Raw genomic sequence first — 60948 nt, forward strand, 5'->3', positions numbered from 1 at the left:
CCCAGGAGGATGGGGTGAGCAGGGATTGGGGCTGGGACTGGGGCAGGAGAGGAATTGATCAGCAGCCATGCTCCCTCACACACTCCCTGTGCACAGTTCTTTTCACATTTTCCAGCTCATTGGGTCCCCACACAGGCCTGCGAGGGTAGATGGTATTATTCCTGTGGTGGATGAAGCTGAGCCAGAGAGTCCTGCCAAGATCTGATCCCTGGTACCTGCTGAATTTGGGTCCGACCCAGGTGTCACTTCCTTGGGTCCCAGCTGAGTTCTGTCACTGATCAGTGGGGTGGGGGTGGGGCATGGATGGGGAGCGGGTCTCGGGCAGTTGCCTTGATCTCTGTAGGCTGCAGGTCTCTTTCTCAGAACATCCGGGGTCCCCCGGTCTCTGATTCTCTCAGCTCCTGGGAGCTCCTGGGAGATCTGACCGGTGCTTCTCTGCTGGGAGGCAGCCAGTCCCCGTGAGTTTCTGCGAGGTCTCACGCTCCGCACCACTGACCGGCTGGGTGGCCCCTCGCGTGTGCACGCAGGCCTGCCTCCGCCAAGTGGCTCTCAGAAACGAGGCCTGGTCGCGGGGCCGTGGAGAGTCTCTCCGACAGGTGTGTGAGGTGTGCCCGGCGCTTTGCCCGGCCTGCCCAGGCGCTGTGCATGTTACCTGTTTGCCGGCGAATGCCCAGTGCCTGCTGGGAGAATTGGCTGGTGTCCAGTGTGAAGTAAGATTCCGGGCTGGAAACTGGTGAATGTGCGCTTCATGGCTGACTGGAAGAGGCCGGCCTCACCCCTGGAGAGGAAGGCGGGTCAGAGGGTTCTTGGGCACCAGTGTTCCCTGAAGAGTGCGCCTGGCCCCCACTCTTTCTAGGGGTGCTGAGGCAGAGCAGGGAACAGCCTGTCTTCTCGGCGGGGTGGCCCTCTGAGGGATCTTCAGTGGAACAGGCAGGGCCTGGAGAAGGGGAAGAGGAGTGTTGGGTCTTTATCTTCTTCACCCGCAGCCCGGATAGTTCAGGCTGGAGCTGCAGGTGTTCCTTGCGGAAGGCTTAGGATTGGACGGCCCCCGTGCCTGTGTTTGCACAGGTCGGTCCATCTGTGTCCCCCCCCGAATCCAGCCTCAGCTTGTAGAGAAGCCCTGTGAGGGGGAACCCACAGGGGGTGGCTTTGGTGGATGAAGCCTTCTCTAAGGTCACCTGTGGTGGAGGGAGGTCCGTCCTCCTGATCCCCGTTTTTTCTGTTCACCTGGAGGACGGAAGGAGGGCTGAGCCTGCGCAGGGAGGGTGACGTAGGCTAGACTTCAGGGAGAACTGGCATCCCCATTGCTGAGGGCTCCCAGAGAATGACGGGGGGCGGGGAGGGCGGGCTGGATGCCCTTCCAGCCCCGGGCCCGTGGACTCTGAGGCCGCCTGGAACAGCATGAGGTGTGGGGACCAGGGTCCAGAACGCACTCTGACTGCGCGGTCCGTCTTTCCTTCCTGCCTTGGAGGCCAAGCCTACGCTGGGGGGCCGGGGGAGCATTGGGCTGGAGCTCCCGCCTGGTTCCCCCTTGCAGAGGCAACTTCTGGAACTGGCCCTGTAGGACTGACACCATTTATAAGTAAAAAAAAAAAAGGGGGGGGGGGCAAAGACATGTCGCCCTTCAGCCCTTCATCCCTATCAGGAAAGAGCCCTGAGCTGCTCTGAGCCTGTCTTTGTACCCCCGCCCTGAGCTCCCCGCAGCCCTAGGGCACCTTCGCTGGGCACTGGAAGGGTGGGGGTGGGACGGGTGTGCTGGGAAGAAGGCAGGAGGAGGAAGAGGACTGTCTGAGGCAGATGCACAGCTCGGGGACCATGGCAGTACCTGCTCTGCTGGAGGCACAGGTGTGTGTGCACATGGGCATGCCATGTAGAGGAAGCCCGGAGCCTGAAATAGACCCGCGAATGGCCGAGTGAGGGCTGTGTTAAATACGGAGAACCAGACATCCTTTCTTGTTATGACTCCTGCAGCTTTAGCTTCCAGCGGCCGGACAGGTCGGGGGCATTTCAGTGGGCCCGCCTTCCAGTGAGATCACGCTGATTTCAGGCTGCCTGCTTCTCTCCTTCCTTTTCTGTCCTCACTCTCACCCATCCCTGCAGCGAGTGAGTATTTGTCCACGCAGGTGTGCTCTGGGGTGGGCGTGGGAGCGTGGGGCTTGCCGCGTCTCTGGCATCCCTGGATGTATCGTTTTTTGTTTCGGATGCGAACAAACCACACGCTCCCTGCAGAGATGAGCCGTCTCTGAGCGGGGCAGGAGCCTGTAGACAGACCCTCCCCGCCCCTCCTAGTCCCCGGACCCCTGAGGAGGTGAGAATCGGGGGGTCTTTGCTGGGACCAGCTCAGGCCACAGCAGGGCAGGCCGCCTCTTTGAGGTGGGGGTTGCTCACGCGTGAATCCCCCAGACACTCTAGCTGGTTCTTCTTTTCAGTGTGACCCCTGAGTAAGAGCCTTGGACGTCGGAGACCACCTGTCCCCCTGCTCGGGGAGGAGGGGACAGGCCAAGAGGCAGGGAGCACAGGCTGCTGGCCACTGGCCTCTCGGGACAGGTGGACTGTGTTCAACAAGGAACTCACTTCACCTTTTGGCCCTAATGGAAGTTGTTTGTATTTTTTCTCCCTCTCTCTTTTTCCTCCTCTCTCTCCTTCAACCCCCCTTCCCCTCCCCCCTCCCCCCCCCCCCCCAGCCTCCAAAAGAATTTAATCTGCTGGACAACAAACAATACTGTTATAAAACTTTGAAAACAAGAGGGCGAGGCCTCCCTGACAAGGAGAAGGGCATGCCGGGTAACAGCGAGGGAGCCTGCCAGGCCACGGTGGAGCCGGGCAAGAGCCCAGTTGGCTGCGTACCTGGGTGCCTGCCCCCGTCTAGCCCACCAGCCATGCCATCCCCAGCCCAGAGGGGAAGGAACTGAAAGGAAACGGGGGGGCAGAGAAGCGCTTGAAAAGGGGAAGTTGTATGTGTTCCCCGTTCTCTGATCTGATGGGAATGCACTAGACTGTGAAACTTCCTCCTCCACCCCCCTCCCCCTCCCTCCCTCCGTTTCTCCCCTCCCTTCTCCCCCCCCCCTCCTCCTGCCTCCTCCCACCACTCACTGTTCCAGGTTCTGAGACTGGCAGACAGAGGCCCTGATAGCAGAATGAGGCTGGCCCAGCGATGTAGGCACAGCCAGCAGCCCCGCCAGCGCCAGGGGAAGCAGGAGAGGAAGGTGCTTGGGGTTGGCTTTGGACTCTGGACCTACCCCCCCCCCCCCCCTCTGCCCAGCCTCCCTCCCTCCCGCTAGGGAAGTGGAACCATGTCACAGGGTGTGCCCGGTCCATGTGCTCAGCCAGGTGTGCGCCCAGGTACCGGGAAGACCCGCCACTCGGAGGTTAGTGGATATGCCCGGGCTCCCAGGAGCCGGCCGGGGCCTCGCTCCGGGAGGTGCGTGACCTGGGGAGAAGCCCTGGGGAGGGCCTCGTAGGGACCGGAGCCTGCCTCTCCCAGCAGCAGGCCTGAGGGGCTGTGAGTGGGGCGCCCACAGGCGCCGCGTCTGCTGATTACTCTGCCTGGGGAGGCGGGAGGCCGGGCCCTGCCTCTCTCCCTGGACCTCCAGAGTTAGATCCCTCCTGAGTCCCCCTGGACGGAGTCAGGGACATCATCTGGTGGCTTTCCTCTGGATCCACATGGGCTGGGACCTGGGAACGGCGTGGTGGGCATTGTGTGTGTGTACCAGACCGGAAGCACGCTGCCTCTTCCTCCCGTGGGACGCTCCGGCTCCTCCGGGCTGTGCCCATCCTCCGAGGCCCTGGGCTGAGCCGGTGCCATTCCATCCCGCCTCCTTCCCTTGGCTCCCCACTGCCTCCTGCTGCCCCCCATGCCCACTGCACCCAAGGGCGGGCAGGGGAGCCCTGAGGCGTCCTCCCCTCCAGCCTGCCCGCCGAGGGTCCCCTGCCCTGGACTGAGTGGGTGACCAGGCCAGGTTCTTGCTGGCGGAGTCAGGAAGGGACAGAGAGCCTCGCTGTGGGAAGCCCCGCCCGGGAGCATAGGCCTCCAGACCCCGGCCTCCGGGGAGGCCAGAAGTGCTGATGCTGGGCCTCCCGATGAGGAGGCTGTGGCTCCTTGCCCTGATGCCCCAGCGGGCATTTCGGGTCTCTGTGGGTCTGGAGCATGTTATTCCTGCTTGGGGATCTGGGGCCGGGAAGCATGGTGGTCCCTGGCTGCTGAGCCCTCTTTTGGGGGACAAACTGCCCCCGACAGAGAGCCATCTCCATGTCGCCCTGCACGCCAGGCCTCCGTGCCCCTGCCCTGCCTTTCACTACCCTTTCCTCTGATTCATTAACCACAGCGTGCTGGCAGCGGCCTCACCCTGACAGCTCAAGACAAAGTGTCCTGGACACCGGGCCTGGGCGGGAGCAGGGAGTGACAGGAAGCGGGGCCGGGCCTCCGGGTTCCTCCGGACAATGGACTGGGGCTGTCTGGGGGGCAGAACGTTCCGCTTTCTCCAAAGGGCCTTCCCCGGGCCCCCCTCTCAGCACGAGGACTGGGCCTGGCCGCCGGGAGCCCCGAAACCAGCATTCCCAGTGGCAGGAAGAAGCCTGATCTGGGCTCCGCTTCCGGCACCCCTCCCCCGCCCTGGCTGGGACTTGCGTCAGTCAGTCACGTAAGTGGCTGTGACTCAGCACCCGGCCCGGTGGGGAGGGGGGGCTGCCGCCTCCACGGAACCTCCGCGCTGGCTGCGAGCTTGGCGTGGCCGCACAGAGCGCATCCTGGGGGTGACTCTGTTCCCCAGGCTTGGTGACGGGTTTCATACACGCGAGCGCCTCTCCTTCCCACCCCCCTCCCGCGCTGGCTTTTGGGCACCTTGCTGGGCCTGCGATCATCGTTAGAGCTATAAAAGACACCGCGTCCTTTCTAGAACGAAGCAGGCGCTCTCTGCAGTCTCCCGACTGTTCTGTATCCCACAGCCGGGAACTGAAGTTAACCCTCGATGTCTCCGTCGGGCTGGCAGGGTTGTTGCTGTGGACCGTGTGTGTCTGACTCGCAGGCCTTTAGCCACCACGTGGCCGCCCGGGCACGCTGCTCCTGCCGCGCGCTGCGGCCGCTTCTCTGTCTTGTTCCTGCAGGGTCCGGAGCACGCGGTGACCGGTCTGCACCAGCCTCCTCCGAGGAGCACTCCGAGGCCATCCCCGGGAGGTTCTCAGAGGCGCCAGCAGGAAGTCAAGGCCTGGGTTCTGATGCACTGTGTGGTGACCTGTCCTCCGAGCTCGGGCCCCTGCCCAGGCCGGGGAGTGTCCCGGGCGTGGGGGGTCGGGGGTGGGGGGTGGACAAAGCTGCAAACAGAATGTGGGCACAGAAATGCGCTGGGGCTGCACTTGGCTCCCAGGTGGCACCTCCCAGGGTGACAAACCCCCTCCTCTGGGTGGGCACTTCCCTTCCCAGGCAGCCCACCCGGCCCTTAGGCCAATGGGGGGATCCTGCCCCCTGCAGGTGGCGTTAGAGCCCTCAGCGCAGTGGGGTACCCTGGGCTACACAGACCTGGGTGCCAGGGAGAGCAGGCCCCCCCCAGCCCTCCGCAGCCTCCCCCAGATCCCACCAGGGAGCACGCCAGCAGCTGGCTCGGCCGACGCTGAGGGAGAAGCCTGGTTCCGGCGGGAGAGCTGGGACCTCAGCAGACGGTTCCCTCCCATGGGGTCGGAAGGGCCGAGGGTTTGGTACTAAGATGACTTCCTCTCCCCTCCTCTTCTTGAAGAGAGTGCCCCGTGGTGCTTTGCTAATGATTTTGTATCTCTTCTTCCAGAGGACTCGGCGAATTTTAGGACCGAGAGGCTGGGAGCCCGCACCCTGTGGTGCCCCTAGCTCCCTGTGACAGTGACACTGCCCTGTGCTGGGCAGCCCCCTCTGAACTCCTGGCTGGCGTTCCCTGGGCAGCAGGAGAGGCATGAATTAATCACCCTGATGATCAAATGACAAGCGTGTTCTACGGAACAGCACTAGACGCTGAGCTGTGACTTAGCCGGAAGCTGGGCTGAGGGGGTGGGGGGGAGCGGGGAGTTTTCCTGAGAGGGGGGTCTGCAGGGGGACCCCTGCATTGCTGGGGTGGGGGGTGTTGACAGGGAGTCGCAGTGGGAGAGTGGATGGAGCATGTTCCAGAAAGCGGGGGCAGCATATGCAGAGGCAGGGTGTCTGTGTGACAGCATCTTAGGAGAGGGTGGTCAGGTGCTGGCTGTTGGGAGTTGCTAAGGAGGAAGAGCTTGGCTGGAGAGAAGCTGAGAATGACCCAACGCAGATCTCTTCGTTTTACACGATTCAGACCCCTCTTCCTCCTCTTCCTCATGGTCAGGGCCTCAGAGGAAATAGAGACACGTTTTTCTTAGCTTCAAACAACCATGGTAATGGCTGCCATTTAGCACTCGCTCCCGACCTTACAACCCCAGCAGGTACCTGGTGAACAGGCCCCGCTGTTGGCTGGAGTGTCCTGGCAGAGCCCACGGGCTGCAGAGCCTGGTGCTGGGCTTCCCCGCGCACGGGGAGGCTCATCTCCAGCGGCGCCCACTCCCCACTCCCGCAGGCGGCTGGGAGCCGCTGCAGAGCGCCAGAGGTGCGGGAGCCTGGGGCCAGCCGCCCGGCCACGGCCCCTGGCAGAGCCAGGCGTTCCCCTTCCAGTGACTCTTGTGTTCACACGCTGCCGCCTCCTCTTCCCCAGAGCAGGACGTGCCTTTACCTCCAGGAACCGTAACAAATAGAAGCCTGTAGCTAGAGGCCGAAAGGATGGTAAGGAGCCCGAAAGATACAGATGCTACTGCCTCCTCTTCCTCACGGTCACGGCCTCAAGAGGCAACAGAGACATGTTTTCTGAGCGTCAACCAACCAGAGGAGACGGGGCGGGGGGCGGGCATTAGGAGACGGGAACTCTAACTTCAACACAGTTTGCAAATCTTATTTTCAGGCAGATGTTCAAAGCATCACGAAACACAGCTCAGTGCTTGCGTTAGAGGATGACCTCCTTGCCACAGGTTTAGGACGCTGGTTTTTCTGAGTCGCACCAGAGGTTAAATAAGACGGCTGGGGTGGTGGCACTTACGTGGGGCCCGGTGGGGGCCCGCGTCCTTCCGGAACAGGGCACAAGGAAAGGGTGGCCTGGCCCCGGTGACAGGCACCTTTGTGTAGTGCCAGAGCCTCCCAGGCACAGGGCGTGAGATGATGCCAGGAAACACCCCGCACACTGCCTGCTGTTTCCCCAGGGCAGGGCGGTCCTGACGGGGACAGGCGTGGCAATGCTAGCCACGGCTCCTTTAGCTCAGCAGTGCAGCCTGGTTGGAGGGGGGAGGGGACCAGTGGGATGAGACAGGCGAACGTAGAGTGGATGGATCTGTGCCGTGACTCCCCCGCTCCCCGAGCATCGCCGTGGACCCCCCTGCCTGCCTGCCTTCCACGTGGATCCGGTGACGCCACGCGTGGAGCCGCGGGAAGACGTCCTCCCCGGGGACAGAGGCCGGGTCCTCCGCTCGCGCCTCCCTCTTTTCTTCAGCGAGACCCTCTTCTTCTGGAAGCTGGTTTCACATGGTGGCTTAGATTTTTCCATCTTTGTATCTAGCACCATTTGAAATCAGTGTTTTAGGAGTAAGAATTGCAGCACAGCCCAGGGCACCGGCTCCTCCTCCTCCCGCCGCCCGAGCCGCCTCAAGACAGAAGCAACCGGAAAAGCAAAGCACCCCCGGGGGGTATGCTGGGTTTGGGGTCACAGTGCATGCGTCGCGGGGGCGGGGGGGGGGGTGAGCAGGGGCCAGGTGGGGATACTGCCCACAGGTAGCCACAGTGCCCTGTTGGCTGGGCCTCTGAGCGGCGGTGGGCACCGCTGGGTGGGGACTTGGGTGCCCAGGGAGCGGAGAGGGTGTGCACCCGGAGAAGTTGGGGCGTCAGCACTGCCCGCCTGCTCCCAGGCCCTGGGCCACCGGGCAGCGCGGCTGACGCAGACCGGCCACCTGCGCGCACGGCGGAGGGGCGGGGCCCCCGGCGCGCCACCGGACCCATCTCTTACACAGGCTGACCGATTTCTCCTGGTGTTCAGAGTCTGTTTTTGTCTAGCACCATTTGAAATCGGTTATGATGTAGGGGGAAAAGCAGCAGCCTCGAAGCCCCGTGCCACGTCTGCTCAGCCACAGCCTGTGCTTGCCTGGAAGACGGATGGGCAGGGGGCGGGGGCGGGGTGGGCACGCTGTGTCCTACTGACTTCTGTACCTGCATTTGCGACGCTTTCCTGCAGAGGGAGGAGGTGATGCGATGGGTTTTTAAAAACAGACCGCTGGCTTCTCTGAGGGCCTCGGTTGCCTTTTGCTGGAAGGTAGTAACGCTGTAAGTGCTGCACATTGGTTGCTTGTCGACGTATCTTTCTGTTAAGACATGGACTGTCCGTGCATCTGAACGTAATAAACATTTTACTGTATTCGAAGTGTCATGTCCTTGTTTTTTTTTGTTATTTTCCACTCACAGTTCTGCGGTGAGGAGAAGCGGGGGCCTGAAAAGTTAATTTCCTCTGCAGACCTTACCTGCCTTATAAAGCATTCCAGTGGGTGGCAGCAGACACACAGTAAAAACGAAGCCCAGCCCTAGCCGGTTTGGCTCAGTGGATAGAGCGTCCACCTGTGGACTGAAGGGTCGCAGGTTCGATTCCGGTCAAGGGCACATACCTGGGTTGTGGGCTCGATCCCCAGTAGGGGGCGTGCAGGAGGCAGCTGACCTAGGATTCTCTCTCATCATTGATGATTCTATCTCACTCTCCCTTTCCCTTCCTCTCTGAAATCAATAAAAATATTTAAGCAAACAAAGCCCATTAAGGCCAAATGGAGTTCTGGGAGCCGAGAAACAAGATGGGAGAGAGGATGACAGATGTGGATCACCTGGAGCTGCTCTTGATGGGGAAACCCACCTGGGTCCCGGGGGCCCCGCCTCGATCCCGGCAGGCAGCGCTCCTGCACGTGGCCCGTCAAGTGGAGGCCGCCCGCGGAGCTCAGCGGCAGTGTGAGCGAGCAGGAGGTGCAGGACAGGGCAGTGAGCTCCAGAGAGGGGTTCAGAAGTTAGCCGGAGCTGACAGAACAGGGGCCGAGGCCCGTGGGGTGGGTGTTCAGGGTGCGGGGCCGTGGGCCCTTGCTGGAGCTTTTTGCACGGAGGGTGCCTGACCACCGCTGACGGGCCCGTGGTCGTTTCACTTTGAGCCAGTGGTTCTCGGTGAGTGCTGGCAACTCAGCCAGGCGGGCGTGGACGTGATGCACGCCGGGACGGCGGCTGCAGAGCTAGTTCACGCTGCTGATGGAAGATTCCATGTTCTGATCCCCAGGATGTGGTGGTGGGAAGAGGTAAGACCCCCCCCCTCCCCCAATGGTTTTATTCACTTCTCTGCGGAGGTAGTTGCTAAGCGCTTTGGGTCAGTTGTAACAAATGGAACCATGTTTGCTCCACGTACTGTGTCCCCAGCTCCAACCTAAGGTACTGAAAAAAAACAACAACAAAAAAAAAACAACCAAAAAGACATGGATTCTGCCGACAGGTTGCTCTGATTCCGGTCCCCCGATGACTAAGTACTAGAAGTTAAAATTAGCAGGTTGCTGCTTTGGGGCACATCTCGAATCTCATTTTCAAGGCCATGCACTTGAAAACGCTTGGTTGGCTGGGAGTCCCGCTTAGCTAAGATGCACCACCTGGTTGGCTGTAGGGGTGTAAGCGGGAAGGCGCACTGGATGGAAGGCTCACTCGGGCTCTCGGGCAGGCTGTCCTGGCAACAGTTCCCACCTGTGGGAATAAAGGCTGAGGCGTTCCTAATAAGCCCGAGACACAAATCTGAACACAATTTAGGTGAAATAATGTAAGTCTCCAGCCCGGTAATTCTTCACGTGAGGTGTTGGCCCAGGCCTCACTGAGAAGCCGGCATATAGTTCAGGCCGGGGGGTGGTGGTGGGGAGGGGACCAGGAAGACTGTCCATATTTGGGGGGAGTTTAAGAGTTTTCCTTGAACGCAAGAAAAGCTGTATTTTGGGTTTATTCTCATGAGACAGCTCCTCCCTCCCTCCTGATCAGTTTCACCCAAGGAGCCTGTACAGAGGGATGCTTAGCCGCCACCCTTACAGGTTCTGCCTTAACTCTTCCAGCAATGGGACCTGGGCATTGCTTTTTGCTGTTTGTTTCAAACTCACCCCAGGTGATGCCAATGCGTAGCCAGGGTTGACAACCACGTGTCTGTGGCTTTGCTCCTACACGGCGTTGTTCCTCACAGTGTGTTCTGAGGACCCACAGCATTGGTGGCTGGTCTCCTGTGGCGGCGGTGACCAGTCTCAGCAGGTTGGGAGCCTCAGTGTCTTCCGGCCTCTAGAAAACATACTACAGACTGGGTAACTGGTGAACAACAGAAATGCGGTCCTCACAGTTCAGGAGGCTGGGAAGCCCAAGATCGAGGCCCTGGCAGTGTCAGCATCTAGTGAGAGCCAGCTTTGTGGTTCATGGGCAGTGCCTTCTAGTGTAAGTTCACGTGGCAGAGGGCTGAGGGACTTTGTTAGGTTCCTAATCCCGTTCATGAAGCCTGTGCCCTCTGACCTAGTAACTTCCCAGTGGCCCCACCTCCTAATGCCATCCCCTCGGAGGTTAGGATTTAACACAGGAGTTTTGGAGGAACACAGACACTCACACAGTGTCTCAAAACAACACACATTTATTCTTTTCGTTCTGGAAGTCATAAGTCAGAAATCAGTTTCACTGGGTGGAAATGAAGGTGTGGGCTGGGCCACCCGCCCACCAGGGGGGCTGGGAGAGAAGCTGTTTCCTTGCCTTTTCCAGCTTCTGGAGCTGCATTCTTTGTTTTTTTTTGGCTCCTGCCTCCATCCTCCATCCAGCTGCATTTTGCTTGAGTGGTCACATTGCCTGGTGCTGTAGTCACATCTCCCTCTGCCTTCCTCTTAGAGCAGTGGTTCTCAACCTTCCTAATGCCGCGACCCTTTAATACAGTTCCTCATGTTGTGGTGACCCCCAACCATAAAATTATTTTCGTTGCTACTTCATAACTGTGATTGTGCTACTGTTATGAATCGTAATGCAAATATCTGTGTTTTCCGATGGTCTTAGGCGACCCCTGTGAAAGGGTCGCTCGGCCCCCAAAGGGGTCGCGACCCACAGGTTGAGAACCACTGTCTCAGAAGGAGATTGTGATTACATTTAGGGTCCCACCTGAATAATCCAAGGTAACCTCCCCATCCAAGGTCTCATCTGAGAAAACCCTTTGCCATGCAGGTAACATCACAGGTCCCAGGAAACAACTATCTATGAGGCCATGATTCAAACTACCACAAACAGCCGAAGGTGGGACTCACAGGAGTGCAAACACAGGGCCCCACCTGAGGCCTTTTGAATCAGAATGTGCATTTTCTCAAGGTCAACCTGTGATTCACCTACACACTACCATGTGAGAAGCAGGGTTCTATGGGACCTTATCCAAAGAGTCTCTCATAATGGAGTCCCATGTCAATTGCAAATTGAAGGAGTCTTTTCCTAGGAGCCTCCATCAGGTGGCGGTAGGTGATCAGAGACCAAGCCTTTCCTTAAACACCATCAGTAAGTGCTCAGCTAAATGGCAGTCTAGTCTCTCAAACACTCAAGGAAGCAACAAGCCCAAAGTCCCCGGAGAGCAGAGCTGTTGCTTGTTTCCGGTATTTGCCACAAGGCTTGCCACTGCAACATAATAATTCAATGTTTTAAAAGCGACATAAAAGTAACATGACCGCCAAAACCGGTTTGGCTCAGTGGATAGAGCGTCGGCCTGCGGACTGAAAGGTCCCAGGTTCGATTCCGGTAAAGGGCATGTACCTTGGTTGCGGGCACATCCCCAGTAGGGGGTGTGCAAGAGGCAGCTGATCGATGATTCTCTCTCATCGATGTTTCTAACTCTCTATACCTCTCTCTTCCTCTCTGTAAAAAATCAATAAAATATATTTTTTTTAAAAAAGTAACATAACCACAAGTGGCTCCTCCTGCGAATGTGGGTGTTACTGCCCCGCTGCAGGTTTTCTCGGGCAGGTCAGGAATCGGGGTGGGTAACTTCCTCCGTGTGATCTATGCTATGGTAATTTGTTCCCTTTCTGCCCGTATGTAAATGAGAGGGAAGGGAAAATGCTTTACTGACCCCAAACCCCAATGTTGTACTTCCCCCATATTAAGCAATAAAGGACAGAGTATAGACATTTAAAGATGTTAATTTCACAGAAGGAAAGCAGAAAAGAGCTAGTTAATACTAGACCCCAAAGGAAATTATAAAGGGCTTCTGGTAATCATTGACTGAAACATCTGAATAAAGTTTGCAGGGCGCCCAGCTGGTGTGGCTCAGTGGTTAAGTGTAGGCCCATTCACCAGATCACAGTTCCCTTCCCGGTCAGGGCACATGCCAGGGTTGCGGTTTGATTCCCAGTGGATGTGTTTGTGTGTGTGTGTGTGTGTGTGTGTGTGTGTGTGTGTGTGTGTAGGCGGCAGCCTATCAATGTTTCTTCCTCTCTCTGAAATCAATAAAAAACATGAAAAAAAAATTTTTTTGAAGGGCTAAGGAAGAGATTGTTCAATACTCTAACTGACCACACGGGGGCAGCAGTGCTATGACTTACAAAAATAGCTTCTTTTTTTTTCAGTGTAACCTTTCATGGGTGAGACTGGAAATGATGAAAGTAATGTAGGTTAGGGGGGAAAAAAACGCGTGCACTCAATTTTGCATGATTTCAGGAAGTCAGTACACTAGGTTAAATCCTGTTCAAATACCTAAATTCTTAAAATATGTAAAAAAAATTCATTCTGAGTTACAATATTAGCTGTCGGGCATTACTAAATTTTAGAATACCAGTTCCTTAAACCTAACATCTCCTTTAACAGTGCAAATTCAAATTCCTCCTCTCCCACTTATTTTTAGCATTTTCGTAGACTTTTATTGTTAGTCACCTACAATGTTCTTCCTGTGTATTTTATACCAATATACAAGTATAAAAAATAACCTCAAGGTAAAGCCAAATAAAATTGAACAAAATGCTTTATTTATAGTCAAGCTAATTTTCCTCCAGTGCTGGTATTAGAAAGATTGCTTCTTGTATTTTTAAACCAGATAACCTTGTTTGGTTAGGCAGGCAACAAGACCTTGATTTGAGTCTTAGGCATTTCTGATTTCTTTCATAGGCTGATTTGATAAAAACTCAAATTTCTTAAGTAAATATAAGCCTTTACCTCCTGTGTTTATAAGTTTCCATGTAGAAATGGACTGTGGATGAGAGTCACTAATGCAGAGGTTTTCCACCTTAGCTGCATATTAGAAGCCCTTGGGGACCTTTAAAATAATCCCTCTGCTCAGGGCACAGAGCAGATCAATTGTGCTGGGAAACGCTGGCGGGGAGCTCTGCCAGTGATTGCAGCCATGGCTGAGTCCCACGGAGCCTGATCTCAGAGGTTCAGCAATCTGATTTAATGCCAAGGGTAAGAGTTTTTTGCATAAAAAAGAAAACATCTTCCTAGTTACACAAGCCAAACTTTATAATTTCATTGTTGGACTTGGGATTGAAGTACTTAGCCATAGCCACGCATTCAGCTGATGTGGAAGGTATGTCTCCTAGCAGACAGTGTCCACAGATACTCAGATGTGGTTGCCTCATCTGGGTAATAGGACACCTGGGCAGCAATCGGGAGAAGCTTCGCCCGATGGGCATGAGGCGCTGGCCCTGGAAGATGCCCAGGATCTGACAGGACCACAGGCCTCTCAGGCACCAGTGAGGCAGGAATACAGCACAGGGCAGACGGCACAGCTTGACTAACAGTACGTTCCTTAGAGAAATGCAGCAGAAAGAGGAGCCTTGGGGAGAAAATTTGAGATTTAATTGTAGAAAGTCTTGGAGCATCATGCTGAGGAACTTGGACTCCTGCTGTAGGTGTCATGAACACCTGTGAGCAGGAGAGGCACACGATGGCCTGGGAGTGGAGAAGCCCGGATGTATGTCAGGGTGTGAGATGTGAGGAGCAGGAGTCATGACTGTGAGAGTGGGAAGGTTAGAGAGGGTGGGGCCCCATTAGGAACATAACTCTGATTTGAAATCAGGCACCCTGGAAATGAACACAATGACACAAAGCACACTTCAACCACCCTACTTTTTATTTTATCAGATTGTAAGGAGAAATTTTTCAGAAAATAATAAAAACCTCCATTCAGGGGGATTCCCATTTCAATGCAAATACATTCTTCCAGTTTTAAGAAACATTTAACTCAAATATACTTCCTTCTCTGTCATTTAAACAAATTTTTCTACAGGAAACTGGTTTCCCCATATTTCAGTAACAGGATTTGACAACATATTTATATGTATATATCTCATATATATTAAATTGAAAAAGAGTAAACTTGAAGCACTATTATAAAAGTTAATTTTGAAAAGCATCACAATCTTTGGTTGAAAAATGTCCCTCACGAGAGATTACAAAGGGAAGGAACACTTTATAGAGTAAAATAGTATTTACTCTGGCCCACTCTGATTTCCCAAACATGTCCCTCTCAGGGCAACATTTCTTCAGCCCAATTTTTGCTAACAAAAATAAAAAAAAAAAATAAAAAAAACCCTTTAAGAATCAATGAGCGCGGCAGCCCCTCCTCTCTGCCCACTGGCTCATTGGAAAGAGGCCCTGCCAGGCCTGAGGACTCAGAGGGAGGGATCGGGTCCACCTGAGCATCAAGTGCTACCTGAGCTCCGTGATTTTCTTCCCTGCAGAGGACCAACCACAAACACACACAGTTTGGTTTCCTTTTCTGAAACACGTGGCTTTACGTTTACTCTGCCTCTTAGCAGGCGAGGTGAGACCCACAGGATGAGTAATTCTGATGCAACTTGGGATAGCTGATGGATTTACTCCCTACAAAACTGCCTCCTGCCAGGTGACTTAAGTGAGATAGCCTTTTATTCAAGTCGGGAGAGAAACCCCCTAGGCCAGAATTCAGGGCGTATTCTAGGCCTCTTAAAGAGGGGAATTCTCCCCAGAAAGGCCAGTGTTCACTTTGTACCAAGCTGGCATTCCTGTGAGGAGTGTTAGCGCCCTCTAACTTTTCACAGAAGCAAGCAGCTGAGCCTAAATTGTTATTAGTTCTTAGACTGGTTTGTTGATGTTAGAAAAGGAGAACAAATGCCAGACATTAACTTCATGGCTTCTCTAAATCACCAAGAAGTTAAAATATATTTTGAAAAATAGAAATTTATCTCATCCCCTGTAAAATTACTTTCCAATAATATTCTTAGGTAAGGAGGTCAAACTTACTCAGTTTTCAGTGGTATTGTTTTTAATTTTTAAGGGCTGAAGTAGTATACACATATTTGTACAGACATTTTATAATAAACTATCTACAATACACATAATAGAGTTGTTGAAAGAATGTCTTAAAAGTTGGTATTCACTTTGGAAAAGAACATTGCAAAATCACATTCTTTATAGATGAAATGTCTCATTTTGAACTATACTTCTCTAAATATTCGGATTTTATAAAAAACATCATTGCCCTACTATAATCCTACCGTGGACACTGTGTTGAATTGCACTATAAATGCAAGTTTTCTTTAAGGGAAAACAGCCAGATGTTCATTCCCAAGTTCACACCCATTTCAGAGGGGTCCAAGGATAGAGACTACATTCAAGCAGCATTGAGATGTTAGCATTATGCCTTCACAGTTGCATTCAAGACAGTGAAATAAGCTAGAGAACGACTTTGTAGAGCTTTTCCCCCTTGTAGTTTATTGAGATGTAATTGATATGTGACATTATGTAAGTTTAAGGTGTACAGCATGATTTGATAATATGTCTATTATGAAATGATGAGCAACTTTCAGTTAATATCAACTCACATAGTTACAAAACAAATCTTTTTCCTTGTGATCAGAATTTTTAAGATCTATTCTTTTTTTTAAAAAAATATTTTATTGATTTTTTTACAGAAAGGAAGGGAGTGGGATAGTTAGAAACATTAATGAGAGAGAAACATCGATCAGCTGCCTCTTGCACACCTCCTACTGGGAATGTGCCCACAACCAAGGTACATGCCCTTGACTGGAATCGAACCTGGAACCTTTCAGTCTGCAGGCCGACGCTCTATCCACTGAGCCAAACCGGTTAGGGTAAGATCTATTCTTTTAGGAACTTGCCAATATGCAATAAAGCGTTACTAGTTATAGTCACCATGCTGTACATTACATTCCAATACGTGCTTATAACTAAGTGTGAACCTTTTGACTACTATCTTCATCCAATTCCCTCACCCCACCACCCACCTCTGGCACCCACAAATCTGATTTCTTCTTTGATGAGTTTTTTTTAAAAATAGATTCTACATATAAGGGAGATCATACAGTATTTGTCTCTCCATATATATGACTTATTTCACTTAGCAAAATGTCCTGAAGGCCAATACATGCTGCAAATAGCAGCATTTCCTTTTTTATGACTGAACAGTATTTCACTGTAGATGCAGACATCTCCTTTATCCACTGATGGGTTGACGGACACTTCAGATTGTTTCCTTGCCTTCGTTATTGTAAATAATGCTGCCACAAACAGGGAGGGGCAGGTTATCTCGCCCACAGAGTGCTCTCAGTTAACTCAGATATGTTCCCGTAAGATCATAGGTGGCGCCAGTTCTGATTGTTGAGGGCCCTGCCCTCCATCCTGTTTTGCATAGTAGCCATACGAATTTAAATGTGGGGCTTGACATTTGAAAAGAAAAAGATGCAGTGGTAGAGCTTTTGGAAAGCCAATCAGAGTGTCTGTGGAGTGCTTGACTTATTCTGGTATGTGCTGTAGGCAGCAGTGCCGTCTGTTTCCCTAAAGGCAAGATAAAGAGGTGGCATCAGAGACAAACCCAATTTAAGTACAGAAATTAAATTCAGAAGCCTACTTAGAAAATGGACAATTCAACTGCAGAACCCCCTCTCCTACCCCTGTATTGTATTATTTACTCCATGCAAACAAGAATTAGAGCAGCTGCATATAAAGTACTTGGTAAATATCTCATAAATTGTATTTAGGGCCAATGGGAAAGACTGGGGAGAAACGTGTTCTCCTAATATAGCAGTTTTTACGTCTACCTCTGAGATGAAACTTTTAAAAAGGTGACGATTCCAACAGCGTTCCTGTTCAGTAATGCCTTCTACCCATATTGTCAAGGAAACCACGGGTTCCCATAAGAGATGCTCCTACAGAACTGAAGTTGCCATCACACTATTATTGTAACAGACATCTGCCTAAAAGCTATTATTCTAGCCCAGTGCTGTCCAAAAAATATGAGTCATAGGGGTACTAATTTTAAATTTTCTAGAAGCCACATTAAAAAGGTAAAGGAAACAGGAAAATTAATTTTAATATATATTTACTTGACCCAATACAGTGAAAATATTAACGTTTGCCACGATTTTACATTTTGTGTGCTAACTCGGAAATCTGGTGTGTATTTCATACTTACAGCACATCTTTTGCAGTCCCGATGGGATTATTAACTATTAAATTGGGATGGTTAACTAATAATAACCATTGAATTGGAAAATGCAGCCGTAGTCCCTGCCTCAGTGAAAGGACCACAGAAGACAGACTGTCACAGTTTGCTCCGCACAGCAGGCCCTTCAGGGACGCCCCACCCAGGGCAAGAGCTCCAGGTTGGTTTGCACACGTGAATATTTCTCTTGGTGGGAGGCCACCTCTGTGAACCACCCCTGTCACAGGACTGCCCTCGGGACAGAGCCAGGTCCCGAGGACTGTTGTGGGGAGGGAGGCAATGGGTAGGCCTGTCACTGAATTCTCCAACACCACTTCGTTTTTCTGTTTTAAAGTCAATTCATTTTATTTTCTGTAAACTTCTTTAAAAAGAATTTGAAATATAATTGCAATATGTGAGAAAGATAAAAAGAATTCACAAATGTCTAAAAACACTTGATATAATAACAGTGAAGCTACTTGAAGATGATAAAAATCTGAAACCCAATTACTAATCAGTTATTTTGTATTAACCTTGCCCTTCATTCAATTAATTTCAACTGTTTACAGAGGCCGGGAAGCTCAGGGCAGTCTTAAAAGGACAGTCCTGGTTGGCTTTAGCCTCAAAGGAATCCTGAGACCAGGAAGACAGGCGCGCTGGGAGGCCCAGCAGCCCGTCTAATTGGGATGTGACCCCCCTTTGCCCGGGTTCAAAGACACCACTTTGCTTTTACCAAGCTGCCCTCCCACTGGGCTTTGCAGAATCTGCCCCAAGCTCCTGGCTGTGACCCCGGTAGGGCCTCACATTGCAGGTGTTGGATACACACCTCCCGCTCTCCCTGCTAGGTGGAGACACATTCTGCCACAAACAGGGGACACGTGCAGCTCATGTCATTCAGACAGAAGGTGGAGGGGGTCATAGGGCTTAAGGCAATGCAATTCAAAATGTTTCAAAATCTGATTTTTTAATTGCCTTCTCTTTCATATACTAAAACTATTCTGGTCAAGACAGAGACAAATGCCTTCAGGGAGTCAATATTTGTAAGCTAAAACTGAACACATTCGCAAAATTAAGTAAAGTGTATTTTGATTTCTGTAAAAGGAAAACTTTCCCTCCCTGCACTTAACATGAACAAATTCTATGATTATTTCCCATTGGGCTAAAAAAGTCCTCATTTATGGATGTACAGCTGCTAGAGGGGAGAGGAAGCAGATAGTCTGATAAAAGGACAAGGGAACATTACTCTATTGAGCCCACCTCAAACCAAAGCCTGCCAGTCCACACAACTTTACATTAAAACTGGAATGGCATTAAATCGGTAATTTAGCAAAGGAAACTGGAATCTCAGTATCTCGTTAATGTTTACTGTCATCACATCTTAGCTGAGGTTATTGACATCTACATATTCACTCAACATTTTTCAAAAGAAAGGACATCTGAACAGACACACACAGGAAGCAGATACCTTATGATGATAAAAGCAAACCTTTCTCTCATCTCTTCTTCTCATAGAGAAATAAATTTTACTTCTTTGTGGCTCTCACCAGTTAGGTAGGTGCTGAACAGAGGAAGGGAAAAGGGCTGAATAAAATAGTGGTAACAAATCAAAAGGAAGAGTGGCATAATAATGGGGGTAAAATCAATGACAGGGCAGACTAGAAGGAAAGCTGTCAATTAGCTCCAGACATTATGACTTCTCTGATTCTTAGGAACTGGAAAGAGGAACGTGGTGCCAGAAGCTACTTTAAGTTAGAACCTTACAGATCCTGAAGTGAATGATGCAAACTCCTTCACAGGGTAACACAGTGGAGAGGAGAAACGGCCCTGGGCTCTAGCACCTTAGACTCTGAGGGAACACGCAGTGTACATATTACATGCATGCAGTACTGTCTCAGAAACCCGTTGTATGACAAGCTGCACATCTGCAGATGCATCCTGACTTCTGCACGGAGGAAAGATCTCTGTAAAACTGGTTGGAAGACCTCTCCCATTTTCCTGGGATGGGTCTAAATCTCATAAATGTGCTCTCTCCACTAACTACGAAATCTTCATTTATTAGTTTCCTGTTTACAATATTTGAAGAGTTTGTTGAATGCTCCAGAATTTGAGACCTAACTAGAAAAATGTTCCCGTTCATTTGATCCTTCTGTTGTCTCAGGCCCCTATTCTGCCAACCACCTGCCCTGGCCACTGTACACAGTTAATCCCCCAAACCCTGCGACATTCATGTAAGCAGGCGGCTTAAAAACCACAGTTACTGCATCAGGCATTATTAACCTAATATTAAAAACAGGTTTACGTTATAACAAAGTCATTAAATATCTTTAATGTAAGAAAGCAAAACGATTTAGTCATATTAATTGAAATACATAAATTATGCAGAGAATTCTAATGAACATGGCAAACTCGTACTTATCCTGGGATGATGTAACTGGAATAAAGAAAACCATGCATCAGTGAGAAAAGTATTCACTGCAAACAAGGGAACGTATGAATGTAAACAAGAGGCAGCCGGTTTCCGGAAGCGCACAGTCAAGACACACACAACGGGACGGCAGCAGCAGCGAAGGACAGGCCGAGGGCTGTGCACTCCCAGCCTGGAAAGTGCGGAGAATCACTGAGAACGGAAACTGGACGGAAAAGGAAGTAGCATGTAGATGGGGCCCATTTCTGACCACTTTGGGATCCTATTGTTAGTATTCTTAGACGAGAGCTAAGAAATAGAAAAATGTACCAGAGTACTTACATTTTGTGGCCTTTTTTTTTTTTATCACAATTAAAAAAATTTTTTTAAATATATTTTTGATTTCACAGAGAAAGGGAGATGGAATGATAGAAACATCAATGATGAGAGAGAATCATTGATTGGTTGTCTCCTGCATGCCCCCTAGTGGGGATTGAGCCGGAAACTGGGGCATGTGCCCTGACTGGCATGGAACCATGACCTCCTGATTCATAGGTTGACAATCAACTACTGAGCCAAACTGGCTGGGCTTCACCATAATTTAAATGATGCTTAATGATCTTAAAAGGACTACTTATTCTATTTTGTATTTTGGTTTTTGTTTTGTTGTCTTTATTTAGCCAATAGATGAGGGACAGTTTTCTTTTGATAGTAGTTTCCTTGTACGTAATAATTTTTGGTGACATTACCCCATACAGACTCCCAATCATATGCTTTTTAGAAAATGATACAAGGGCCTCTAATGTATTCTCCTGCCTTCACATACCCTCTACTCCATGTCGCCTTGTACATTCTAGCAGTAATGTCTCCAAAGAAGTCTAAGGTATAGTCAAATCTTACATGTATATGGACATTTTGTTTGTGTTGCTATGCTGTGTCTCATTCTTTTAATTGCATGTTTCACTTCATTTCTTCATTTCAATGCACCTATCATCCCAAATCCCTCTCCTTTTGGCAACCCTCAGCTTACTCCCTGTATCTGTGGGTTTGTGTCTGTTTTGTTTCCTTTATTCATTTGTTTTGTATTTTTAGATTCCACATATAAATGAAATCACATGGTATTTTGACTTGGACATATTTCACTTAGCATAATACCCTCTAGGCCAGGGGTCCTCAAACTACAGCCCGCGGGCCAAGGACATTTATCCGGCCCACTGGGTGTTTTTGCCACCGCTGCCTGTCCTGCTTAGCAGCCGACTTAGCAGTGCGCATAGGAATTTGTTCATAGTTGTTTTTTTTAAATATAGTCCGGCCCTCCAACGGCCTGAGGGACAATGAACTGGCCCCTGTTTAAAAAGTTTGAGGACCCCTGCTCTAGGCCCACCCACATTGTTGCAAATGACAGAATGTCATTCTTTCTATTTTTCTTTATTGCTGAGTAACATTCTATTGTATATATTAACCGTATCTTCTTTATTCATTCATCTATCAATGGACACCTAGGTTGCTTCCATATCTTGGCCACATAAATAATACTGCAATGAACATAAGGCTGCATATATCTTTAAAAATTAGTAATTTTGTTTTCTCTGGACAAACATCCAGAAGTGGAATTGCTGGGTCATATAGTAACTCTATTTTGAATCTTTTGAGGAATGTCCATACTGTTTTCCACAGTGGTTGTGCCAGTTTACAATCCCACCAATATTGCCGGCATCCATATCCTTGCCAGCACTGACTTGATAGCCACTGTAACAGGTGTGAGGTGATTATCTCATTGTGGTTCTAATTTGCATTTCCCTGATGACTACTGTTGAGCATCTTTTCATATGCCTGTTGGCCATCTGTATGTCCTCCTTAGAGTAAGTAATGTCTGCTCAAGCCCCCTGCTCATTTTTAAATTGGGTTGTTTGAAGGTTAAGTTGTATGAGTTCCCTACATATTTTGGATATTAACCCCTTATTGAATATTGGTAAATATTTTCTCCCATTCAGTGGGCTGACTGCTTTCTTGACAATTTCCTTGTGCAAAAATTTCTTATTTACTTAGATGTAGTCCCATTTGTTTACTTTTGCTGTTGTTTCCCTTTCCTGAGACATATCCAAACAGTATTGCTAAGGCTGATGTCAAAGAGTTTACTACTTATGTTTTCTTCTAGGAATTTCAGGGAATCAGATCTTATATTTAAGTCTTTAATCCATTTTGAGCTTATTTTTATATCTGGTATAAGAAACTGGTCCAATTTTACTTTATTGCATGCAACTTTCAAGTTTTTCCAACACCTTCTTTGAAGAGGCGGTTTTTATGCCCAATGTATTGGCTCCTTTGTCATAGATTAACTGACCATATAAGTCAGAATTTCCGGGCTATTTTATTCTATAGTTTAGGTATGTTGTTATGCCAGTACCATAGTGTTTATTATTGCTTTGTAGTCTGGTTTGAAATAAGGAAGTGTGATGCCTCCCACTTTGTTCTTTCTCAAGGTTTCATTTGCTTTCAAGGCCTTTTTTTATAATTACTAAGCATGTATCTTTCTATTTATTTGTATCCTCTTCAATTTCTTTCAGCGTACAGGTTTTTACCTCTTTGGTTCAATTCCAAGGTATTTTATGCTGTCTGATCCTTCTGATTGTTCATTCATGTGTAAGAATGCCATGGATTTCTGTCTATTTGGTATTCTACTTTACTAAATTTTGATTCTATTAATTTTGGTGGATTATTTAGGGTTTTCTATAGATAGTATCATGTCATCTGTAAATTGTGAGTTTTACTTCTTCCTGTCTAATTTGGATGCTTTTAATTTTTTTTCCTTGTCTGACTGCTGTGGCTAGGACTTCCGATACTATGCTGAATATAAGTGAGGATTGCAGATACCCTGTACTTGTTCCTGATTTTAGAGGAAAAGCTTTTAGCTTTTCATCGTTGAATATATTAGCTGTGGGTCTGTCATATGTGGCCTTTATTACATTGAGGTATTTTCCTTCTATACCCACTTGGTTGAGATTTTTAAAAAAAATAAAAGGTTGTTGAATTTTGTCAAATGCTTTATCTGCATTTATTGAGATGATCATTTTGTTAACGTGGTGCATCATGTCACTTAATTTACAAATGTTGAACCATTCTTATATCCCTGAGATAAATCCTTTCAATGTATTATTTAATCCAGTTTGCTAATATTTTGTTGAGAATTTTGCCATCTATGTTCAAGGATATTGGTCTATAATTTTCTTTTTTATAATGTCTTTGTCTAGCTTTGTCTAGATATCAGGGTAATGCTGGCTTTGTAGAATAAGTTTGCAAGTGCTCTTTCCTCTTCAAATTTTTGAAATAGTTTAAGAACAAGTATTACTCATTTTTTAAAAATATAGATATTTTTTAATTGATTTCAGAGAGGAAGGGAGAGGGAAAGAGATAGAAACATCAATGATGACAGAATCATTGATCAGCTGTCTCTTGCACACCCCCTACTGGGAATCAAGTCCACAACCCAGGCATGTGCCATTAACCGGAATCGAGCCCAGGACCCTTTAGTCCACAGGCCAATGCTCTATCCACTGAGCAAAACTGGCTAGGGTGCAGGTATTACTACTTTAAATGTTTAGTAGAATTCACCTGTGAAGCCCTCTGATCCTGCAGTTTTTTAAGAGGTCCACCCCTACCCCCCACCCCATTTCAATTTCATTGCTAGTAACTTATCTGTTTAGATTTTCTGTATCTTCCCGTTCTATCTTGGAAGGTTGTGTGTGTGCTTTTAGAAATGCATCCATTTCTTCCAGACCGTGGCATTTTTTGGCATATATTTTTTCACAATATTCCTTAATTATTCTGTGTATTTCTTTGGTGTCATTTGTAACTTCTTTTTGTTTATGTATGTATTTCAATGGGTTCTCTTTTTTGCTTGATGAATTTAGCTAAAGGTTTGTCAATTTTGATTCAAAGAACCAGCTCTTACATTATTTTCTATTTTTTTCCTATTTCGCTTATTTCTGCTCTGATCTTAATTTCTTTCATTTGCTTACTTTAGGTTTTGTTTGTTCTTTTTTCTAGTTCCTGTAGGTGTACAGTTAGATTATTTGGAATTTTTCTTGTTTCATGATGTAGGCCTGTATAACTATGAACTTCCCACCCAGAACTGCTTTGCTGCATTCCATAAATTTTAGTTATGTCTTCAATTTCATTCTCAAGACAGCTTTTCATTTTCTGTTTAATTTTCCCTTTAATCCATTGATTGTATAGAAGCTGGTATTTATAGTCTCCACACATTTGTATTTTTCCAGTTTTCTTCCTGTGAGTGATTTCTAGTTTTATGCCACTGTGTTTCAAAAAGTTGCTTGACATGATTCAATCTTTTTGAATTTATTGCGCTTTGTTTGCGGGGCATAATATATGATCTATCTTGGAGAGTATTCTATCTGCACTTGAAAAAATGTGTACCCTGCAGTTTTGGATGAAATGTTCTATAAATGTCTATTAACTCGATTGGGTTAATGTGAGACTTAAGGGCATTGTTTCCTTAATAATTTTCTGTCTGGAGGGTCATTTCATTGATGTGAATGCAGAAATTAAAATCCCTTACTATTATTGTATTACTGTGAATTTCTCCCTTTGAAGACAGTTAATATTTGCTTTATATGTTTAGGCACTCCTATATCGGGAACTCTCTGTACATACTAGACCTGGAAGTCTGTTTCCTTTCCCATGTTAGGAATGTTTCCAGCTATTACTTGTTCAAATAAAGTTTCTGTACCATTCCCCCTTTTTTTTTCTTCTGAGATCCTTATAATGCAAATGTTAGTACATTTGATGTTGTCCTAGAGATCCCTTAAGCTATCCTCATTTTAAAAAATATTTTTCTTTTTGCTGTTCTTATTGGTTGATTTCTACCAGTCTGTCTTACAGGTCACTGATTCTTCTGTTTCAGCTAAACTGCTGTTGATCCCTTCATTTATTTTTTGTTTCAGTGGTTGCATTCTTCAGCATACTTTCTCTTTGTTGGAAGTTCTCCCTAAGTTCCTCTACTCTTAAGTTTGATAAGCATCCTTATTACTGTCTCTTTAAATTTTTTATCAGGCAAAATACTTCTCTCCATTTCATTAGAATTTTTTCTGAGACTTTTTGTTTCTTCATTTGAGAGGTATTCTTTTGTTTTCATTGTGTCATTTCCTATGTTCGTTAATATCAATTAGACAAAATAGCTTTCTCTCTGTCTTTACAAAGTGGCCTGTGTAGAAGTGACCTCTGTGTAGGCTGTGTGTCAGGGGGTTGTTGGCAGGGTACTTGGAATCATGCAGATGCCTAGAGTGCCTGAGGCATGGGCCTACGGAGATGGAGGGGCTCCAGGTGGGGAGGGCAGGTGTGTGCCCTAGTGATCCTGTTTCCGCCCTTTGGTTCAGATAATTCTGAAAATGAGATGCAGCAAACTTGCAAGTAGGCCCAAGCACCTAGACAGAACTCCCGCCCACTCTTTCAAGGTGTAAAAGATATACAATGGTGCTCACTGGCAACTCCAATCTCAGAGATTCCCATACTGCTCTTGCAGCTCATCTTCTCTACTAGCTCTCCCTCCCTTTTGTTACATAAAAAATGGTCTTGTGTAGAAGCAAATAGAAGTGAGTAGCTTGTAAGTGCTGAGTAGTGTTGGCAGGCTAGTTGGAGCCAGGCAGGCACATAGGGCTCTAGACTATCAGGATGGAAGAGCTCTGGTCAGGGATACCTTGTTCATACTGCTTACTCCTTTTATTTGGACCCAAAATGGGCTACAGGGAGCATGGTTGAGAACACACTGCAGCCATCTTGCTGGTTGGCCAAAGCACCCAGAGAGAGCTCCCACTCGCCTTATCGAGGTGGAGGGCGATGTATACAATGGAGCTTACCTGCACCTCCTCTCTCAAAGATTCCCTGCAGATTCGGGAGAGCCCCTGTGGTTTCCCATTTCTCTACTTGGTCTCCTCCTCTCGTTTGTTCTATGAGCTCTCAGGTGCCTATTAGAAGTTGTTGCTCTCTATATAGGTGCATATTTTGATGTGCTCGTAGGAAGAGCAGAGTTCAGTGTCCACCTATGCCACATAGTAAGTCCGTAGAAGGGCAATTGTGTTCCTAAATCATCATAAATACAAGTTTACATCAAATCCATTTTGTGCCAAGTTTAAATAGCAATTTGGGATTATCTGTGCCTGGTGTCCTGCTTCCAGAGTTACCCCTAAAATACAGTTCTGAAAAGGGGTTTCTAAGTCAACCACAACCAGTTTGCAGGAAGGGGAAAACACAAAGACTATGATCATTAAACAGCGCTAAGAATATGATATGAAATCTGTAATTTTAAGAAGGCAAGGCAAAACTAAGTATTATACCAAGTACCTTTAAGAAATCTTTAGGAGTCTTTAAAAATCTAATTATCTTAAGCAAGAGAAAAATTTGCCTATAGACCTCATTGTATTTCCTCAAATTGGAAGTATATTGGCACATCAATAATAGTCTTCACCGTGGTTACTCAAACTGTAGTCCAGGCCCAGTAGCATCATCACGTAGGGCTCATCAGAAATGGAATCTCAGATCAGTTATGGTACTGAACATTGAATCCGGGGCTATAGTGCTCAGACACTTCTTCAGCTTTAATTGATAGTGTTTGATTCAAACTTGTTTAAGAATCTTTAAGTATTATGATGTAGTGACGTTTTAAACAAAGAAGAAAAGTGAGGGACACAATGCTATATTGCTTTCGAAATTATTTCTACATGAACATTGTAAAAGTACTTCCTACTCAGGCTGATGTGTATGGGTAATTTAAAAAACACTACTGATACTACTGAAAGGGAAACAGCATGTGTTCTACAAATATAAGATTGAAGATTCAAATGAAGGCACTGCAAGTACTTAAACCCAATAATATAAAGGAAGTTTGAGCTCTTTATGAGTGTAGAACATACTTTTACTACATAGTCTAAACCCAATGATTAATGTAAGAAAATATATCATAAAATCAGGAATACTAAAAGTCTGAAAATTATTGGTTTGAGCATCCTTCTGTACACTAAAAGATTGTGGGTTTGATTCCCAGTATGGGCACATATGAGAGGCAAATGATCAATGTTTTTCTCTCTCTCTAAAAATCAATAAACATACCCTCAGGTGAGGAATAAAAAAAAGTATTGTTTGATTTCAAAGTAATTGGGAAGAATGAATAATTAAAAATCAAATTTCAAAGTACCTAATCTTGGTCTGTGCTCCAGAATTTATTCTCTTTCATTAAATTATAAATTATTTCATTAGAAATTAAGTTATTTCATTAGAAATTAAGTTATTTCATTAGAAATTAAGTTTAATGTTTAAAAACCCTGTGACCTTAGGATTTATACATTTTTATTTCCTAAGTTTCCCATCTTTTTTCATTTTTTATAAATAAAAAGACAGATGTAAAGTTAATGAGGTGCCTTATAAATCTTACCCCTCTCAGCAAGTTTAACCCCATCAGTTTTTCTGCAACCTAGTAAATTAAGAGAACATAAGAGGGAAATCAAATAGTGTTGCTTTTAATTCCTAAGTTTAACTTGTATAAATAATAACTCTAAATAAAATTGAATATTTGATTGATGGCATCTATATAGCTTCTTACAACTACTTAATAAAAACAAATGGATTGTTTCATAAAAAAGTTCCAGTGAATATACCTGTCAAAATTTCCACAGTGAACAATTTTAAATTTAATCCTGGCCACCAGCCTAATTTGGAATGTAGGGCTTATCTACAGTAGGGAAGGTCCCATCATGGTCCATGATTCGTTGCAGAACTGAAACCCCAAATCACACAGAAATTTTTCTCAAAGACATATAGCTGAAGCAGCTCTACACAGATTTCTCTTGTTACAATGATAGTAAAAGTCGCTGTAAATATTTTTAGTAAAGAAATGCAATTCTGATGGCACAGTCATGTAGGCACATTGAAAAAAAAGCATGCAATAAGAGTGTAAACACAAGCTGCACAAAAGTACATCAAGAGTGAGAGGCACCAATATGTTCAAGAAACGTGCGTTACGTTACCCTTTCCTCTTCTTGTGACAGTACACAAAGCAGCCAACAATGAGTCCCAAGAAAACACCTACAATAAACCAGAGAACAAATGTAATTGAAAACTAATCACCAAGATTCAAAACCTAGCAGAAGAAATTAATATTCAGTGGGCAGAAAATGCTATTTTATTTAAGCACATTGCCCTGGCCATTCATTTGTTCCATCTGGACTCTTCACTGTCTAAGTGCAAATCTCTGGAATTATTTAGTCCTCAGTAAGCCAGAGAAGAGTCCTTTCCTAATTTACAAAGATACCCAAAGCATATTTGGGATGCAAACTCATATGACTAATCATCTTGAAAAAACATGTATTATTTAGGATTTGTGGCTAAGTGGACATATAGAATACAAATGAATATATAATCAGCAACACAAGGCAGTATCTATATTATAAAAAGCCAGTAACTGGAACGCCGTAACCAGAAGGTGCATTGATGGGTCTCGCGGCGCAGCGGGTCTCTAGTATCATATAAAAGGTGAGGTGTTTCTGACTGATTTACTTAATTTCAAGCTATAAAAACTGTAGAAATTAAAAAACTGTTACACAAATAATGCTCTTCACATTAATACTTTGATTTAAGAGGGATCCAAGCTGGGACACTTACCAACAGCAAGAACAATCGCAACAATGACTCCAGCACCTGGGAAAAATAAAACCAGTTTGAAGATAACTGAGCACATGTGGGTCTCCAGGTGGCAATTACATTTTAGTTAATCAAATCATCTATAAACTACAGCAAAAAAGAAAGTTTTATCAGTTTAGTGTGACCGTGCATCCAGCTCATTTGATCACCGAGCCCTTCTAATCAGATTCCAGGCTTAGGGCCCAATACTGTTTTGTGCTGTAGCTACCACACTAGGTTATTAGTAAATATTTATTAGAACAATTAGAATTCACTAGATTAGTGGGAAAATCATTTTAAAAATGTTTTATTCCATCTTAGTTGATATAGTTCAGTATTCAGTCTATCATTTCTTATGACTTTATTACAAACATATTTTTTCACCAACAGTGGTGGGTCTGTGGAATAAGTCATAATAAAGTTCTACTAATTTATTACAGAAATGTAGTATGTTGAATCTTCACAAATAATACATTATCTTATAATCAATCCTTCCTCATGCACGCCCACTTTCAAATTAAGACATAACAAGGAGATTCTAAGAATGCAAAAGAAACACCAGGGCACATGGATAAAATTATGCTTAGAAACTTAAACAATTATTTTTGACTATCAAGAGAGCAATAAATAATTATACAAAATCTTAATTATATCTTAATTAAATTTCTATGAGTCAAAGCATACAATGTCTTTTTTTACCTCTACACTTTTTACTTCATTAAAAAAAATTGTCTAGTGTTTAATGAATGAAGGTGGCTTTGGATTTACTGGCACAGTGACAGTTTGACCAGCCTAAGATGCATTTTATAAAAAGACGAGCCTTACTAAACTAGTCTAATGTAAAGAAAAGTAATACACATTTTTCTTCATTTATTCATCAAAAATCCTTATACTTCATTTAAATGACACAACTATAATGATCATTTTCTTGAACATATATTGTGTGAACTATGTGAGTCTACATAAAGTGTGATACACTAGCTTTGTTATGAAAAAAAAAAAAATTAACCCAACTTACAGTACGTTAAGGCTTGTGTATACAAGGTATGAATAGAAAGAAAACTTACCAATTGCCATCACAAAATGACACTCACATGGAAAGAAAGTTATAGCCTACAAATTTTAACCTATAAATAAATATAGCATTTGAGAAAGTTACCTCACCTCACAAGGAATCTTTTAAAAACTGTATTAATTACATGTATCTACACATACTACTGTTTAGATTTGTCATGGTATCTACACTATTACTAGTAAAATTACCAAATGTTAATTCTCACACATTAGTGATAGATTATACCTTCTCAAACTACAGATAATTGAAATATATTTCCATATAGGACTTTAAAATCCCATACTGCAGAGCATTACTAACTAAAATAATACCTAATGTTTTAGATGGTGTTTCATCAGGAGGGGGACGTCCTAGAAAAAAGAAAAAAAGGAAATAAGTAAAAAGAGAAAGAAGACAATAACAAAGTTTAAGACCTCTAAATTATAAGAATTTTTACCTTTGAGAATAAAAACTCTTACAATTTTATTTTCTTCACATAAATTATATTAGTGTCTTTTCCAAATATCATAAAATATAAATTTATATTCAATGTCATCAGAATTCTTCTTCCTGTCCAGTAACATTTCCTATGATAATATTCTATGATACAGTAATTAAATTTATCATTAGATTAACATCAAAATTAGCCTATGGATTGATGTGATTCTACATAAAATTAAAAGACATAGGGCCTGGCTGGCATGGCGCAGTGATTGAGCTTTGACCTATGCACCAGGAGGTGGTCATGATTCCATTCCCAGTCATGGAATATGCCCGGGTTGTGGGCTCGAACCCGAGTGTGGCGTGCAGGAGGCAGCCAATCAAGAATTCTATCACATCATTGATGTTTCTATCTCTCTCTCATCCTTTCTAAAATAAATTAAAAACAAACAAACAAACAAATAGGAAGGCTTAAAAGGATTTAGAAGTTAATCTATAGGAGAAGGAAACTTCCACATAATAAAGGCCATTTATGAAAAACCAATAGCTAATATCATACTCAATGGTAAAAGAATGAAAATTTTTCCCTTAAGATCAGGAACAAGACAGGATGCCTGCATTTCCTACTTCTACTAAACATCATATTGGAAGTTTTGGTCAGAGAAATAAGGTAAAAAAATATAAACAACCAGCACCCAAATTGGGAAGGAAGAAGTAAAATTATCTCTTTGCAGATGACATGATCTTTTACATAGAAAACTCTAAAGATTACACACAGAAACATAAAACTGTTGAAACGAAAATATAAATTCAGCAAAAGTTGCAGGCTACATAATGTACACCCCAAAATCAGTTGCATTTCTAGACACTAAAAATGAACAATCCTAAAGGGAAATTATTAAAACAATTCCATTTACAAAAGCATAAAAAATAAAATACTTAGGAAAAAACTTAAGCAGGAGAAAGACTACTACACTGGAAACTATGAAACACTGCTGAAAGAAATAGAAGATGACATGAAAAAATAGACATCCTATGCTAATATTACAAAAAGTAACCCACGGGTTACATGCATCCCCTATCACCACCTTGAATATGCATTCTTCAGAATTACAAAATCCAACTTATAATCGAACCCAGGACTCCTCAGTCCGTGGGCCGACACTCTATCCACTGAGCCAAACCAGGTAGAGTCCAATTCTTGAAATCCAAGGATCTAAAAATTGCCAAGACAAGCCTGAAAAAAAACAACAACAAAAACAAAAAACACAGCATGGTTGAGAGGACTCAAGCTTCCTGATTTTAAAACTTACTAAAAAGCTACAAAAATCAGAACACAGTGGTACAGGCATAAAGACAGAAACCAAATGAATAGAAGCCCAGAGATGAACCCTCACATATATGGTCAAATGTGCACAAGGATGCTAAGATTATCTAAAGGGAAAAAACAGTCTGTCAACAAGTGGTTCTTGGAAAACAGGATATCTACATGCAAAGAATGGAGTTGGTCTCCTGCCTTTTACCATACACAAAAAGTCATGCAAAATGGATCAAAGAACTAAGCATAAGAGCTAAAACTATAAAACTTTGATAACAAAACATAGAGGACACGCTTATGATGTTGGATCTGGCATCGGGACATCAAAAACCCAGGCAACAAAAGAAAAATAATAGCTATATGGGACTTCATCAAAACCAAAAACTATTGTTTATCAAAAGTCACTATCAACAGAGTGAAAAGGCAATCCAAGAATGGGAGGAAACATCAGCAAATCATACAACTGACAAGGGGTTAATATCCAAAATACATAATGAACTCCTAAAACTCAACAACAAAAAAACACCCAATCAAAAAATGAACAAAGGACTTGAACAGACATTTCCCCAAAGAAGCTATACAAAACATCAATAAGCACATAAAAATATGATCACTGCCCGACCAGTGTGGCTCAGTGGTTGAACATTGACCTATGAACCAGGAGGTCAGGGTTCGATTCCCATCAGGGCACATGCCGGGTTGCAGACTCCATCCCCAGTGGGGGGCATGCAGGAGGCAGCCGATCAATGATTCCCTCTTATCATTGATGTTTCTCTCTCTCTCCTTTTCCTTTCCTCTCTGAAATCAATAAAAATATATTTAAAAAAATATGAACACTAATCATTAGGAAATGCTAACAAAAATGACAGAGATACCAGTTCATATACATTAAAATGGCTAGTATAAAAAAAAACACAGAAAATAACAAGGTTGGTAAAGAGTGGAAAAATTGGAACCTTTGTGTACTGACAGTTGGAATATAAGATTTATGATAAAAATTGGCATTTCAAAACAGTTGGAGAGAAGACAACTTATCAACAAATAGGGGTTGGTGCAGTGGAAAGGAACTGTATCTCATTCCATATAACAAGTATTTCAGATGTACCAACAATTTAAATGCAAAGAATATAACCAGAACATATGGTTGAAATGTTTATATAATTTGAGTATAGAGAAGATCTAAAGCTTTTATAAGACGGACACAACAACTCCTAGCCATTAGGGAAGTGATGGATATAGCTATTAACGTAAAGCTTCTGCACATATCAATGACCATTGATAGAGCAAAATATGGCACATATTAAAGTCATCATTAAAGGATGGGAACAAGACTAAATACAAACCCCTATCTTTTTAAAAAAATATATCTTAATTTTTGAATATATTTATTGATTTCAGAGAGGAAGGGAGGAAAGAGAGAGTGAGAGAAACAACAATGATGAGAGAGAACTATAGATCGGCCACCCTCTGCTTGCCCTACACTGGGGATGGAGCCCGAAACCCAGGCATGTGTCCCGACCTGGAATTGAACCGTGACCTCCAGGTTCATTGGTCGACTGCTAACCCTAACCCAATCTAAGATGTAAGTGTAAAAAATGCTTGAAAAATATGAACACCATGATGCCATTTTTGTGTAAGATAAAAGAAAAATTGCCAAAATATGTAGAGATCTACACATACAAGATATTGATGTATAGGAAAAGATACAATGGACTAAGAGAAGGAGACTCTTTAACTCTATAATGTTTGAAATTTATATTCATATACTACACTACTTATGTAATTGAAAGTAGTTATATAAAGTAATCTATATCCAATAGTGTAAAAATCTTAAAAAGGAAACTGGTAAAAATAACAGGGGGAGGGGAGGGGGCGACTAGAAAAACAATGTTCCCTTCAGGTAAAAGGGGCTTTAATTTATAAAACGTTCTGATAAATCAACACAAATAATTCAGAAACCTAACAGAACAAAGGACATGAATAAGTAATTTAGACAAAAAAAGCTTATCTGATAAAGGAATGCAAATTAATACGTAACATGAAAATGTTCTACCCATTATATTATAAACTTAACAATAGAAGTAGAACAAAGAGTTTTTGAACCTGGAATACTTGAAACTGGAGGCTTGGTTGGTGGACTAGGCTCGACACCTGGAAAAATAAATTTGATTCCATTCACCAGCCTTATCAATATATTATGGATTTAATTTCTATTTATAAAAAATGTTAATTAGCCATTAAAATAAAAAATACAGATACTTTCCAAACTTTGCAATTCTACTTCTGGGCATTTAACCTAAATACATATTTAAAAAATACATAATAATGTATGCATAACAATCTTCACTACACAGAGGTTATTTAATAGTAAAAAAAGTATTCAGAATTAACATTTGTATCTCATTTTTTAAAATATGTTTTTATTGATTTTTAGAGAGAGAGGAAGGAAGGAGAGAAAGAAACATTGATATGAGAGAAACATTGATCAGTTGCCTCCTGAACACATCCCGACAGAGGATTGAGCTCGCAACCTGGACATGTGCCCTGATCAGGAATCGAACTAGCAACCATTTAGGTGCTTGGGAGGACGCTCAACCAACCCAGCAACACCAGCCAGGGCTACATCTGTTATCTTTTCAAAAATACCATTCAAGCAGCATTAGGCTACAGTACATCATTTCTATCCTTTTCTTTTCCCTCAGCATTTCTTGGATATTTTTCCATATGAGCAGAATTAGAGCTACCTTATCACTATTACATGTTACTAATGATTCTTTAATAACAAAATATATTTTACAGGCACATGAAGAATTTTGATTTTTGATATTTAAACTGATGAACTGAGTGGATCCAGAGACATGGAAGCATGGAACAGAATCTCAGAGGGAAGGCGGGAGAGGGTGATTTTTGATAAACTGATGAACTGAGTGGATCCAGAGACATGGAAGCATGGAACAGAATCTCAGAGGGAAGGCGGGAGAGGGTGAGTGGGTGGGAAGTAATCAACCAAAGACCTTGTATGCATATACAGTATGCATAACCCATGGACAAAGACAAGAGGGTGCTGAAGGCCTGGGGCGGGAGCGACAGGAGGGGGTCAATGGAAGGAAAAAGTGGACATATGTAATACTTGCAACAATAAAAATTAATAAAATAATAAAAAAAAACTCTAGTTTAGAAACTTCTTATAATCAATTTGCTCCTCTTCTTTCAAATGCTAAATTGTAAAGGTGTTTTATAAACCTTTTATGAATTCTCATGGTCAACTCATTCAAAAGAGCATATCAACAAACAGTATCCCACAGTGCATATACATGTGAATAAACACGGTGGGTCAATGAGTATAAACTTCACATGCAAAAACCATCTCTTCTCACCCCACCCCCCAAACCTCACAGCACTCAACTGAGATAAGGAGGCTACCAGGGCCAGAGAACTACAGGAATTATAAAAAGATGTTCTAATTACCATATTAACATGCATAACTTCCCTCAATTTTTAAAGTCTTAGGAAAACAGAAAATATACAAGCAAATTGAAAGCCAATGATTGATATTTGAATTCAACACCCTCCTTAACCAACAGGAAATTAAAGCCCACAGAAATGATGTTCCATGAGTAAGCAGAACCAATCGAGGGCCCTGAGTGAGGTCAGCCCAGGCTAATGCTCTTCCCACTACTGCTCCTGCCTCTTGTTTTTACTGAAACCAAAGAGAAGCCAGAGAAAGCAGCACTGAAATCAGGAAGACAACTCCTCCCACCGCATGAAAATAATCTCTCAAGTCTTAGGCTGAGTGGTTGATGAGTAGTCCATACAACAAGTCCTCCATTTCATTTCAATCAAGTTTTTTCCCTGTATTTCAGTTGCTAAAAAATTTAGTTTCTATTCCAAATGAAAATGCTAGTGAAGCCCTGGCCCGGTGGTTACAACATATTCCCATATCCCTGTGGTCGGCAAACTGCGGCTCGCGAGCCACATGCGGCTCTTTGGCCCCTTGAGTGCGGCTCTTCCACAAAATACCACGGCCTGGGCGAGTCTATTTTGAAAAAGTGGCGTTAGAAGAAGTTTAAGTTTAAAAAATTTGGCTCTCAAAAGAAATTTTAATCGTTGTACTGTTAATATTTGGCTCGGTTGACTAATGAGTTTGCCGACCACCGCCATATCCCAAAAGGTTGCAGGTTCACTTCCCAGTCAGGGCACATACCTACATTGTGGAATTGATCCACGGTTGGCTTGCATATGGGAGGCAACCAATTCATCTCTCTCTCTCTCTCTCTCTCTTCAAATCAATAAACATATCCTCAGGTGAGGATTAAAAAAAAGGGGGGTGGGGGGGGGAGCCAGTAAAGGCAAAAAGAATAACTGTGTGAGATGAGAGTGGAGGGTAGTAGCAATTCGGGTCTTGTTCTAGAGACACCGCCCGAAAGCACCAGTTGAAATTGCACTAGAAAAGGAATGAAACTGTTTGCAGTCCAGGAAATGACACTTAGTCCAGGATCAGGAAGATGCCCTGTAAAGGTGTCACCAGATAGATCACTTTTAAAATGGATGAAATAGCAACGTTGATGACGGGAAACAAACACATTAAAGAACAGAAGCCATGGATCTTCTTGTTCACTGACTTACTGGATCGATGCTGTTAAGGCATATAGCTGCCTTTAAGTACTTCCTATATGCCACATACTGTGCTAAATGCATTAATGGATCCCACTTAAAGGTTCCTACCATCCAATGAGGAAGGTATTGAACAATCTTACATATAAATAAACACATTTAAAGTTTACATAACATGCCAAGTTAATAGAGCTGTTTCTATCTGAGGACCATGGCAAATAAGTTTAGAATTATTACGTAAAACAACTAGAATGGCTGTAAACATGTGCTTCCTCCTTTTATTACTAAAAATGATGAATGAGTGTAAATCATCAGATAGTTAAAGGATTATGAAAAAATATCTGGGAATTGAAATGATTTCTAAAAATCATCAGGAATTTAAAAGGCTTTGAAAAATATAAGTAGGAAGTTACTAAACCTGTGACACTGGAAATTGGAGGTTTTGTGCTGGGAGGAGTTGACACTGGAAAACAAAATAATGTAGAGTGGATCAAATTACTTGGGAGTTATCGCTGGCACTAGCACCAAGAATTCAAAAGAGTTTTGAAAATGTAAGCAGGATGTTACTAAACCTGAAGGACTCAAAATCGGAGGTGTGGTACTGGGAGGAGGAGTAGTCACCACTGGAAAAGAAAATAATTTCAACTGGATTAACCACATAGGAATTATGGTCTTTTCATTCTTAACTTATTTAGATGCAAATACCCATGCTTCAATTTTCTTACAGATGGCTGCTATACAGTTTTACACATAAAGTCAAAGAAGACAAATTTATAACCTGTGTGATACACATAACGTGCAAACCCTATGAAAATACACAAATAACAAAAGCAGAATTCTTTGTGACTTTGTGTCATGTTAAGACATAAATACTAAAACTGCTTCACTTCAATTACTCTGTCATTTATATTTCAAAGAAATAAAATCCAAACAGGACAAGAAAGTAGAAGGAACCCTTTGTACCTTTAACACAGCGAGGCTTCTCGGGTACCCAGGTGCTATTAGCTTCACAGACAATTTTGCGGCTGCCTTCAAGGGAATAACCCTGGTTGCATTCATATTCAACCTCTGCTTTGTAGTAAAATTTTTTTCCAAATCCTGACACAATGTTTCCATCAGGGACTGATGGTGGATATTCACATTTGACCACTGAAACGTGAAGAAATTTCAGAATTAATGGAAAGCTGTTTTAGCCTAGGAGAGAAAACCTAGCGCAACGTAGTCATTTCCACTGTGACAAAGAGGCAAGGAATGGAAGGCAGGATGTTAATCTTCTTAAAAAAAACTTTACTTGTTCATTTTAACTCCAGGTAAATAGATTTCACACAATCCAATCATCTTTTCCCACCTAGAAGAGACTGTCATTAGGTTTATTGGCTTTCCTACATCTTCCCCCGATTATTGACAAGTTTTGAGAAAGGTCTGCCTACCAGATACAATTTCCTAGTAAGTTCAAACACAGCCTTTTGATGCTCTTCAGCTCTAGGGCTTTGTTAAAATTTCATGCTGACACTGAGTACAGTGCCCTACTTTTGTACAAAGGCAGGAGAGACTCTTGTGATGAGAAAATGCTTCAGCTCAAATGTAAAAGTTGGAAAGAAGCTGGCTCTGCAAAGATGCAGGGAGGAAGTTCTCGGGTACTGCCAACATACAAGAACTGGGATGTTCAAGAAACGGAAAGGCCAATGGAGTCAGGGCAGTGTTTCCATACATTTCTTTTAATCCAACCCAGGAACCAAAAACTCCATTTTCCATTGCAAACCAGTATATAATCCCACAGGCCTGAGAAACTTAGGCTTCATACTAGTGTACTCTGGGATTTCCCGTTGTACTCTACTTCTCAAGAAGAACAATGCTGGTCCTGACCTACTAGATTGATTTCAGGATCCAGTAGTGGGTTTGGCAGAATTTGGAAAAAATAAAACACTGGCTGGCAGTAAGTACAGAGAGCATCTTAAGAGAGTAAACCGGAAGCTGGCTCTTCCTCCTTGCATGTGGACCTGAATTTCCATCAGGTATCTTTTCCCTTCAGGCTAAAGAACTTCCTGTAGCAATTCTTATAGTGCAGGTAGGGTGTGACAATTCTCTTAGCTTTAGTTTATCTTAAAATGTTTTTATCTCACCTTCAGTTTTAAAAGATTTCTCCTTAAAAGATGAAGGGATTAAGAAGTACCAAATGGCAGTTACAAAACAGTCACAGGGATGTCAAGTACAGCATAGTGAATATAGTAAGTAATCCTATCCTGTATAATAAAAGTGTAATATGCTAAGTGTCCCACCCATAGATTGACCATTCAGTCTACTGCTCGACCCTTCACTATGGTGCGCGCTAACCACCAGGGGCCAGATGCTCAGACCAGTAAGTTAGCAATATTTTTCCTTGACAGATTTCTAGGAGTCCTGTTTTATTTTTCTTTCAGCACTTTAGATGTTATTGTCTTCTAGTTACAAATTCCTTAAGAGAAGTCAGCTGTCATTCTTACTTAGAGGGGTGAGGCGAATGTAATATGTTGGTGTTGTTTCCCACCCACCCCCCCCTCATTGACTGCTTTTGCTTTTTTGTTTTCAGAAGTTTTACCATGATTGGTTACTTCAGCGGGGGTTCTTGGTAAAATTTCAAAATTTATTTATTCTGCTAGGGCTGATGTCGGCAAACTGAGGCTCACGAGCCACATGCGACTCTTTGGCCCCTTGAGTGTGGCTCTTCCACAAAATACCACGGCCTGGGCGAGTCTATTTTGAAGAAGTGGCGTTAGAAGAAGTTTAAATTTAAAAAATTTGGCTCTCCAAAGAAATTTCAATCGTACTGTTGATATTTGGCTCTGTTGACTAATGAGTTTGCCGACCACTGTGCTAGGGTCACTGAATTTCCTGGACTTTGTGGTGTGCTTGTTTTGGATCAAATGTGGATAATTATTCAAATAATCATCTATACAAGCGGTTCTCAACCTGTGGGTAGTGACCCCTTTGAGGGTCGAATGACCCTTTCACAGGGGTCGCCTAAGACCATCGGAAAACACAGATATTTACGATTCATAACAGTAGCAAAATTACAGTTATGAAGTAGCAACGAAAATAATTTTATGGTTGGGCGTCACCACCACATGAGGAACTGTATTAAAGGGTCGCGGCATTAGGAAGGTTGAGAACCACTATACTCTCTTTCTGACCTACAAAAACATGCATATTTGACTCCTACTCTCCATGCATATTTGACTGCTAGTTGTTCCCCAGGTTGTAAGTCTTTCTCTCTCTATATATATATTAAAAAAGATTTCTTTCAAATCATCTGGTAGGTTTCTATTGTTCTCACTTGAGGTTCACTGATCTATTCTCTGTTGTGCTGAGCTGATATTAATCACAGAAATTATTTCTGTAAGTTAGAATTACTGAATATAACTTACATACGTTAAAACTCATCCTTATAAGTGCACAGCTGAATGAGGTTTCATCAATACAAATACAAACCATGTACCTATCACCACAGTAAAGACATAGAAAAGTTCCAATACCTCCAACGTTCCCTCAGACCACTTTGTAATCAACTCTCCCTGTCCCCATACCCCAACCACCTTCCACCAGCTAACCATTGATCTGTTTTCTATCCCTATAACGTTTCTTTTCCAGAATGTCAGAATGGGATGACAGCCTCTGCGTACAGCTTATTTCACCTAGCATAATGCATCTGAGATTCACTTCTGTACTTGCAAGATCAGATGCTCAATCCTTTATATTGCGGAGCATTCTCCCATTATACGGATGCACCATGGTTGTTTGGCCATTCACCAACTGAAAAAGATGGGCTATTTCCAATGTGAGACGATTATGAGTAAGGCTGCTATGAATATTCTCATACTAGAGTTCTATGTGAACATTAAAAGATTTACTTGGATTGCTGAGTTGTATGGTTAAGTGCATGTTTAACTTTATAACAAATCATCAAATGCTTTCTTAAGTACACATACCACTTTGCATTCTTAACTTGCAATGTATGAGGAGTTCTAATTACTACATATCTTTGAAATGGTATGGTTGTTACTTTTAGTTTTATCACTGTGTTTTTAAATTACATTTCTGTGACTAATGCTATTGAGTAATTTTCATGTACTTTTTTGTCACCAGTATAACTTCTTTGGAGGAAAAGGTCTATTCAAACATTTTGCCCATTTTTAAAAAACTGGATGTTTTCTCATTTGTTTTCAAAGATCTATATACATGTGCTTTGCAAATATCTTCTTCAAGTCTATGGTTCATATTTATATTCTTATAACTGTTTTATGAGAGAATTTTTGAGTCTTTAAGAATTTTTTTTTCTTTTGAAAGATTATGCTTTTAGGGTTGTATTTAAGAAATCTTTGTCTAGGTCACAAATACTTTCTATATTTTCTTGTAAACTTTTTTTACTTTTTTATATTTAAGTCTATGATGATTTAAGTAAATTTATATGGTGTAAAACAGGGTTGAGATTTTTTATTTTTTTTTGCATATGGGTATCAAATTGTGCCTGTGCTTTTACCATTTTTCCACTGAATTATTTCTGTATCTGTGGTAAACCAACTGAATACAGTTGAAAGGGTCTATTCTGGACTCTCTATTGCATTCCATACTGTCTTAATATATTTTATAGTATCCTATATAATAATCCTACATAATAAAGAGGTAATATGCAAATTGACCATCACTCCAACACACAAGATGGCCACCCCCATGTGGACACAAGATGGCTTGCATGGAAGGGCAGTTGTGGGCAATCAGGCCAGCAGGGGAGGGCAGTTGGGAGGGACCAGGCCTGCAAGGGAGGGCAGTAGGGAGCAATCAGGCCTGCAGGGGAGGGCAGATAGGGGTGACCGGGCCGGCAGAGGAGGGTAGTTGGGGGTGATCGGGCCGGCAGAGGGCAGTTGGGGGCAACCAGGCCTGCAGGGGAGGGCAGTTGGGGGCAACCATGCCGGCAGGAGAGGGCAGTTAGGGGTGACTGGGCCAGCAGGGGAGGGCAGTTAGGGGCAATTGTGCTTGCAGGGGAGCAAGTTAGGCGTCGATCAGGCTAACAGGAGAGTGGTTAGGAGGTGATCAGGTTGGCAGGCAGAAGCGGTTAGGGGCAATCAGGCAGGCAGGGAGGTGAGTGGTTGGGAGCCAACAGTCCTGGGTTGTGAGAGGGATGTCTGACTGATCTTGAGGGGTCCCAGATTGGAGAGGGTGCAGGCTGGGCAGGGGGACACCCCCCTGCCCCATGCAAGAATTTCGTGCACTGGGCCTCTAGTGTTTTATAAGGTTTGGTAGTAGGTAGAATGAGTCCTCTAACTTTTTCAAAATGTTTACTATTATACCTCTGCTGTATTTTCATATAAATTTTAGAATCAGTTTGTCTATTTATACAAAAAGTTCTATTGAGAATTTTAATGGGACTGTGCCAAAATTATAGATTAATTATGGAAAATTGATATCTTTACTATGATTTACCCTTCTAATCCACAATCACTACATTTCTATTAAGGTCTATTAATTTATTCTATCAAAATGTTTAGTTATTTTTACCATTCAAATCTTGCACGTGTTATACAATTTATTTTCAAATATTGTATGTAGTTTGAAACTCTTGTAAAAATTATGTAAAAAAACTTCAATTTCTTATTTATTTCTTACAAGTATATTTCTGTACATTGATCTTATTATGCTTGCAACCTGGCTAAAACTTCAGGCTTTCGAATTTTCTACATGGACAATGATGTATAGTAAATATAATCTACTTTATTTCTTTCTCCTCATCATGTATATCTATTTCTATTTCTTGCCTTACTGTACTGGGCAGGACCATCCTAGTCTTGTTCCTACCTAACGGGGAAATAAATCATTCAGGTACCAATAAGTGAAATGTCAGCTATGGGATTTTTGTAAGAGCCATTTTTCAGGAACAGATAGTTCTATTCTTAGTTCACTGAGAAGTTGTATAATGAAAACATGATGGATTCTGTCAAATGCTTTTTTTTCACATTAAGATAATCATGTATAGTTTTCTTCTTTATATGTCCTGATATGGTAAATTTAATTTTTAAATTTAAATTAACCTTACATGCATGGAATAAATTGTATTTGATTATGATGTGTTAATTAATTATACGATTTGATCTATTACTATTTTGTTGAGGACTTTTGGTTCTATGTTCATTATGGATATTGTTTTGAATGTTCCTGAAATGTTTCTGTCTGGTTTTAGTATGGGAGCAATGCAATCCTCATGAAATGAGGTGAGATGTATTCCCCCACACCCCTTTCGGATTTTCCTGAAGGGGTTGCGAAGAGCTGCTTTTATTTACTCCTGAAATGTCTGATACGATTCCCCAGGGAGAACAGTTATCTTTATGAGAAGGTATGTTGTCAAATCTATAGGCATAGAGTCGTTTTTGTTACTCTCTTATTATCCTTTAAATACCTGTCAGATACTTTTAGTGATGTCTTCTTTTTCATTCTTAATATTGGTAATTTGTATTTTCTTTCTTTTTTGTCAGAATGGTTATATGTTAACACATTGGATTGATCTCTAATAACTAGGTGATTTCACTAATTCCACAATTTTCCCTATTCAATTTCATTGATTTCTATCTTTATTCTTTCCTTTTGTTTCCTTAGTTGGAGTACAATTTGCTCTTCTTTGTTTTAGGTTCAAACAGAAGTCTATATTATTGATTTGAGATGTTTCCCCTTTTCTAAAAGAATTTCATGCTATTAGTAGTCTACTAATGCTTTTTTCTGTATCCCACAAATGTTGATGTATGGCATTTTCATTTTTATTCATTTCACAATACTTTCTTGTAGGGAGCGGCTATAGAGTTAAGCCTCGGATTGACCTGTGGCAGAGCCACAAACAAGTCCCAGTTTAGAGGACAGAGCCCTCTTAGTATAATTACGCTTGACCTTATAGCCGCCCCCTGGTTCCTTCCTGGGTAGCTAATGGGCTGTGGGAGGTACAGCAAGTGCTGCCCAAACAAGTGAAATTCACAAGAACATTGTAACTATGGTGACCACTACCTTGTTTACCTCTGGCTATAAAATAAAGCCTCAGATTGCTGGCTGGATCCTTCTCTGTGGCTTCAGCCAGTCACAGGAGATCCACGGAGCCCCAGCTATATTCTCTTTGGTCTGTCTTTTCTTTAATCCGTCTTTTCTTTAATCCTTCACCGTTTCCCCTCAGGCTCACTGAACGCTTGGCTATGCTGGCCCGGCACACTTTCTAATTTTGATTGTGAAGTCTTCTTTGTATCATGAGTTAGAAGTGCCTTGCATAACTTTCATATATTTGGGGATTTTTATAGATATACTAGAGGCCCGGTGCACAAAATTTGTGCACGGGGGAGGGGGTGATCGGGCCTAAACGGGCAGTCGGACATCCCTTTCACAATCCAGGACTGCTGGCTCCCAACTGCTCGCCTACCTGCCTTCCTGATTGCCCCTAACCGCTTCTGCCTGCCAGCCTGATCACACCCTAACCACTCCCATGCCAGCCTGATTGATGTCTAACTGCTCCCCTGCCAGCCTGTTTGCCCCCAACTCCCCTCCTCTGCAGGCCTGGTCACCCCTAACTGACCTCCCATGCAGGCTTGGTCCCCCCCAACTGCTCTCCCCTGCTGGCCTGATTGCCCACAACTGCCCTCCCTTGCAGGCCTGGTCCCTCCCAACTGCCCTCCCCTGCTGGCCATCTTGTGGTGGCCATCTTGTGTCCACATGGGGGAAGCCATCTTGTGTGTTGGAGTGACAGTCAATTTGCGTATTATTCTTTTATTAGATAGGATTAGATAGGAGAGAGGCCTGGTGCATGGGTGGGGGCCAGCTGGTTTGCCCTGAAGGGTGTCCCGGATCAGGGTGGGGGTTCCCTTGGGGTGTGGGGCAGCCTGGGCAAGGGGCCTGTGGTGGTTTGCAGGCCAGCCCCACCCCCCGGTGACCCAAGCGGAGGCCCTGGTATATGGAATTTATCTACTACAATTGAATCTTTGTGGCCTGGAGCGGAGCCAAGCCTTCTGCTCGCTCCGTGGCAGCAGCATTTCTGTTGAGATTTATTTATCTTCTATAATTGAAATTTTGTAGCCTGGAATGGAGGCCTAGGCCGGCCAGGGCTGCAGAAGCTTGGCTTCTTCCATCGCCAGGGGCAACCCTAGCCTCCTGCTCTCTCCAGCTCTGTGGCTGTCGCCATTTTTGTTGGGATTTATTTATCTTCTATCATTGAAACTTTGTAGCATTGAGTGGAGGCCTAGGTCGGCAAGGGCAGGCGGAAAGCTTGGCTTCCTCCATTGCCGGGGAAACCAAAGCCTCCTTCCTGCTCTCCATGGCCGCAGCCATCTTGGTTGGGTTTATTTGCATATTCGCTCCTGACTGGCTGGTGGGTGTAGTGGAGGTATGGCCAATTTGCATATTACTCTTTTATTCAATAGGATTTTGATATTTACATTCACTCCACTGTCATCTGATGATGTACAGTAAATGATTTCAATATTTTGAAATCTGTTAAAAATTACCTTAATGCCTAGAATATGTAATTAGAGAATGGGATATTCCATTTGCCCTTGACAAGAGTAATTATTTTGGTATTATTTGGTGGTTCCTTTCTTTCAAGAGTCAAATACCATCCATCACCTCCCTGTTTTAAAGTCATGCTCTAAGGCCTTCAACATTGTTTTTAAAATACAGGCATATGTCAAAGATATAGCAGGTTTGGTATCAATCCACAGCAATAAAATGAGTATCATCATAATGCAAGGCATAATCTATTTGCTGTTGAGGGTCTTGCCTTCAATTTTTAATAACAAAATATCTGTGAAATGCAATAAAGCAAAGTGCTATTAAACAAGGTATGCTTGATGTTTTGTCCAGTTTATCAATTGTATTGGTGAGAAGCTTAAGTCTTTTATAATTTACCATTTTTTCCTAACCAGTACTCTTAGACTTCTTGCAACACAAAATAAATCTGTTATTTTTAACCTAATGTGTGTTGAGTTTTTAATCCTTAGAAGAAAAAAGAAAATCCCAACTCATGCATCTACATAGTAATTCACAATGCAGTGTAAGTTGGAATGCCAAGAATATGTATGGTGAAGAGTGGGGAACGCTACAAGTAAAATTAGTTTTTATTCAATTTTACCTTTTTAAAATTAAATTAGAAAACAATTTAACAGGGTGAGGGAACATATGTGGCTATTCTGTTTACTTGTTAGTCAAGTGAAGAAATAAATAAAAATGTTATTACCTTTACACACAGGAGGGTCACTACTCCATTTGTTTGGCCCAGAACAAACCAGTCTGCTCTCTCCAACAAGGGAATATTCATCTGGTAGACCAGAAGGCTTACAACTGTAAGTGACTACTTCATTATATTCAAATGTATCCCTGTGGCTATTGGTGAATTCTCCATTTGGTATTTGTGGAGGTGGTTGACATAAAATCTCTTAAAAAGAGAAAAAAAAAAAGGACAGGAAAGGCAAAAGAAAAGATAAAAGATTAAGACAGCATTAGTAATGCCTTATGAACTGCCTTCAATAAATTTATTAACATATGATTTCTACAATCTAGTCGAATATTCAATATCTATTTGAAACAAATTTTCTATGAAAAGAAAAAGTATGATCTTTTTCATCCTTAAGAGTATGTAGTGCAATTTGCCAAAGGTACAAATGGTGTGTTAATGCAACAGCCCAAATCCTGAGGTCTACATTGAAGCCACATATTGATGAGTTTGCAAACACGTAAAACAATACCACTATTCTTTTTTTAAAATCTTGGTTTTCCTTAAAAAATATGTTGTATATATTAATATGTATTGTGCTTACTGTTCTTAATAAATAATTATTTTTAAAAATTTTCAAGGACAATTCCAATATAATGGAATAGCAATAGCCATATCCCACCTGAAGAAAAGCTATGTGGGGGTCTTTTTAAATTTAAAAGCATAAAGTCAAATCAAGGCCAAAAGTTTGAGAACTACTGATCTAAATTCTAAAGACACAGTATACTTACTTTCACACTGTGGGGGGTTACCACTCCAAGCCACATCATTTCCAGAAAGTTCACAATATAGAACTGGATTTCCAAGTAAGTAATAACTAAGTAAGAAGAAAAAAAGATTACTGTTGTGCTGGGGTTTTTTTTAACCAGTTAACATGAGGCATATAATAACTAAGAAAAATTTTATATGGTTATTTTTCTGCACTATAGTAGCTTGAGGGAAAATTTTCTTAAATAGCCTATAATGAAAGTACTAATTAAATCTATAATTTAATGAAAGAGACAGTTGCTGCATTTGAGCACACACTGACCTACAGCAAATTATCTACACACTAGAGGTCCGGTGCATGAAATTAGTGCATAGGGGTGAGGTGGGTGGAGGGGGTCCCTCAGCCTGGCCTACACCCTCTCCAATCTGGGACCCCTTGGGGGATGTCCGCCTGCCGGTTTATTAAAGCCTAATATGCTAAGTGTCTGGTCGACCTGTTGGCTGTTCAACCAATCAAAGCGTAATATGCTAATTATATGCTAAGGCGGCTCAACTGCTCGGTATGACATGCACTGACTACCGAGGGGCAGACAGTCAACTGGTCGACCAGTCTCTATGATGTGCACTGACCACCAGGGGTAAGACGCTCTGATTGGCATGTTAGCTTGCTGCTGGGGTCCAGCCGATTGGGACTGAGCGAGATGGGCTGGACACATCCTGGAGCCCTCCTGCAGCCCCTCCCTGGCTAGCCAACCTCCTGCCTCCCTCCGCAGGCCCGATCATGCACTGGTGGAGTCCCTCAGCCTGGCCTGCACCCTCTTGCAATCCAGGACCCCTTGGGGGATGTCGGGGAGCCGGTTTCAGCCCGATCACACAGGCCAGGCCGAGGGACCCAACTGGTGCATGAATTCATGCACTGGGCCTCTAGTCTCAATATAAGATTATTTTTGGCTGGCAATTCTACCTACCATTTCTATAACCCCTCCATCAACTCTGAAGGTTGGCCATTTTAAGTAGGGTGCACTTTGTTGTCAAGGATAAAGTCACCATGATTACTACATTTTTTTTTTTTACAGAGAGGAAGAGAGAGGGATAGAGAGTTAGAAACATCGATGAGAGAGAAAGATCGATCAGCTGCCTCCTGCACACCCCCCACTGGGGATGTGCCCGCAACCAAGGTACATGCCCTTGACCGGAATCGAACCCGGGACCCTTCAGTCCGCAGGCTGACGCTCTATCCACTGAGCCAAACCGGTTTCGGCTGATTACTACATTTTTAATGCTAATGGTAGGCTTATTATTATATACTAGAGGCCCAGTGTACGACATTTGTCCCTCAGTTCGGCCTGTGCCCTTTTGCAGTCCAGGAGCCCTTGAGGGATATCCCACTGATGGCTTAGGCCCAATACCTCTAGGGAGCGGGCCTAAGCTGGCAGCTGGACAACCTGAGCACTGATGTGCAGGCGGGAGAGGCTCCCACCACCACCACTGCGCTTGCCAGCCATCAGCCCGGCTTCTGGCGGAGCAGCACTTCCCCAGCTTCCTACGTTGAGCGTCTGTTCCCTGTGGTCAGTGCACATCATAGCAACCAGTCATTCCGCTGTTTGGTGGATTTGCATATTAATCTTTTGTTATATAGGACTAGAGGCCCAGTACACGGATTTGTGTACCAGCGGGGTCCTTCAGCCTGGCCTGCGGGGGCCGATCAGGGCTGGCTGCCCGGGGAGGGACTGTGGGAGGGTTCCAGGGTGTGTCCAGCCCATCTCGCCCAGTACCTATTGGCCGGACCCCAGCAGGAAGCTAACCTACCAGTCAGAGCGTCTGCCCCCTAGTGGTCAGTGGGCATCATAGCAACTGGTCGAATGAAGGGTTGGACACTTAGCATATTAGGCTTTTATTATATAGGATAGCATTATATAGGTCTGCTTTACTTCAATGGAAATTCCTTTCTATTCACTACACATCTTTTCAGTCTCTATAAGAAGCTGAACAGTTGACTGGCTATAAGTACAACTTCTCACACACAAAGCAAAATTAAATCAACATTATGGGAATACTTAGAAGAGAAGCAAAACAAAAATAGAAGTAGTAACATTTACCTATTTCCTCTACTTACCCCTCATTACAAGAATAGTTAGCCTGTGAACCAAACTGAAAAGTTCCTTCTACGCGGCCATTTACGGGCTCTGTTAGTTGTGGACATGATTTTCCTGAAAGAAATTTTAAAAATTCGTTGTTTTACACAAACTCCAAAACAGATCTGAATCAAAACCAAAATTCTACATTGCTCTACTGTGGGAATACTACTTTTCTTTCTTTAACTATTAAAAGGCCAAACTGAAGATTCACATTTACCCAGACAACTAATAAGAAAAAGATTCCCTGGAAATTTTCAAAGCTTGAAAAAATACATGACTATCTAAGATCTACATCCACGTGAGAAAACCATCATTGCAGTAGCAGAATATGTGCTCTAAAAGGTATGAGAATCTTTAGAACAACAAAAATAAAAAGTTTTGTGTACTTACTTGTACAAGCCTCCCGGAGAGGAGGTGCCCATGTGCCATCAGGCTGACAAACAGTGGCGGTGGGACGAACAAGAGGAACAATAAGCCTGTATCCTGGGCGACACTCATAGTCTGCTGTGAACCCAGGACTTACAGGGGGCACAGGATTACCCTTGGCTTTCATAGATTCGTATCTTGGTATCTCATCACAGGCATCTGGGCATGAGAGAATAAGAAACGAAAGTAAACCACGGATTCTGGCAGGTCTTTGGAGAGCTTATGGTTTCTCAGGGAATTCCTACATAATAAAATGGTAATATGTAAATTACCATCACTCCGCTACGCCCACGATTGGGCCAGCAGGAGGCGCAGGGGGCGGGACTCAGGGTGGCTGGGGTAGCTGATTGGGCCAGCAGGATGCTGAGCTGGCGCCGCAAGCTCAGCGTCTGTGTCATGGCTGCGCCGGAGGCTTTCGGAAGGCCTGGGGCACCGGCAGACAGCTGGCCAGGTCCCCCGCGATCAAAGGCCAAAGCGGGGGACCTGGCCGGCTGTCTGCTCCAGCGCAAGGCCTTTCGAAAGCCTCCGCAGCGCCAGAGGCTTTCGGAAGGCCTGGGGCACCGGCGGACAGCCGGCCCGCTGGTGCACCAGGTGCATGATTAAATCATGCACTGGGCCTCTAGTAAGGTGAATATTCATCCAACAGTAAATTAGAGACAGCAGCAAAATTTTTGGTTGTAAAATATACTGATAGGTGTGCGTCCTTCCCCAGTGTTTCTCAGTTCATTGCACACTCACCTCTCCCCTAAGACAACTTTTACAGTATGTAGCCCTAGATCAGAGTCCTCTAAAACAGTTTGAAATGCAAACTGATGGTGACTTGTCACTTCAGGCTCAGTCTCAGGAGGCAAGTTCCTAGAGGCCAGGGTCATATGCCTTCTTTTCCTGCTACACTCTGTGCCCAGTGGGTGCTCAAGAAATGCTATGGGTAGAGGTAATCATTATTCAAGTATTGTGGATTTCATAGATAGAAATAAATATGGACTAAACTATTTCAAAATATAAGACTTCATTTCATATTAGCGAAATGAGCATTTTTGCAAGTGAGTAAACGCCATTTAAAATCAAATTGTAGCCTGAACCAGTTTGGCTCAGTGGATAAAGTATCAGCCTGCAGATTGAAGGGTCCCAGGTTCAATTCCGGTCAAGGGCATGTACCTTGGTTGCGGGAACATCCCCAGTAGGGAGTGTGCAGGAGGCAGCTGATCCTTGTTTCTCTCTCATCGATGTTTCTAACTCTCTATCCCTCTCCCTTCCTCTCTCTAAAAAATCAATAAAACATATTAAAAAATAATAAAAATCAAATCAAATTGTATAACTTTGAATAGCCTCACATGAAAAAAATTCTGCTTTCTTAACATAACTTTAAGTACACAATGGACTCTTGAACAATGCAGCAGTTCGGTTCAGGGGTTCCCACACAGATGAAAATCCACAGGTGACTTTTGAATTCTCTGTATCAGTGGGCGATGGGTTCCAGGACACCCCATGGATATAAAAACCCCTGCATGCTGGTCACTTAATATAAAGTGGTGAACAATGCCTACAGTGTGTCCTCTGCATTGTCAGATTCCCAACTGCAGATAGATAAAACTGTTGGTTGTTTCCAGGGACGTGAAACCTAGATACCAGCAGTTTCTATATATTTACAGAAACAAATGCAGGCATAAGTGAATTCGGGTAGTGCAAACCAATGTTGTTCAAGGGTCAACAGTAATTTAACCTTCCTTCACAGATCAATGGATCATACATGACCTCAGAAGCTAGCTCCCTGAGGTAGCTGTATGGGCTGTGTATCCGATATATCCCTAATGCTTTTAGAACTTTTTACCTCTGATATTTATGGAGGGGGGTAGTTTTCACTCCTTTGTCATTTCTACTTAAGCAATTTGCCTTCCTGTAAATTATCTGTGGGCTTGAAAACCTAACAAATCTCTTAGAACAGTTACATACAATAATGTGATGGAGACACACACATCCAGGAAAGCCCTAAAAGGCTAAAGGAATGCAGAGGCCTCTCCTATAAAGGTTAAGGACCTAAAGTAGATCTATTTTGCTCCCTAAGGGATCTTTCCTCTTTTACTCCCTGAATCTTGGTCTTATTTCAGATTGAGAGACCAGTAAAGAGAACTCTAAACACGTGAAATTTTACTCTTCTTTCTTATCATATTCTAAATTCTAAAACTCTATATCTACCCAGTCCAACATTTCATTTCCATCATCCACCTACTGGCAGATGTTTTCAACATGTCCACAATGCTGCCCTTGATATCCGAATGTTCCTCACTCAACTGCTCAAAACAAAGCAAATGCAAAAAGCAAACCAAAGTCCCTAGTAATTAAAAGCATTGTTTAAAATAACAATGCTTTTTTATTGATAAACTAGAGGCCCAATGCATGAAATTCTGCAAGAATAGGCCTTCCTTCCCCCGGCTTCCCTCTGGCACCCGGGACCTGGGATTCCCTCACAGCCCTGGCTTTGTCTGGAAGGTTGTCCAGAAGGACATCTGGTCTAATTAGCATATTACGCTTTTATTGTTATAGATAACATTACATTTACTGAATACCCTGAGCTAGATATTGTCATTTTCAATAGGAAAACAAACATGGGCTAGAAATTCTATACAATTCTGTTCAGATACAAATGCACAACATTATTCTAGAATTTCCTGGAACCACCACGAAAGAAATCATGTAACAGCATTCCCACAATTAAATTATATCAGTGTCCTTTGTTTTATGCATTCAATCTCAGTAACTATCTTGAAAGCAGATAAAGGAGAGAGGATTCCTAATATGACTTTCACATGTAGTGTCTATATGGAAAAGTCAATAAGATAGTTTAATTCATTCAACTAATTTGAAGTATTTCTTCCCACTAACATACACCATGAAAGACATGCTTCCACCAATGTGCATGTCAATGTTCGCCAACCAGTTGATCACAAGCTATATACACTGCAATAATTGAATGCAACACCACATCTTTTAACAAGCAAATTTCTTCCCTTGCTCAGAACACTGAATTTTTTTCCTATGCTAATGTTTAAACTAAACATTCCAGGACCCAGAAAAATAGCACCTTAACTTAGTTTTCTCTAGGTAGTTTAAATATAATTATTATTTGGCTGCAATGCTACACTTTAACATAGATGACATTAAGTAAGATGATGGGCTGCATTCAGAAAACTCGGCAATGTTCCAGATGGGTTTCGGGAAAATGAAATCGTTTTCTGCTATGGATCAAGAGAACTGCTCACCTTGTCTACACTTGCCAAAATTGGGTAAGCACTCTCTCCCTGCTTGCAAAAATTAAATCACTTTCTGACATGAGTATACACACCCCTGCCCAGATTGGTGCCTTCAGAAAAGCATGGTTCTCACCAAACAGGACCTCCAGTGAAAGCTGACAATCCTGCTCCTCCCACTGTCTACACAGCACCCTATTTTTAAACTTTCGTTGCTTCCCAAAATGCAGACACTGGCATCTACACCTGCCAATTTTATTTCTCACTGCCTCATTTGTAGGCCTACGAAAATCACTAAATTACTTCCAAAGTCATTAAGTGGCCTCCTTGTTTTTCAAGGACTCCTAACCCTTTCGTCCTCAGTAGTTTTAGTTGCCCTGTCTGGAACATCTGGAGCTACTGGTCACTCTAACTGAAAAGTTCTCTTTGGTTCCCTGGACAGCATGACCACCTGGTTTTCAGCTTGTCCTCTGACTGCTCTCCCTTCTCTGCCTGATTGGATAATGTGACATTTCTAATAGGCAGTTCTAGGAACTCCTGTTATTTCATTCTGCAGACTCCCCTGGGCGGGCAGATATACTCCCATGACTTCATTTCCCCTAAAAAGAGCTACCTCTCAAATACCTCCCCATCCTAGATCTCTGGCTGGGGTGCCAAACCTGTATATCAAATTGCTACCCCACACAGCTCCCCTGGGCAAGTGTCATGCTGTCTCAAATAACATAATAAATGTGCTCTATTGATTCTTCACAGGCATACCAAGCAAACTAGTGAAATTGTTTCCACAACTGAATGCTTGTCCATCCTCTAGTTCTATCCTTACTTCCACAGCCACTATCATTTATCTGGATTGTGACCAGAGTTTCTGGATTGGTCTCCTTACCTACCTTGGCACTATTCACTCAATTCATTTTTCATGTTGTTACCAGAATAGTATTGATATGACACAGTGACCAAGGACCTTCCAAGTCAGGTACTTGGCAATGGATCCCCAATGCCCTCAGGATAATGTCTAAGGATCCTTGGCATGGCTAACAGACTTAAAATCCTGCTTTCTCTTGCACACTATTGTCAAGCTATATTCAATCCCTTGTGGTGCCCATTAAATTACTTAAATTACTTTAGCACTGTAGGCCTCCATGCATTATTTTACTTCAGTTTTGACCAGAGACCCTGTCATTCTTCCCACCCACTCATCCTTCAGTGGCATCTTAGATGCCAATTCTTCCTTGAGGCTCTTGACATCTGCCACTCAAAATACTGGGATGTCATCATGATACCCCAATATACTTTTAATATTATAATTCTTTATTATTCTCACTAGAGGCCCGGTGCACGAAATTCGTGCATGAAGGGGGGTTGTCCCTCAGCCCAGCCTGTACCCTCTCCAATATGGGACCCTTCAAGGGATGTCCGACTGCCCGTTTAGGCCCGATCCCAATAACGGGCAGTCGGACATCCCTCTCACAATCCAGGACTGCTGGCTCCCAACTGCTTCCCTGCCTGCCTTCCTGATTGCCCCTAACCGCTTCTGCCTGCCAGCCTGATCACCCCTAACCACTCTGCTGCCAGCCTGTTTGCCCCCAACTTCCCTCCTCTGCCGGCCTGGTCACCCCTAACTGCCCTCTCCTGCAGGGTTGATCACCTCCAACTGCCCTCCCTTGCAGGCCTGGTCCTTCTCAACTGCCCTCCCTTGCAGGCTGGGTGCCTCCCAACTGCCCTCTCCTGCTGGCCATCTTGTGGTGGCCATCTTGTGTCCCCATGGGGGCAGGATCTTTGACCACATGGGGGCAGCTATATTGTGTGTTGCAGTGATGATCAATCTGTATATTACTCTTTTATTAGATAGGCTAGAGGCCTGGTACAGGGGTGGGGGCCAGCTGGTTTGCCCTGAAGGGCGTCCCAGATTAGGTGGGGATTCCCTTGGGGCGTGGGCGGCCTGAGCGAGGGGCCTGTGGTGGTTTGCAGGCGGGCCACGCCCCCTGGCAACCCAAGTGGAGGCCCTGGTATCTGGGATTTATTTTCCTTCTACAATTGAAACTTTGTAGCCTGGAGCGGAGCCAAGCCTGGGGCTCCCTCTGAGGCCGGCAGCCATTTATGTTGGGGTTATAATTGAAACTTTGTTGCCTTAAGCGGGTGGGCCCGGCCAGGGTGTGCGGAAACCTTTGCTTCCCCTGTTGCTGGCGGCAACCCTGGCCTGCTCTCTCAAGTTCCATTCTGCCGCCATTTGTTTGAATTTGTTTACCTTCTATAATTAAAACTTTGTAGCTTGAGTGGAGGTTTAGGCCTGGCAAGGGCAGGCAGAAAGCTTGGCTTCCTCTGTTACCTAGGAAACCTTGCTCTCTGTGGCTGTAGCCATCTTGGTTTGGGTTAATTTGCATGCTCGCTCTGATTGGATGGTGGGTGTGTCGGAGGTATGGTCAATTTGCATATTTGTCTATTATTAGGTAGGATTCCCCTCAAGACTGTCTCATTTATCACTGCATTTCTGGTACCTAGAACCAGAGCTGAATGAACATAGTTATCAGATCTATACACTCTTAGATCAAAATTAAATTCTTTATTGTTCAGCCAGCTTGTTTCAGAGATATCTGCATAGCATAATTTTTTCTTCAGCCTAATTTTTTTCTTCAGGTTTTGCCTTTATTCAAAGTTTTTTTTCTATTGGTTTAGTTATGTTTATTTCTCTTTACTAGAGTTTTAAATTTCTTTCATGTCAAAATATTTATGCTTAGATGAGCCCATTTTCCATTACTGCTATTATTAGCAATAGTATTTTAACATTATCAAAGGTGGACTGTAGGCCAGCAAGTTTCAGAAGCAGCAGCGTGGCTCCTGAAGGAATCAGTCTGAAGGAATCAGTCTGAAGAACATCATCACAGTTGCAGTGAAACAGCCTGATTTCAAGAGTCAGGCAAGTGCCAACCGAAGCCACTCAGATAAAACAAGGCCTTGGCCAGAAAAGGATGAAACCTTCAATTAGATCTGGAGGACACTCCCTCGGGTAAGGCTGACTTCTCGTTTCAGTAATAATTCTTATTTAAATGGCAAACATTTTACTGTATATGCAGTATCACCACTGTCTGATGTAACTGAGGTGGAACCTTTGCCTTTGGCTACTACAGCCCCCCAAGCTCACTCTGGCCTGCACTTCAGCCAAGGGCCTAACTGCTGATATTTCTACTGATAGGAGAGATGCCTTTGGAATAGGTCACGATTTGGAATGTTGTAGAAGCAACATGGCTTTCTTACTTCCAGCTGAAATTTAAAAATGGCCTGTATGTTCAGAAATTATTGGGTGCTATACTTTTAGCTATTCTTAAGATCCCAGGGCATTCTAAACCTGACTCCACAAGGAATGCAGTCCTTAAAAGGAACCCACAACAGTCAAACCTTTGGTATGGCCAAAGGGATATTTCCCCAAATGATAACGTCAAAAATCTGATTAGCGACCAACAACTGGCCTCAGGAAAAGAAAAACAAAACTGGAAATCTGACAACTGTTGGTTTGATAAAAAGCAGCAGCTCCGGTTCAGGCCAAATAACAGCCCAGTCCAACCAGAGGCTCTAAAACTCCCACACCTAACTCGTGGGCACGCATTAAACCATTGGCCCACTGACAAAATGCATCAATATTGGCGGGCACCTATTAATAAGGCCACAAAAAGTACCTATTTGTCCCACTTGTCTAAAGTACGAGCCAGGAAAGCCTGATCCAACTGCTGCCAGACATTTTAAGTTGCCTAATGGACCACTCTATGTCTGGCAAATGGATTTCGTACAGCTTTTCCATCTCGCGGATATGCATATATTTTAGTCGTGGTCTGTATATTTTCTCACTAGACTGAAGCTTTCCCAGCAGACAGGCTACTGCTTCTGCTGTGGCTAAAGTCCCTGTGAAAAGACCACCCCCACCTAGAGAAGCCCTCCAGAGCCCAGAGGGGTCAGGGAACCCATCTTACCAGTCAGGTGCTTTGACAGTTTTGTACAACACTTTCACTGCACTGACCATGCTCAAACCTCAGGCTTAGTCAAATGCACGAACAGCATTAAGACTCACTGACAACATTTGCAGAAACCCTCCAAGTACCTTGGCCAAAAGCACTGCAGTTGGTTTGATAAAAAAAAGAAGCCCTGCTTCAGGCCACATAACCACCAGTCCAACCACTGTACACGCATTAAACCACTGGCCCACTGACAAAATGATAGCACCTATGCATCAATATTGGTGGGCACCTATTAATAACCACCCAGATCCTCCTCCTTTAGAACTCAAACTCTCACCCTTGGAGATAGTCACAGAGAGCCCAATGCACCCAGCCCCTCCCTCTGTTGATGGACAAGAGGTCAAAGGAGATATACTTCAATATTATAATGACTAAGTTCTTCTATCAAAATTAACCGTTTTCTGCCCTGGCTGGGTAGCTCAGTTAGTTAGAGCATTGTCCTGATACGCCAAGGTTGCAGGTTCGATCCCTGATCAAGGCTCATACAAGAATCAACCAATGAATGCATAAATAAGTGGAACAACAAATCAATGTTTCTCTCTCTCTCTCTTTCAATAAATAAAAATTTTTTAAAAAGAAATCTTTAAGAAAATTAACCAATCTTTTCACAGTGAACTCCAGGGAGATGAAGACCTTAAACAACACACTGTGCGCCGTGGACACTTCCTCTTTTGGAAAAGGCTCTTTGCAACCTCGCTACAAAGGCCCCTGTCAGGTCCTGCTAACCAGCCCTTCTGGGGCCAAACTCCATGCAATAGATTCCTGGATTCACGTGACACATCTGAAAAAAGCACCTAATCCTGACTGAACCTGCACCCCATCTGGTGACCTGAGGGTGCAAATTTCCCAAAATTGATGCAGAGTACACCTGATGAGACAGCTATCCCAAGATGTTCAGACCAAGCCAATTAGAAGGTTTAAAACTCACGGAAGCCTCTCTTTCATAGACTATTAACTGATCGTGGATTCTTATCCAATTCATAGTCTCTGAATTTGCAACCTACAGGCCGTCTTATTGACAAGACATTTTGTTCCAGTTTCTTTTGAGAGCAATACTGCTTAATTGCTTCATGTTTTATACCTACAGTATGTCTTCCCAAAGCTCTTACTTATTTCCATTCTGAGTATGCCTTTGGGGATTCACTACTCCACCAGGCAAACTGGAGAAGGGTAATTCCTGGGAGATCTCACTGCCCCTCCCCATCCCTCATTACTCAAATGATAGGTTTACAACCTGTACATTTTCCTCTGACACGGAACATGACACTCAGCAACGGTCCTTCCTGGCATCAACGAACAAAAGGCCACTGAATCCAAAGACCTGACTCTTGATCAGCAATGATTTTGGAGAAAAATCATTCAAAGGGAGGCATGTGAAAATTAAAAAATAGAAATCTCATTTAAAATGGAGTCAGGAGGCTAAATGAGAAAACTCACACACACATAAGCAACACATATCGATGGTCCCAAATGTTAGAGACCTACCATGCATTTCCCACAGGAAGTGATACTATTTTGCTGCCTCAGCAGGAGGAAGAGAAAGATCCCTCCTTGCCTAGTCAGCCAATGAGACTGCCAGAACTCAGCCAGTGAAAAGTCACTGTACCTCAAACTTTCAGTTCCTCTCCTTTCTTTCTCTGGGCTTGTTCTTGGTTCACCTGTAGACCACAGGTCCTGAAATACAATTCTTGGTTGTTCCCGAATAAACTCATTTGGTGGAGAAGTATGTGGCTACCTATTTGTTTAAGAAATAGATAACAGAAACTTCCTCTTAGAGGCCAGAGGAGTTTTGTTCCTGAGCTTTTAAGAGCCAGCTGAATATTATATTTAACTTCCTGCTACTTTTTTTTTAAAATATATTTTATTGATTTTTTACAGAGAGGAAGAGAGAGGGATAGAGAGTTAGAAACATCGATGAGAGAGAAACATTGATCAGCTGCCTCTTGCACACCCCCTACTGGGGATGTGCCCGCAACCAAGGTACATGCCCTTGACCGGAATCGAACCTGGGACCCTTGAGTCCGCAGGCCGACGCTCTATCCACTGAGCCAAACCGGTTTCGGCTAACTTCCTGCTACTTAATAGTTATACAAGAGTGTTGATATTGAGGCAAAACAGTGAGCATTTGTAATCACAAGTGTGACAAGACACACAAGATCTCTGTATTCTAGTGGGAAGAGAACCAAAAACATCGTTTTGGAAGGGTAATTACAAGTTAGGATGAGTGTGTATGAGTGTGTGTGTGTGTGTGTGTGTGTGTGTGTGTGTCTACCTGAGATAGGATGGTCACAGGTCCCTCTGATGGGGTAACAACACTAATGAGTTGGAAGTATAAGGAGGAGCCAATTATGCAAGAGGCAGGAGGACAATGCTCCTAGACTGAGGGACAGCAAGTGCAGAAGCCCCGAAGTGGCAGAGTGTGGCCTGTCTCAAGAGCAGAAAAGCCTTCCCTCCCACCAGCCATTTGTTAAATGCTGTCAGAGAATCATGCGCCTTCCCTCCAGCGCACCTGTCTGGGCTTATAACCCTAGTATCAAGCCCAGCTGGTATGGCTCGGTGGTTGAGCATCGACCTATGAATCAGAGGTCAAGGTTCGATTCCCTGGTCAGGGCATATGCTCTATTTGTGGACTCCATCCCCAATGGCGGTGGGGGTGTGCAGGACGCAGTTGATCACTGATTATCCCTCATCATTGATGTTTCTATCTCTCTCTCCCCCTCTTCCTGTCTGAAATCAATAAAAAAAAATATATATATATATATATATATTTTTAAAAGACAAGTATTGGCCCTGGCCAGTGTGTCTCAGTGGGCTGAGTGTCAGCAAAAGCATGGAAAGGTTACCAGTTCGATTCCCAGTCAGGGCACATGCCCAGGTTGTGGGTTCAATCCCCAATCAAGGTGGGTTCAGGAGGCAACCAATCAATATCTGTCTGTCTGTCTCCTCTCCCTCCCTCCCTCCCTCCCTCCACCCCTCCCTCCCTCTCCCTCTCTCTTTAAAATCAATTAAAACATTAAAAAAAGAGAAAGACTTGTATTATGGTTTCGTTAGTCACTCCCAATAAATTTTAGCAAATATTTTATTTACTGATTGCCTACTATGTGTCTGGCACTGGGGATCTAACAGTGAGAAAAACACAGTTCCTGTGTGTGGTGTGCAGACAAAGAGTGAAATAAGGATCATGAAAGTAGGAATGGTTTGTTATTGGTCACCAGTGTGTCCCCAGAACCAGCACAGGGCCTGGCACATACAAGGCAAATAATTTATTAAATGAGTTCTCCTAAGGAGAGAATGCAGCATGCAAACTGTATACTATGTAGTGGGATACTAAAAATCACTGGGTATATAAACACACATGCATATAACGACATTGGGAATACACTATAAAGTATTCGATGGTTGTCCTTTGTGTATATTTTATACAATAAGCATGTTGTTGTCTTCTAGTATATTAAGTACTTAATCCAGTCAACGAAAAAGGAAACTTATTTCGTGAATAAGTCCCAGGTTTAGTTTATGACCTGTAGGGAAAAACCTTATTAACATTATTGTCCATTTCTTGGGATACTAATTTCTCGCTGGGTTTGCCTACCAACGTATTTAGGTTACTTTGGATAGCCCCTCAAATATGACTCAACCTTATTAAAAAAAATAAAAAACAAAAACAACGCCAAAAATACATTTAGTAATTGAAAAGGATACTGCGTATATTTCATGGGAACAAGAAGACCTCATATGAGCCTAACCAGCGGTTAAGGACAACAGGGGTTGGGGGCATGCGTGGGGAGGGGTGTGGGATGGGAATGGGGGGATGAGGACAAATATGTGACACCTTAATCAATAAAGAAATTAAAAAAAAAAAAAAGACCACACCGGGCGCAACAGTCAGCCAATCAATGCTCACACAAATGTGGGCAACAAGGAGCCTGTTAACTTTAATTACAAAAGCACTGAGCGCCCTTCCAAAACCACGCCTCTCACTCAAGGGCTCAGCGTGCGCTCCCCAGCCCCCACACAGAGGAAGCGGCGCGCTTCCTCGCCCCACACTCCGCAGCCCTGCCCCGGCCACTTCCCTTCAGCACACACCCGATAACACCCGGCGGGGCACCAACCCCCGGCGGGGCACCAACCGCCGGCGGGGCACCAACCCCCGGCGGGGCACCAACCCCCGGGCATCACACCGCGCAGGAAACACAGCGCGAACACCCACCACGGGCGCGGCGCGGCCCCTGGCAACGCCCCCCCGCACTGGGGCTCTCCAGAGCGAGCAAGCCCTCACCCGGAGCGCCGGGCCTGCGCTTCCCGGCCCGCTCGGCTCAGTCCCGGAACACCTGCCCGCTTTGGCTGAGGACGAGCTTTGGCAAACCCCGGCCGCGCCCAGCGCCCAGCGCCCCGCGAGTCTCAGTACAAGCCGCTGTCGCTTCGGGGTCCTCCCTCCCCTGGAGCCGCGCACGGCACAACCCGGGTCAGCTCTGCCCAAGCCCCGGACCCCTTAGCCCGACCCTCCACCCCGACCTCTCCCCGCCCTCTCCCCGCCCTCGGCGGCGGTCGGCCGGCTCCCCAACCCGCTCCAGCTCGCTCCAGGAGCGCACCCGCTCTCCAGCCCCCTACCGGTGGAGGCGGGTAACCAGAGCACCAGCGTCACCAAGAGAGTCCCAGCGAAGCTCCGAGCAGAGGAGGGACGGCGAGGAGGCGCCCTTCGAGGCCCGCGAGAAGCCGTCATGTTCCGGGAGCGGGGATCCGTGGGCCAGCACCCGACCCAAGCAAGCCTCAGACTCTAGAAACCTTGAAGGCGGAACCCCAAGTGGGCCTGGCTTGGACCACGCCCGAGCGGAAGTGCGGCTAGGGGGCGGGCCCAAATAGCGGGGCGATGGGCGATAGGCGGGGCCTCAGGCCAGGAGGGGAAGGGGCGTGGCCTGGCCGCGCTCCCACCCGGCGGGTTCTGGGCAGCTCAGGCTCCGCCCGCGCCGGCGGGAGACGGACGGTTCCTCACCTGACTAGGTTTGCGGGAAATGGTGGTTCACCGCCGCGTCCTCAAACAGGCAGTTACCACCCGACTCAGGAAGGGTGGGAAGGAAACGAGAGCTGGCCCAGTCATCCTTGCGCCCTTTCCGGAGCCCGGGATGGAAAAATAAAGCTCATGGA

General features: G+C 44.3%; 1 protein-coding gene across 7 annotated transcripts; it reads right to left on the reverse strand.

Moving 5' to 3' along the window:
* Positions 1 to 14120: 14120 nt before the first annotated feature.
* Positions 14121 to 60629, reverse strand: CD46 (CD46 molecule). 7 transcript variants are annotated; one of them, XM_079761149.1, is made up of 14 exons: positions 60415 to 60629; positions 48513 to 48707; positions 48101 to 48194; positions 46008 to 46093; positions 45241 to 45438; positions 36972 to 37157; positions 36581 to 36631; positions 36427 to 36471; positions 33498 to 33545; positions 29968 to 30006; positions 28564 to 28599; positions 27930 to 27987; positions 18976 to 19047; positions 14121 to 16843 (listed from the first exon to the last, which is right to left on the reverse strand). In XM_079761149.1, the coding sequence occupies exons 1-13, from the start codon at positions 60524 to 60526 to the stop codon at positions 18996 to 18998; spliced, it is 1200 nt and encodes a 399-aa protein (XP_079617275.1). In that variant the 5' UTR covers positions 60527 to 60629; the 3' UTR covers positions 14121 to 16843; positions 18976 to 18995. The 7 variants fall into 7 exon arrangements, with proteins under 7 accessions (XP_079617275.1, XP_079617274.1, XP_079617277.1 ...); XM_079761148.1 differs by having other exon boundaries at positions 18955 to 19047; XM_079761151.1 differs by lacking the exon at positions 18976 to 19047 and adding an exon at positions 27338 to 27376 and having other exon boundaries at positions 60415 to 60628.
* Positions 60630 to 60948: the final 319 nt, after the last annotated feature.

The sequence above is a fragment of the Cnephaeus nilssonii genome (genome assembly GCF_951640355.1).
Source record: "Cnephaeus nilssonii genome assembly, chromosome: 21".
Lineage (NCBI taxonomy): Eukaryota > Metazoa > Chordata > Mammalia > Chiroptera > Vespertilionidae > Cnephaeus > Cnephaeus nilssonii.

Excerpts from the sequence above, each read along its gene's own strand:
- CD46 (XM_079761147.1), bottom strand. The coding sequence starts at position 60,526 with ATGACGGCTTCTCGCGGGCCTCGAAGGGCGCCTCCTCGCCGTCCCTCC. Across the intron at positions 37,158-45,240 it reads TGACCCTCCTGTGTGTAAAG|TGGTCAAATGTGAATATCCA; the intron begins GTAATAACATTT and ends TTCACGTTTCAG. Across the intron at positions 28,600-29,967 it reads AACACCATCTAAAACATTAG|GTGCTGGAGTCATTGTTGCG; the intron begins GTATTATTTTAG and ends TATTTTTCCCAG.